This window comes from Oncorhynchus mykiss, chromosome 17, assembly GCF_057628025.1.
Source record: "Oncorhynchus mykiss isolate SJ-2025 chromosome 17, ASM5762802v1, whole genome shotgun sequence".
Taxonomy (NCBI): Eukaryota; Metazoa; Chordata; class Actinopteri; order Salmoniformes; family Salmonidae; genus Oncorhynchus; species Oncorhynchus mykiss.
Genome location: NC_143038.1, coordinates 19,050,015 through 19,112,127, shown reverse-complemented (window position 1 = coordinate 19,112,127; position 62,113 = coordinate 19,050,015). Strand labels below are relative to the sequence as shown.

The window sequence follows — 62,113 nt, the reverse complement described above, 5'->3', positions numbered from 1 at the left end:
ATATATATAATTTTAAAGCCATCTCTTTTACAATCAGCTAATTATTACAGTATATTGTTCCTCTAAATAAGTTCAGACACCTTAAGGAATTTGAGTTGTATGAGTAGGTTTTAGTTGTGTGTAGACTTATTCATGCTTTGTGTAGACTTATAGACTTGTGTGTAGACTTATTCATGCTATGTATGCTTACCCACTGGGCACAGATGTCAATTCAATGTCTATTCCACATTGGTTCAACTTCATGTTATTGAAATGACGTGGAAACAACGCTGATTCAACCAGTGTGTGGCCATAAGGGTAATGCTCTTACTGGGATTGATAGTTGTATTGAATTGAAGGCACAACCGGTTTCAATTCATCAGAACCAGGGGCGTCATGCATGCATTATTTTAAAGGGGGCGCAGAGTATATGAGGTTGAAGAATTTGACATTTTCTTAAACACCTGAAACAGTTTTTTCCTGCAATCTAGAGCCATAATCATTTAGCCTATTTCTATGTATAAATACATAAATATAATTCTGCATAGGTCATTTTAATGACAGTGTCATTCTGACTGTTGTAAATCACACATCTCAATATAATGCACTAACATGCTTAGAATATTACATCCTAATTACAACACAGTACATGGGCTAATAACACGCATCATCAATACAGGCACATATCATGGCATCATAATTGATACACAAATATCATGATATTATAAGGTGCCAGATAACATTTAAACCAAGTATTTTTCTGCATATCCAAGCATACCTCTTGAGCTGTCTGTATCCTCCTGACTGGTGGTTCTTTTTTTAAAGAAACAAAATAGGCTTCTCTGCATCGTTGCTAAAATCGGGGTAATAGATTGAAAGGAATGTGAGTCTTATTCTGTGCATTTAGTAATTGCTTGCTTTTCTAAAGTCTAGCAACCTTGCCAACAGGCATGCCGGCTAAGATGGTTAGACAAGCTACTCTATCTTGATTGATAGCCTGAAATGGCTTGGTTGCTAGTTATGAGGTTGGGAACCTATCTAGCTGGCTGGCTTAAACCAACTTTATAAATTGCTAGGTGGCTAGTATTACAAGGAAACAAAACATTTTCATTTGATTTGTTCATCAAGAAGGAATCAATAGGCTACATAGCTTGATCAAAACTAAATGTACAAACATACCTCCTGCAAGTCCTGCCCATCACCAGATCTCCTACTCCACCGATGATACTGTCTGCATGCACTGGAGTATCTAGCATCCTGCCTAGCATATCTTTGCTCCATTGTGCACCTTGGAAGGAACCACTTACTGGGGAGAATGAGGGGGGGGGGGGGGGGGGGCTTTGCCTGGTCCAGTCAGTGTGACCCCTCCGCAAAATACTGTTGAGGGATATTTTTATAAATAATTGTGATAACTTAAGTTTAGTCATTAATTTTACATCTGGAAGAAAAACATCAGAGGGGGTGCACTTGCCCTTGTGCCTCCTATGGGTATGACATCCTTGATCAGAACCCCACGTTAATGTATGTCAAATAAACATCTTTGTCAAATGGATATTAAGAACCATATAAATGTCATGCTCCGTTTTCTCTCGTGGATTCTGTCTGTGGTAGACTTACACTGACTGGCATTAATAAAGTACACGTAATGCAGGAAGTGGTGTTGAGAAGCCAGTAGAGGGCATCCTCCCTCTAGTCCAAGTACTATAGATCCCAATTCACCCATCTCGGGATGACGAGTGCTGACATGTGGCCTCAGTCAGGCCTTGACTCACGGAAGTCATAAATCAAACTGTAGCAGGACTAACCCTCAGTGCACTGGCCAAGGTCTAATAATCACACTAATAATAACGTGGCCCCTAGTCTACAATACATACAATCATAATCATTCCTCTAGCATATTATGTGTATTTATCAACTTCATTGGAGTTATTACAACACACTCCTTGATGATCCGTCCAGACATCGCCGAGAACGTCATAGCAGATTTTTTAACAGGGTTGTTACCAATTTAGTTTTCCGAGTATTTTCACCGCCTACCTCGCGCAAATTCTAGACGTTGGATTAAAACAAGACTATAGCGTCCATAAAGTGACCATTGGACGTTAAACATTTAGGATGACTAAGTTTGTAGGTGCAACAGTTTTTATTAAAGGTATAATTTATTACTCACATGCACGTTTCCGTCCAATAAGAACCAGTTCTATCTAACTGGTTTGATGCTGCTTTTTGGTTAGCTTTTCAACAGTATCAAAAAGAAATTAGATTGGAAGAATAGGCTGATTGAGCAGCAGTAAGGGCTCTTCGATATTGCACGGTACTGTCTTTCCAAGCTAAATCAAATCAAATTTTATTGGTCACATACACATGGCTTGCAGAAAGTGGCATTATTTAAATTGCCATTGTTTAAAGTGACTAGTGATCCATTTATTGAAGTGTCCAATGATTGGGTCTCATTGTAGGCAGCAGCCTCTCTGAGTTAATGATTGCTGTTTAGCAGTCTGATGGCCTTGAGATAGAAGCTGTTTTTCAATCTCTCGGTTCCAGCTTTGATGCACCTGCACTGACCTCGCCTTCTGGATGATAGCGGTGTGAACAGTCAGTGGCTCGGGTGGTTATTGTCCTTGATGATCTTTTTGGCCTTCCTGTGAGATCAGGTGCTGTAGGTGTCATGGAGGGCAGGTAGTTTGCCCCTGGTGATGAGTTTTGCAGACCACACCACCCTCTGAAGAGCCTTGCGGTTGAGGGAGGTGCAGTTACCAAACCAGGCTGTGATACAGCCCGATAGGATGCTCCCGATTGTGCATCTGTAAATGTTTATCAGGGTTTTGGGTGACAAGCCACATTTCTTCAACCCCCTGATGTCGCAAGATAGAAACAAACTTAGCCATTATGGGTCATATCTTTTGAACAGTAAGGGTTAGAATCAAGCCGCATTCTCTGAGCAAAAGAGGGAGACTGGGTAACATTGGCTACAGAACCTGTCTATGAAATGCAGTGAGGAAATTGGGAGGGTTGACTGAGTCTACAAATTCGAAACTGGTGACTGGTTAGCTACAGGGAAGCAAGAGAGTCGCCTGCGCGATGTGGAGCCAGTGTGGCTGTCTGCCCACACTCATCGCTTGCTCTCCCGCAGCTCACCAGCTGATGTAGGCTGTGTGTGCCGGGTGTGGCGCGTCCTTCCCACTGCTTAACAGAGCTGTGCTGCACATCTGTGCTGCTAATATTAATTGTGCGTATCACCAAAAAAACTGTCCATGGAATTTCATTAGTGAAAACTAATGTATCTAAAAGTAGAGCATGATATGAAGATGCTCATCCTTCATGTTGAGTTGGCTATGAATTGGCTATGAAGGAGGAGAGAAACACGTGCTCCACTACACCTCTGGTAGTGAGCTTGGTTGTATCGTTGTTGCTCAGGTCCTATTGCATGAAGGTCCTATTGCATGAAAACAGGGGGTGAACAAGAAGTTGGTCTGTGCATAAGTTGGTCTGTGTCCTCCTCCAACCTGAGCATACAAAGAGGATTTTTGGAAAATCCTTGAGGCATGAGTTCCACCTTTACAATGTGCAACAATGTTGGAGAACTGCAAATTGGGAGTGCACACACTTTGTACATTTATTGAGAACCAGTTTTTAAGATTCCTGTGCTCCTCAGCATTTGCTGTAGAGGGACACTTGATGAGAATATGACATCCATCTACGCAATCAATGACTCTCGAGAAGTTCCCATATTCATATAACTCTACCTTGTAGTTGGTTTGGGCAGCAGCATCAGGGAACTTGATGTAAATGTCCTTCAGTTCACAAATATAGCATTGAAAACATAGTGACTATTTATTCTGCATACAGTCCATTCACTTACACCACACAAATGTCCTTTTTTACGAAGGAAGGTTCCAGATTCCAAAAATCTCAAGGTGACTAGTACTTGTAGGGAAGGAGGGATGGGCCGTCCCCAAAGAGAGTCAGATGAAAGCCTTGGCTCAAACAAACAAATGTCAGCCGTGTTTTCTTTGTACGTACAGAAACGGTCATGTAAATTGATTTAATCAAAATCATTCAATGGGTTGCTCCTTAATCATTCAATGGGTTGCTCCTTAATCATTCAATGGGTTGCTCCTTAATCATTCAATGGGTTGCTCCTTAATCTGAAGCTAAACCAGCCTCTGGCCAGGTTTAATTTAAGACTTCAGTTAGATCTAGGTTTACTCTAATCATCCTTCTGGAAATCAGACTTTTAAAATCTAGACTACGGCAAGTCTGAGACTATTTTAAACCAGAAGGAGGCTAGTATCAGCTACATGTATGCCTTTACTTGACTATGGGGATATTTTATATATGAATGCTTCCGCTCAGTGTTTGAGATCAATTGACACCCTTCACCATGGCACTTTGAGATTTATTTTAAACTGCAAAACCCTTACGCACCACTGCACTTTGTATACCAGGGTTGGCTGGCCTTCTCTAGTCACTCGTAGGCTCAGGCACTGGTATACTTTAATTTACAAAGCCATTTTGGGTTTACTACCTTTTTAATTGGGCATTTTTATTGTTCAGAAATGTGGTGGGTACTCTCTTCGTTCGCTGGACTTTATCCTGCTAACTGTTCCAAATGTCCCAACTGAATTTGGTAAAAGGGCTTTTATGTACTCTGCGCCATCGTCTTGGAACACCTTACAAAATACTTTTAAACTGGAAGAACTTGTCCCGATTGGTATTTTTAAATCACTGATGAATAATCTTGAGACTGATTCCCTGACCTGTCAATGTTTTTAATTTGCTGTTTTTGATTTTGTTATACTCTTGTGAATTTTATGGTTTTTACTAGCATACTTTTAGTTTTTCATGTTGTTTCTCTTTAATTCTTGTAATGACTTGGTGCTGCCTATCTTGGCCAGGACGCTCTTGAAAAAGAGATTTTAAATCTCAATGAGCCCTTCCTGGTTAAATAAAGGTTCAATTAAAAATTAAAAACATGTCTAAGAAATGCAATTTCAGGCAGTCCGGTTTAAAAATGAAATTGAGTCTAGGATTAGGCTTAATCTGTGTCCAAGAAACTGCCCCTATACAGAAAATAGGAGTGTATGAATTGATGATTGATTGACAGTATGTTTGAGGCAGCAGAGCCCACAGTGGATTAGCACTTCCGTTTTAATTTTGCTTAATCCAGGCAAAAATTACATTGTCTGTCAATTATAGATGGCTTACAGTTTTGGTTCCAATACAATCCACGTTTAAATACATGTAAAAAGTGTAGTTCCACTTCTATTTTAAATGGATTGAATGTGGAATGTTCAGTGCAAGAAAAGTTAACATTAAGCTCTGTGGTTGCAGACGACCAATGAAAGTTTACCAAAGTTTACCAGAGTACCAATAACAGTTTATTTTAATCTCTTTAATAGGCTTGTCAATAGCAGCAGAAAGACAGTCACAAACAACAATGAATAAGTAGTACAGGATTGTCTTTGGAAAAACAGGTGAAGTGAATCACGTTAAGATTTCTAAATACAAACATTTCATGTAGGATACAGTCTTTGTCATTTCCTCCACAAATGGTGGTGCTGAAGCACAGCTCCGCAATTCATCAAATTATAAAAAATGATCTCACTGACTAGACACATCATTTATCTAAATGTCCAGCGCTTATATTTAGACTCACAATGAAGTGTTTTATCATTTTATTGTCAGGACAACCACGGCTACAAGTAGAACACAAAACAATTAGACATAAACAGTTGCATTTAAGAGTGTTATTGACAAATGTCAACAACACAAAAATAAGGCCCACCAAAGCGAAAACGTAATAAAAAAAACAAAAAAATATTTGACTGCTGTAAGTACATAAATTATTTGCTCAATGGGAAATTAATATAAAACTTAACAACTGTTTGGAGTTTGTGACAGCAACTGCGAGCTCATTATAGTACTATAGACACTATGTCCTTGGATTTCCTTTGTAGAAGAACCCTTTACCTTCTATTTACACATTTTATTTTTACCTCCTTTTGCTCCCCAATTTCGTGATTTCCAATTACAATCTTTTCTCATTGCTGCAACTCCACAACGGGCTTGGGTGAGGTGAAGGTCGAGTCATCCGTCCTCCGAAACATGACCCGCCAAAACGCGCTTCTTAAAACCCCCCTGCTTAAACCGGAAGCCAACGCTCCAATGTGTCGGAGGAAACACCGTTCAACTGATGACCGAAGTCAGCCTGCAGTTGTCCGGCCCACCACAAGGAGTCGCTGGAGCACGATGAGCCAAGTAAAGCCCCCCGGACAATGCTGGGCCAATTATGCGCCACCCTATGCAACTCCCGGTCAACTTCGAACGACTCTTGTGTAGCTTGTGAGCGTCATAGAGAAAAACATGTTTGTGTTTGTGAGTCTCATCTTTTCATAGATAGTTTGAGCTGCAAACTATTAAAAACTATTTGTACTCAGTAAAAAAAGACCCGGCCCCGGGCATGTCATGCCAAATAATGTCCACTTGCCATCAGCATGACTAGACAGGAACTGGGATTTGTCGGACCAGGCAATGTTTTTCCACTCCTCAATTGTCCAGTGTTGATGATCGCGTGCCCACTGGAGCCGCCTCTTCTTGTATTTAGCTGATAGGAGTGGAACCCGGTGTGGTCGTCTGCTGCAATAGCCCATTCATGACAAGGACCAACGAGTTGTGCATTCCCAAGATGCCGTTCTGCGCCGTCATTTGCCTGTTTGTGGGCCACCTGTTACAGTAGCTTGCACGTTTTCCTCCCATCCTCCTTTGATCTCTCATCAATGAGCTGTTTTTGCCCATGAGGACTGCACACTGACTAAATGTTTTTTGTTTGTCGCACCACTCTCGGTAAACCCTTGACACGGTTGTGCATGAAAAGCCCAGGATGCCGTCCGCTTCGGAGATACTGGAACCGGCGCACCTGGCTGCCGCTTAGGTCACTCGTTTTGCCCGTTCTAACGTTCAATAGAACAAACAGTAACTGGATTCCTGTCTGTCTGCTTTATATAGCAAGCCACGTGACTCACGGTCTGTAGTAGTGAACCATTTTCGTGAACGGATGGTGTAACTAATAAACTGGCCACGGAGTGTATATGTGCCTATTTCAGGTCCTAGGATACAACAATAACAATGGACACCTTGTGAAACAGCTGTGATAACCAACCTGGCAATATTTAAGATTTAAACACTGAATATAAACTCTGATCTTTTTGTGCAGATTTTTTCTTACACTCACATGGCAATCATAGACTCAAACACTCAATTATGGTGTGTGGAATAGAGAGGAGTAGGGTGCTGTGTGGGTGGGTGGTGTTGTGTGGGTGGTTCTGCCTGTCACTTGTTCTCAACAGGCAGCCAGTCTTGGTAGGAGGGCTTGAAGAAGGAGCCTTTGAAGTCCAGGCACTGCTGCTCTCCGTTCTGAGTGTTTGCAGTGCTAGTGTTTTAGTGCATCTGTGTATCTCACATACTGTATTATGTGCCCAGTATGATAAAGCAAGCCAGCTTTCTTAGCAGATAATGCCAGTAAGAGTAGCTGTAGATTATATAATGAAAAGTTGGAGGGTGGTTGGTAATGGGGGACATCAGGTGGATCTGCATCTGGGTGTTAGGCTGAACCCCTAGCTCCTGGAGAATAGGAGCAGAGTTAAAGGGGAAGAGACAGAGATGCAAACACACAGGTTACAGGTAGATCAAGTATGTAAAAATACAGTTATTGATTGATTTAATTTAAACAAAGTCTTTAATTAGCCATGCAATCATTTTAATGGCATAGAAAAAAAAGAAAGGATACCGCATAAAGAGTTAGGAAAACTAAAACTAGCTTCAGGTCATTTTGTGTGCAAACAGTTATTATCTGAGATTTTAATATTTACCTTCATTTAATAGATGGTGACCCCAGCTAGGAGATAAAGAGCAGCAAGGTTTCCCAGGTCTCGCCATTCTTTGGTCCTTCTTCCAAACCAAGTCATTCGCCCGGATGTCATAGCACTTGGTCTTGATTCTCCTCCGGTAGCTCTCCTGTTTCTCCTGGACCGTGTCGACATTCAGTCTCACCTTGATTGATAGAAATAAATGCAATACATTTCATATGATTAAAAAGACATCTTACATTTCTCTTGCAGGGCCAGAAAATACATTAACAGCAGACAATCAATTTTGCATAGTCAAAAACTTCCAAATTATTTACAAGTTAATGGCAAGCTAATTACAGAAAATTGCGCCGAAATAAAAGCAGGCCTTTCTTCAAGAACATTTTAGAACTTGGACTCTGTCTCGTTGGCCTAACGTTATATCCTAATTTGACTTTGGTGCAGGTCATGTTGTTCTTCACATTACCATCTCTGGTAAACACACACTATATCAAATAAAATCTATGTTTATTTGTCACATGCACAGGATACAGACAGTGTAAACAGTACAGTGAAATGGTTACTTGCATCGTGCAGGGATGCAATCTAGTCACCTTTTGACGAAATTTGCCATTTTGAATCCAAAATAGGTGACCTACTTGATTCATGTAGATCCGATAATACGAGACTGAAGAAAGAAGAGAATCAACTTACTAGTTACAGCATCAGCACGCGTTCTGGAAAGGTAGCTTGCCAGTTACAGCAGCGCGTCCCCTGAACGATAACAAAGAGGTAACATTAGGTGAGAAGCCTGACCTCGGAGACCGGGGTGAGAAGGTGAAGAAGCGTACTTCATGAGCTGTAACCGAAAAACTACTGCCATTTTGAAAGTTTGAGGTGAGGGAGAAAGTGTGGTGGAACAAGTATTAGCATTGTTAAGTATCTTGTTAGTTGGATCGAATTCTTCGTTAGCTAGCCAGAGAAATGCTGAGCAACATTAGCCAACTTATCTGATCAAATAATTGAGTTTATGGTGTGAAAATTTGCTTGCTAATAAAGTCAGACAGCTAGCTAACGTTACAACATCAGATGAGCTAACATTAGTAACCAATTCGCTATAGTATTAACTGGTATACGACTCCTCGCCGTTCAAGTTATAACACATTAGTTGCTTACTGGACCATGGCAATCTATGTGAAATATTAACTAGCTAACAAACTAACCACTATCTGTTAACTAATGTTTTCCCTCTGCAGTATGTGATTAATTTTCAGAATGAGAGAATTAGGTGTAAATGAGGTGTTGCTTGTTTAACAAGTGGATTCAGGGATCAAGTGTAGCTGGAGCTGGGCCTGGCTAAAGCTGGATGCCACTATAGCGGTGAAAGGAACATCACACACTTTCCCTCTTTCTCACTTTTGCTGGCACATTGTAGAACAGATGTCCACAGGCAGAAAGTGTACAATGTAATAATGTGCAGTGTAGCCCAAAACTATTGCTTTTGTTTGTGTTGAACTTAACAGTAACACGTGTGTGTGTGTGTGTGTGTGTGTGTGTGTGTGTGTGTGTGTGTGTGTGTGTGTGTGTGTGTGTGTGTGTGTGTGTGTGTGTGTGTGTGTGTGTGTGTGTGTGTGTGTGTCTGTGTGTCTGTGTGTGTGTGTGTGTGTGTGTCTGTGTGTGTGTGTGAGGGATTATTATTTTTTTTACTCAGTAAAATGTTATTTTTGCATATGTAGCCTTGTGCGCTTGATAGTTGTCTATAGTGGCCTCTATAATAGAGCAAAAATACAATTCCTGTATGCTTCTACTTTAAGATGTTTTTTTCCCAAAGTGCAATATTTGTGTGTGGTCACAAGCGTTCTATTATAAAGGCTGTCATGGCTAACTTCAATATTAGTGTACTGTTTTTTTTTCTCAAGACTTGAGTGTCATTTGCAGTAAAGTCTAGGCAACAAATTACATTGGATTGCTTTCTTTCATTTTTTTGCTGTGAGTTAGGTTCACATTAACCACTTTTTTTATTTTACACACAGACTGATCATGTGAATCATATTCTTTGTTGTTTAATTAGTTAAAACCTGCATTTCCCCCTTGCAGGGATTTTTTGCATGTTTCAGTGCAAAAAAAATAAAGTGTCACGTTTTTGGGCCCTCACCGGTTTGCTGATAGTGGAGTCTTGTTTAGACATGTACCTAGCAAGCTGAACAATGAACCATAATCTCAACTCATAGCGTTACTACCCTGCATGAATCTACAGGTAGCTAAAGCTAACCAACTAGGTTCAATGTTTACTAGCTAGCTAACATTAGGCTACAACTAGCAATGCAAATGGCTCTGAGATACAAATAATATTACTATACAGATCATACACATAACGTTAGCTAGAGAGCCAGCTGGCCAGCTAACGTTAGCTACCTAACAATACTCTTCAACTTGCAATGAAAATGACTGACAAAAATTCAAATGTATAATATCTGAAAATATAGCTAGCTAAACTCTCTTAACTGTATACATTTATGAACGCTTCTCCCTCTCTGTCACGGATGCCATGGTTGCCCTTAGTTTGAAGATGTAATCCTGGGAGACGTGTTTTATACAACAGTGTGTTCTCTTCGACTCCCTCCTCATATTTACAATCAAACCCCTATATTTTCTCCATCTCAATAACTATTATACTCTGCTTCCACAGGGCATTCCACTGATTTCAAAACTCAGTCCTCCAGAAAGTGAAGAGCATTAGCAACACTTTGCAGTTCTTTGTGATATCTTTCAAACAAGCTGCGTTAGAAAGGATTACCTACACATACTGAGCAGCTCATGTTGTTATAGACAGACATGTGCTACATGGCATACCAATCCAAACTCATCCCTCGGCATGTCAGTGGGAAGGTTCCTGTCTGTTTCTGTGGCTAAACCAACTATACTCGTAATTTAACAATTTTATTCGTATTTACAGATGGCATACAAGTTTGTTGGTAAAGCATGTTCCAGAAGGCATTTCTGCCCAAAAATAAATGTTTATTTAAAAAAAGGTTTAAGTTCAAATTCTACTCCTGTGAAGTAGTGACGCGTGCAGTGGCGATTTTAGCATGTAAATCTTGGTGGTGCAAAAAAATAACAAATGCATGCCAGAAAAGCCAGTACACAACACAACACTAAACAATACATTAATTGCACTATAACAGCGACAAACGGTGCCCACAAACTGTTAGGGCCTACATAAAGCTGTCCCAATAGCAGTCCCAACATCTTACCACTGCTACACCTGGCTATCAGCGGAGCCTTGTCTGGCAGCGAAACAGTTAATTCAGCCTCATTTACTGCCTTTTTAAAAAAACATGGCTGATATGGTTGACTTACTTAAACAAATGTGGTTTCTAATGGCAATTGAGATGTACAAACTATGGCACACGAGGACAAGTCCATAAGAGGCAATCCATAATTTTGATTAAGACATTAACAAACAAGCTGGGATGGGCACTTTTTAAATGTACAGCGACAGAATTCAGAATATGGGCCGTTCTTACAGTGTTCGCCCTGTACACCAAGTCAGAACAGTAAGATAAAGGGGGAATATAAACAGACAATGACAGCTCTTATATTTTTCAATGACTACATTTCTCTAAAACAGGTTATAGGCTACAGTAAATGTGCACCACCAAGTTAGAACAGAAGGCGAAATTAAGAGGGGTAAATATACCAAATTGTTAGGGTGAGCCACATGGGCTACTAACATCTTACTACACGATATACACTTAGTATTACTTTCTTAGCTACAGTACAAATACAGTTGAAGTCAGAAGTGTACATACACCTTAGCCAAAAACATTTAAACTCAGTTTTTAGGATCACCACTTTATTTGAAGAATGTGAAATGTCAGAATAATAGTAGAGATTATGATTTATTTCAGCTTTTATTTCAGAAGTTTACATACACTCAATTAGTATTTGGTAGCATTGCCATGAAATTGTTTAACTTGGGTCAAATGTTACGGGTAGCCTTCCACAAGCTCCCCACAATAAGTTGGGTGAATTTTGACCCATTCCACCTGACAGAGCTGGTGTAACTGAATCAGGTTTGTAGGCCTTCTTGCTCGCAGATGCTTTTTCAGTTCTGCCCACAAATTTTATATAGGATTGAAGTCAGGGCCTGATGATGGCCACTCCAATACCTTGACTTTGTTGTCCTTAAGCCATTTTGTCACAACTTTGGAAGTATGCATGGGGTCATTGTCCATTTGTGACCAAGCTTTATCTTCCTGACTGATGTCTTGAGGATATATTGAAGCAACATCTCATAATTTTCTTTCCTCATGATGCCATCTATTTTTGAAGTGCACCAGTCCCTCCTGCAGCAAAGCACCCCCACAACATGAGGCTGCCACCCCCGTGCTTCACGGTTGGGATGGTGCTTTTAGGCTTGCAAGCCTCCCTTTTTACTACAAACATAACAATGGTCATTATGGCCAAACAGTTTTATTTTTGTTTCATCAGACAAGAGGACATTTCTCCAAAAAGTACAATCTTTGTCCCCATGTGCAGTTGCAAACCGTAGTCTGGCTTTTTTATGGCGGTTTGAGAGCAGTGGCTTCTTCCTTGCTGAGCAGCCTTTCAGGTTATGTCGATATAGGACTCGTTTTACTGTGGATATACATACTTTTGTACCTGTTTTCTCCACCATCTTCACAAGGTCCTTTGCTGTTGTTCCAATTGATTTGCACTTTTCGCACCAAAGTACGTTCATCTCTAGGAGACAGACCGCGTCTCCTTCCTGAATGGTATGATGGCTGTGTGGTCCCATTGTGTTTATACTTGTGCACTATTGTTTGTACAGATGAACGTGGTACATTCAGGCATTTGGAAATTGCTCCCAAGGATGAACCAGACTTGTGGAGGTCTGCAATTTTTTTCCTGAGGTCTTGGCTGATTTCTTTTGATTTTCCCATGATGTCAAGCAAAGAGGCACAGAGTTTGAAGGTAGGCCTTGAAATACATCCACAGGTACACCTCCAATTGACTCAAATGATGGCAATTAGCCTATCGGAAGCTTCTAAAGCCATGCCATCATTTTCTGGAACTTTCCAAGCTGTTTAAAGGCACAGTCAACTTAGCGTTAGCGGAATTATAAGTGAAATAAGCTGTCTGTAAACAATTGTTTGAAAAATGACTTGTGTCATGCACAAAGTAGATGTCCGAACCGACTTGCCAAAACTATAGTTTGTTAACAAGAAATTGGTGGAGTGGTTGAAAAACGAGTTTTAATGACTCCAACCTAAATGTATGTAAACTTCCGACTTCAACTGTAACTTCCTGGCATATTACATAATTTATGCAGTATGTGGTAGCAGAATCAGAATTAGTTAGTTAACATTGATAAATAAGATGTTTTATTTACATAATAATGCTTATGTGGGAAAAGGTACTTGGGCCCCAGAGAGGGGAGAGGTCAGGCTTGTCTTCTTATGGGAATGTGCCTGTAACTATTACATGTCCCCTCTGAGGTTACCCTTATCTTGATTTAGTATATGGCCTAGGAGGCTCACTGTCTTTTCTGATCTTGTCCATTGGCGGGTATATTTAAGACATGAGTATCTATAATTGACTATTGATATGTGCCATTGGATGAGGTAATGTTTTGGTCCTAAGTGGTACCAAGAACAAGATAATAACTTTGTTTAGGAGACCAAATTGAACAATAATTTATAGCTAATGCTATCTAGCTATGGGATACTCCTCCTCAAGTAAATATTCCTTTGTGTAATGTTCCTAAGATCTGTTATTCGTCATGTGAGTTGAGATGGGTGTGTCTTGGCTATAAATTATACTAAGAACTGTTTTGTGAGCACTCTCAGTGAATTCATTTATAGACACTGAATTGATCTGAGAGTCACAGAGCTATGGTGAAGCTCATATAATTAAAGATGGACTTTATGATAACTCTGACTTGTGTGTGGTTTGCTCTCTCATGATTTGGTAATACAGGAAATTTCCACGACAAGTAGCATACAATACATTTTTGGATTCACCTTTTTGTGCTGTGCTCACTTGAACAGGAAGGTGATGCGGTGGTTCTTCGTGGGCAAATTGTGTCAATGTCTGGCATTGTCTGGATTTATGGTGCTTTCAAAACAACTGGGAACTAAAAACAAGGTCCAATCACAATGACGTCATTGATCTTCAGGTCAAAGCTCTAGAAAGAGGCCGGATTTACATTTCCAATTTGTATGACCATTCAAAACTTATTTTCCCAGTCGGAGCTTGTTTATTCCCAACTTCCCAGTTGTCTTGAACTCACTGAAGTCAGGTTTTTGCTGTGCCAAGTTAACCGTTGTTTTAAGAGTGGCACAAATCATGCTTCATTGACAGCATGGCCAACGTTGGAAAAGAGCCCCTTAATCCCAGATTTGGAACCACACAGGCCATATTTGCAATTTCCAACTTGTTGTGTAATGTCCAATGGCCGATGAGCACCGATCCGTTTTCTCTATAATTTCTCTTCATATGACAATGATTAAAAAGGATTTGCCAGTAGATTGTCGACTTGATTCATAATGATGACTGCTAGCTAAGATTTTGGAAGTATGATGTTGACATGATCAGTCCAATCTAAGCTATTGTACATATAACGTGATTTGGCGTCATTTTATCTATGGCCAATGACCTTGAGCCTTCTTGGATCGGCATTTCTAATGTAACTCTATGGCAGCACCCAAGGGGCTAAAATTTTCGAGGTCTAACCTTAGACTTGGCGGTGAGGTAGTGTCCCCATGACTGACAGAACACTGAGTCAATCACGGCGCAACGCTCCGTATTTTCTGCTGGTTTGCCCCACCACCACAGAAAGCACTGAGCTAGGCCGATACACCTGTATTTTGGATCTGCCTTACTCAAGAAAACAAAAAAAGAGACCATGTCCATATGAGGCTTTATTAACTCAATGATATATATTTTTTATTTTTACATTGTTTGCAAACTGATATGTGTTAATGCCAAAATATCATTGAGTTTTTAAAAAAAATGTGGGGCTCAAAAAGGGTGGGGCTCACCTACCCTGAATGAAAGGTCACCACTGGACGCGCGACATACGCGTAGTTTCCTGAGTCGATTTGGAGCTGCTGACAGATGCAGGCTTGTATCAGGTGGAATGGCGCACTTATAACTGCGCAAACGGTGGTTGCCAAAAACACGTGCTGATCAACAGTGGGCTTTTCCACAGTATGAATGTCTTTAAATCTTCAAGGTCCTTGATCTCTTGAGAACCACACCACCGATCAAATAGACATGCATTTTCCCTTGCGAATTCAACATTACGTTGCAATCTTTTTTTTTCGTAATTTAGGGAATTGTTGTCTGTGTGCCTCGGGGACACACTTGTAATTCCGAAGGATAGCAATGTACACTTTCTGAGCTTTTCCCATAAGAACACTTTGGAGGAGCAGTGACCAGGTATCGCACAGCCATTTTAGGAATGTTGCAATCCGCTCCAACAGAGTAAAATCTATGTGCGCCTCCTTTTCGTTGAAAGGAGGTACAAGCTGGCTGCTCTAACCAATATTGAATTCTGTCGAGGGTGCATGATGGCCTGACTGGTTTTGGAGTGCCTCCAAATCTCTTAATCAAAAGGCATGCTCACGTTTTTGTTCTTGTTTGGCTGGTCGCTCTTTTTGTCTTTCCCTGTGCTCCAACTCTAATTTCGGTTTCTCCATCTTTGCCTTTAGTTCTAACTCCCTCAGTTGCACATCTAAGGGAGCAACCTTTTCATCCGTCTCTCTCATTGGGAGGATTTCCACCTCCACCAATGCAGCAGCGAGCAACTCTTTGACTACTGCTTTTGACTGGGCAGTGGTTACATTGATGTCAAAATGCATGGTAATGACGATCAGGTTTGCCGTAATACATTTATCTAGCATCTCCCAACTTACATCTTAGTACATTGTTTTGTGTTTTTGAAACTGAAAATTATTTCACCAATCTTATAACCTCTGAGTGGTTGTCAGTGACGTAAACTGTACCACAAAAGTGTATTTTGAACACTAAAATACAGTATCAGGGCACAGTAGCGTTTCAGAGTAGGTGATTTATTTATTGTAAATTTCGGGGGTGGGGGGGTGTAGATCAGCTTTAATACTGCAGATAGATTGAGGCTTCCATCAATGTGATTGTCTGCATAATTCCCAATCCCCACATATTATTATTTCACCCTAACCTTACGCTCCACTCAACCCCTCCCATCTATCTCTGAACACCATCCAGTGCTGTGATGCCTCACAAAAGTTCTGAACATTTCTATTTTAATAGATTCTACATCTTGTAAATGAAAAATAATTATTTTTGCTGAGAATGTTATTACTTTTTTTAAATCACCCAGCAGTGCTATTTGCAGAGGGGGACATAACTTGGCAGGGGGTCTGGGGTAAGAGTTTAAATGATTGATAACCTGAACTAGATCCATGATAATTCAATATTGTTGCACATTTAACCAATAGCCTAACAAATGAACAACTCTTACAAATAAAGTACAAAGACAACTTTTGATTGTCTTTAAGACATCCTCTATATCAATTTTCAGCCAGACGGCCCAGCCAACCTGAGCCGCCTACACACCCGACCCCCACCAGTCTACTCAATAACTCAACTCTCTCCCCAACACAACTTCCTCTTTTTAATGTCTCAAGGGAAAGGTTTGGAAATCAAAAGTTGAATGAGAAATCATGCACATACACATTAACACACAGAAACATTACACCCTCCATATAATTCATATCATAGGCCTAATAGTACTGCAGAGCTACGTGGGATTGCCTAAATCTCTCTTGATGTTTTCAATAACAGACTCTTTTTTTTTGTCACACAATATTCCATATAAGGCATCCAGACAACAATACATCATGCAAAGCAGACACAACTGTCAGTGAGAGGGTCCATGATTGAGTCTTTGAATGAAGAGACTGAGATAAAACTGTCCAGTTTGAGTGTTTGTTGTAGCTCGTTCCAGTAACTAGCTGCAGCGAACTGAAAAGACAAGCAACCCAGGGATGTGTTTGCTTTGGGGACCTTTAACAGAATGTGACTGTCAGAATGGGTATTGTATGTGGAGGATGAGGGCTGCAGTAGATATCTCAGATAGGGGGGAGTAAGGCCTGAGAGGGGTTTTATAAATAAGCATCAACCAGTGGGTCTTGCGACGGATATACCGAGATTACCAGTTTACAGAGGAGTAGAGTGAAGTGATGTGTCCTATAAGGAGCATTGGTGGCAAATCTGATGGCCGAATGCTAAAGAACATCTAGCCGCTCGAGAGCACCCTTACCTGTCGATCTCCGTAATCTAGTATGGGTAGGATGGTCATTTGAATCAGGGTTAGTTTGGCAGCTGGGGTGAAAGAGGAGTGATTATAATAGAGGAAACCAAGTCTAGATTTAACTTTAGCCTGCAGCTTTGATTTGTGTTGAGAGAAGGACAGTATACCGTCTATCCATAATCCCAAGTACTTGTATGAGGTGACTACCTCAAGCTCTCAACCCTCAAAGGTAGTAATCACACCTGTGGGGAGAGGGGCATTCTTCTTACCAAACCACATTACCTTTGTTTTGAAGGTGTTCAGAGGGTAGAGAAAGCTTGATGGACACTAAGAAAGCTTTGTTGTAGAGCATTTAACACAACATCCAGGGAGGGGCCAGCTGAGTATAAGACATGCAGTGGCTGAGACAGCAGATTCTGACTTTATACACTGCACTCTTTGAGAGAGGTAGTTAGCAAACCAGGCCAAAGACACCCCAGAGACACCAATACTCTTTAGCCGGCCCACAAATCAAATCAAATTTATTTATATAGCCCTTCTTACATCAGCTGATATCTCAAAGTGCTGTACAGAGACCCAGCCTAAAACCCCAAACAGCAAGCAATGCAGGTGTAGAAGCACGGTGGCTAGGAAAAACTCCCTAGAAAGGCCAAAACCTAGGAAGAAACCTAGAGAGGAACCAGGCTATGAGAGGTGGTCAGTCTTCTTCTGGCTGTGCCGGGTGGAGATTATAACAGAATATGGCCAAGATGTTCAAATGTTCATAAATGACCAGCATGGTCAAATAATAATAATCACAGAAGTTGTCGAGGGTGCATCAAATCAGCACCTCAGGAGTAAATGTCAGTTGGCTTTTCATAGCCGATCATTAAGAGTATCTTTACTGCTCCTGCTGTTTCTAGAGAGTTGAAAATAGCAGGTCTGGGACAGGTAACATGTCTGGTGAACAGGTCAGGGTTCCATAGCCGCAGGCATAACAGTTGACACTGGAGCAGCAGCACAGCCAGGTGGACTGGGGACAGCAAGGAGTCATCATGCCAGGTAGTCCTGAGGCATGGTCCTAGGGCTCAGGTCCTCCGAGAGAGAGAAAGAAAGAGAGATTTAGAGAGAGCATACTTAAATTCACACAGGACACCGGATAAGACAGGAGAAGTACTCCAGATAAAACAAACTGACCCTAGACCCCCGACACATAAACTACTGCAGCATAAATACTGGAGGCTGAGACAGGAGGGGTCAGGAGACACTGTGGCCCCATCCGATGATAGGGCCAAACAGGAAGGATAAAACCCCACCCACTTTGCCAAAGCACAGCCCCCACACCACTAGAGGGATATCTTCAACCACCAACTTACCATCCTGAGACAAGGCCGAGTATAGCCCACAAAGATCTCCGCCACGGCACAACCCAAGGAGGGGGGGGGGGGGGGGGGCGCCAACCCAGACAGGAAGATCACATCAGTGACTGAACCCACTCAAGTGACGCACCCCTCCTAGGGACGGCATGAAAGAGCACCAGTAAGCCAGTGACTCAGCCCCTGTAATAGGGTTAGAAGCAGAGAATCCCAGTGGAGAGAGGGGAACCGGCCAGGCAGAGACAGCGAGGGCGGTTCGTTGCTCCAGAGCCTTCCCGTTCACATTCACACTCCTGAGCTAGACTACACTCAATCATATAACCCACTGAAGAGATGAGTCTTCAGTAAAGAAGACTGAGAGGTTGAGGCTGAGTCTATGTCTCTCACATGGGTAGGCAGACCATTCCATAAAAATGGAGCTCTATAGGAGAAAGCCCTGCCTCCAGCTGTTTGCTTAGAAATTCTAGGGACAATTAGGAGGCCTGCGTCTTGTGACCGTAGCGTACGTGTAGGTATGTAAGGCAGGACCAAATCAGAAAGATAAGTAGGAGCAAGCCCATGTAATGCTTTGTAGGTTAGCAGTTAAACCTTGAAATCAGCCATTGCCTTAACAGGAAGCCAGTGTAGGGAGGCTAGCACTGGAATAATATGATCACATTTTTTGGTTCTAGTCAGAATTCTAGCAGCCGTATTTAGCACTAACTGAAGTTTATTTAGTGCTTTATCCGGAAAGTAAAGCATTGCAGTAGTCTAACCTAGAAGTAACAAAAGCATGGATTAATTTTTCTGCATCATTTTTGGACAGAAAGTTCTGATTTTTGCAATGTTACGTAGATGGAAAAAAGCTGTCCTTGAAACAGTCTTGATATGTCTCAAACGAGAGATTAGGGTCCAGTGTAAGCCGATGTCCTTCAGTTTTATTTGAGACGACTGTACAACCATCAAGATTAGTTGTCAGATTCAACAGAAGATCTCTTTGTTTCTTTTTACCTAAAACAAGCATCTCTGTTTTGTCCGAGTTTAAAAGTAGAACGTTTGCAGCCATCCACTTCCTTATGTCTGAAATACAGGCTTCTAGCGAGGGCACAAGAATGGAATGGTCTACCATATCAAAATATTTGGCCAAGTCAATAAATATAGAAGCACAACCTTACTTGAAAGGGCAAAGGTGACATCATTGAGGACCTTTAAGGTTGCAGAGACACATCCATAACCTGAGCGGAAACCAGATTGCACACCAGAGAGAGTACTGTAGACATGACGAAAGCCAGTCAGTTGATTACTGACAGGTTAAAAATGTTGGAGATAGGGGCAGCAACCTTAAAGAAGAAAGGGTCTAAACCATCTGACCCAGATGGTTTCTTGGGGTCAAGTTTCAGGAGCTCCTTTAGCACCTCGGAGTCAGTGACTGCCTGCAGGGAGAAACTTTGTAGCGGGGCAGGGGAAAAAGAGGGAGAAGCATCGGGGGTAGCAACATTAGAAGGGGTGGGAGATGAGGAAATGTTAGACGAGCAAGGAGGCATGGCTGAGTCAAATAGGAATCCTGACTTAATGAAGTGGTGATTAAAGAGCTCAGCCATGTGCTTCTTGTCAGTAACAACCACATCATCAACATTAAGGGACATGGGCAGCTGGGCAGGGTTTATTCTCCAGGTCTTTAACCATTTTCCATCATTCTTGGGGTTAGACTCACAGAGAGAGAACTGCTCATTTAAGTAGCTAACTTTGGCCTTCCGGATAGCTTGAGTATTTCTCATTTTTCTGAAAGAGAGCCAGTCAGATTGAGTATGCGTGTGCCGAGCCTGTCGCCAAATGAAATTCTTGAGGTGGAGTAACTCTGCAAGAACACGGTTGAACCAGGGCCTGAACCTGTTTTTAATTCCCATTTTCTTTATGGGGGCGTGTTTGTTAACAATACCTCTGAAAATATATTTTTTTAAATAAGGTTCTTCGACAGAGGGGATCAAGCTGATTCTATACCATTTTACAGAGGCCAGTTCATGAAGGAAGGCTTGCTCATTAAAGTTTTTTAGCAAGCATGGTAATACTCTGAGAAAGATTTAGGGAGTCCCATTGCTTTAGGACTTGGTCAGGTGGTTTAAGCATGTCCCAGTTTAGGTCACCTAGCAGGACAAATTCAGACTTAGTGTAAGGGGCGAGGAGAGCGCTTAGAGCAGGTAGGGTACAGGCCGGTGCTGATGGAGGACGATAGCACCCAGCAACAGAGCTATTTGAAAGTGTATTGCTTAAAACCAGCAAATCAAATTGTTTGGGGAAAGACTTGGTGGAGATAACCGAGCACTGAAGGTGATCCTTGGTAAAGATTGCCACTCCCCCACCTTTGGAAGATCTGTCTTGCCGAAAAAGGTTATAACCATAAAGGTTAACGTCAGTATTCAAAACACTCTTCCTTAATCACGTCTCAGTAATGAGCAACACATCTGGATTGGAGCTGTGAATCCACACTTTCAGTTGATCCATTTTAGGTAACACGCTTTTAGTGTTAACGTGCAGAAAACCCAGGCTTTTACGAGAGCACAAATCAGTGAAGCAGATATCAGAGCACAAGTCAGAATGGGGGCTAGCAACAGTAGATGGGCCAGGGTGTAAATGCACATGTCCAGATATAATCAACAGTAATCCAATCAGGGCACAGCAGAGGACAGAGAGAGCTCTGCAGTGCTGATTTATGACATCTGAATGTGCTTCAGATGGCAACAAGATCAAATTGGACAGCAATTTCATCAGGTAACATGAATACAAAGCCGGCGAGAGGTGGTTAGAATGGAATGGGAGGCCAAAATCTGTGTAACCAATAGAGTTAGAGTCCCGAGTGTGGGAACAAACAGTCTGTCCCACGTTTGGGTATAGAAAGTACATTGTCAACAAAGCATGCAGGAGTCATGAGGCAAATAGCAAAATACACAAGAAAAAAAAAATAATGACTTGGGGCTAGCCATTGTAAATTCAGAGTCACTCGCCCCAACAGTGCCTGTGTGCTGGAGGCGAGTGAAAGGGGGTGGTGGGGGTACCTGTACCAGACAGGGGGAGATGACCAGGGCAGATGGTGAACAGATCGCCAGGTGGAATCCAAGCAGCAGTGCAGCAGGCAACAGGAGTAGGTGTCACACCCACTTGGGAGAAGCTTTAATTTCTGGAGGCAGAATTCTTGTATAAAATGCCAGTCTCTGAACAGCAGGAGGGGGCTTCAAGGCCTCGATTTGGGTGGGGTAGCCTGCCATTTGTTGGGCTCAAAGGCTTCGACACCTCTCGCTTCACACGCTAATTGAAGTTGTATCTCTTTGTCCTAGCAAGCTTGGTAGCCTTAGCATTCAGTCCTTATGAAGTAAAATATATCATTGTAATGTATTTTTCTTCTTGGCCTGTAGCAGGTGGTAGTCGGACAGAAAGCTAGCTGGTGCAGATGGGAGCAGGATGAAGAATTCGGTGCAGATCTCAACTGTGAACCATGACAGTGAAGACTAACATAAGAGCTGTTTATTACTGTGAAAAGTATGGAATTAGCTAGGGAAACTGACAGATCAATAACATTATATTAACATAGTTACTAATACAACTCACATTGCACTGAAAAAACAATCGAATATCAATCTTCAATCCTTTGGTCGATGGTTTCATCATTTGTTTCATTGTTTGATTGAGGCAAAAGTAATAGCTAATGTAAGCCAACTTTTTGCCAGCTCTCTCTAACGGTACATCAACTGGAAAAACGTGACAAAACATGTCCATACAAACAACTGCTGTTAGTAATAATATCTCATATCGCAATCTGACAGATAAGAGGCTAGAGCTGACCTGGCTGTGGTAGTTACTCACTAGTGTAGCTTATTCATTCACCGCAGTCGAGAGGGGATGAAACATTAGCTAACATTACATGTCAGTTACAATACTAGCTCAGCACAGCAAATAAACACTAATATATATTTTTTCACCTGTTAAGGTAAACAGCAGTTACCTTGCCAGCTACATCAGTCAAGTAAAGAGTAGCCAGTTTCTGTTCCTTTCACAACTCGGTGAAAGAGCACAACGCGTACACTGAACTACGCTCAACTCGCCCATGCTGGTCGAGCCAGTCTTCCAGAAGCTTTGTCTTCACACAGCCTGTCAGCCTGCCCTGAGGTGTCCTCATTGTCCTAAATTCAGTTGGATAAACACTCCAAACAGCCTACTTGACTGCTCGGAGGCACCTGCATGGTCCTAAAACACACCAACCCCAGTGAAAGTTGCGTCCCTGACTATGCTCATAGGAAACAATATCCCAGACAAGCCCCCAATTTGTTACACTCCCAAACAAGAAACCAAAAATGTTTGTGCTCAAAAAGAAGGGTGAACTAACAAAGAGTCACTAACAACCAAAACAAAAAAGGTGGGGTTTCTTTTCAAAGACACTTGAAGGGGGTTTTCACTGAAAGTGGACTAGCAGCAAGAAACTGGGTCTGTAAAAGACACCCACCATGAATGCCCACTAAATTTGCCCCAGAAAAGGCAAACCAAAATAAAAACCCTCACCAACTTATAATATGGAATAAAAAAGTAAGTGGAGCAAACCAAAGAGGAAAAGATAAACGGCTATGTTTTTCACAAACTCAGTGCGGAACCACTAAACAGCAGTCAAGCTCTTCCAATATCTCTCATTCCCACTGGAGCAATGGGCCAGCTGCTCTTAAATATCACCTGTGCCAGCATAGGTGAAACTAATGACTGACTAACGATGCGATAGGTGCAACACATCCTGACAAATGAGGAAGATTCCAATCACGGCAAGCCACACCCAAACAGAACCAACCTCGAAATTTAAAACGAAATCGAGCAAGACCCCAAGCCTATAACAAGTTGCACGCGACCTGATCGTAACACCCGTGGAACATTTGGTTTCACTTTGGATATCCCGTTAGTGTGTAAATTACACAATGTACATGGGACAATATGTTAAAATTTCAATAGCTCCAAATTTAAATGACTTAACCTCAAACCAGCTATAAATGGTAGAAATTCAATTACAAATTTTAAAAAATTAAATGAGAAAACTAAAAAGTGTGCAACGTGAAAATATTGTCTCTTTTACATTGTGTAATTTATTGACGGTTCCTCGCTAGCACTGGAGATAGGCTATCCTAAGTCTAACCAATTTTGCAAAGTTGAAGCTAATTGGCTAAATCATTTGGCTAACTCTTTCCACCTGCAAACACATGCGAGACACCCACATCAAGCCAAACCCCGAAACCAACTCATGTTTGAATGCCGCTAGCATTTTTTTATGAACAAAATCTAAAATTAGGCCAAATCAAGAAGTACTGTCACCCTTTAAGGCTAGAGCAGGGGTTAAGGTTAGTGTTAGGGTTTAGGGTAGGGACATACCAAGGATCCCGGATATTACTAGTCGTTGTAGAATTATGAGCTCCGGGTTTCCAACTTGAAAGTACCAGAATCAACCAATAAGAAGCGCTACACAAATAACTTAAGTTCATTTTAACTCGGAGGCTCCGAGTTTCAAATACTGCCCAAATGTTATGACAGCCAAGTTTATCTTCAGAATATGCAAATTATAGTAATAGTCCGTCGGATAGCAGAACAGGTGTTTTTATGTCAATAGTTTTGTTATATTTCAGTCTTCTGTGATGTATATAAAGTGTAATATTGGGATGCAAACTGAAAATTGCCGATCAAAATTAAGCCTAAGCCTATACCTATGTGTGTGAGGTACTTTGTTTCAAAGTAGATTTGTTTTTCTTCTTGGCTTCTTGGCTGGCTGTGGGTGGGAGTCAGACAGAAAGACAGCTGGTGCAGGCGGCAGCAGGATGAAGAAACCGATCAGTGCAGATCTCTACTGTGCACCATAAAAGTGAAGCCTGTAACATCAGAGCTGTTTATTACTGTGCCTGTGTGAAAAGCATGGAATTAGCTAGGGAAACTGACAGATCAATAACATTATATTGACATAGTTAGTAATACAACTCACATTGCACTGAAAAAACTTCAGAATATAAATCTTAAATTGTTTGGCCGATAGTTTCATCATTTGATTCAGCTCTAGTTTGATTGAGGCAAAAGTAATAACCCACGGTAGTAAAAGGTTAATAGCTAGGTTTCCATTTAATTTGCTAGATTTTCATGCAACTATTCAAAACCGGGTTTGACTTTGGATAGCCCATCACCCTTAGTTAGGGACCGTCAATAAATGGTACATTTTCCCACTAGATATGTGTTTGACTTGTTGCAGATAAAAGGCTATGCATGATTAGATTAGATTAGATTCAACTTTATTGTCATTGAACAAGTACAAGTACAGTACAACGAAACACAGTTAGCATCTGACCAGAAGTGCAAATAAAATAGTGCAAAAAATGTACAAGTGAAACAGTTAAGTACAGTGCAAGTTATTAAGTGGGATGTATAAGTGTGCAATGACGTCAAATGGCAAGTACAAATGGCAAGTCTAAATGTGCAATGAAGGCAAATTTAAAGTGCAAGGAGGTATGCACCTGAAATGCAGGGATAGCAGTAATGAGGTTACCGAGGTAGACATGTACATGTACAACTGAATTATGTCCTTAATCAGACTTTGCAAAGCAATGTCAAAGTCCAGTAGTACCGTGAAGATGGCAAAGAGAGTAGTGCAACAAGGCCCCTGATAGGTAGTACTAAATGGTGGGCGGGTGGATATGGCAAGTGCCGTGTCACAGAGTTCAGCAGGGTTACAGTAGCTGGAAATAAACTGTTCTTGAGCCTGCTAGTGTGGGAATGTATAGACCTGTATCGCCTGCCTGATGGTAGGAGGGCAAACAGTTTGTGGCATGGATGTGAAGGGTCCCTGATGATGCCGCATGCCCTACGCAGACACCGCTTGTGATGAAAGTCGCAAGCGGTGAGTTCTACGATGGAGTTCACGATGGCAGGGAGCTGGGTACCAGTGATGTGCTGGGCGGTTTTCACCACCCGTTGCAGGGCCTTCCGTTCGGCCATGGAGCATCCGCCAAACCACACTGTGGTTCGGTTAGTCAGAATGCTCTCGACCGTGCAGCGGTTAAAGTTCACCAGGATCTTGGGAGATAGGCGGAGGTTGAGGCGTTGAGGGTCCAGGAGAGGTCCTCTGAGATTTAGACACCCAGGAATTTGAAGCTGGGCACATGCTCCACCTAAGTGCCATCAATGAGAACTGGGGCGTGGCTGTAGCTTTCAGACGTCCTGTAATCCACAATGAGCTCCTTGGTTTTCTTTGCATTGAGGGCCAGGTTGTTGTCAGCTCACCATGCAGCCATGTGCTTGACCTCCTCCCTGTAGGATGACTCGTCATTGCCACTGATCAGGCCTACCACCGTGGTGTCGTCTGCGAACTTGAAGATCATGTACCGTGTACATGAACGCAGTCGTGGGTGAAGAGGGAGTACAGGAGGGGACTCAGCACGCAGCCCTGTGGCACACCGTTGTTCAGGTTCAGGGTGGAGGAGGTGAAGTTGTCTAACCTGACAGACTGGGGTCTGCTGGTTAGGAAGTCCAAAGTCCAGTTACAGAGAGAGGGGCTGATCCCTAGGTCACCTCGGCCAGCTGCCCAGTACATGCTCTGAGCACACGACCGGGGACGCCATCAGGACCAGCAGCCTTGCGTGCATTCACTCTGCTCAGTGCAGACAACACATCTGCGATGGATAGTCTGAGGGGGAGGTCGTCTGGGGGGAGCTCAGCTTTGATGGCTGAATCTTTGTTGTCCCTGTCAAAGCGAGCATAGAACCTGTTTAACTCGTCGGTGATGGAGACGTCGCTGGCTGTGGGGGTAGTTTTTTTTGGCCTGTAGTCTGTGATGGCTTGGATGCCCTGCCACATGCGTTGAGGGTCGGAGTTGTTTTTGAAGTGCTCCTCAATCCGCAGTTTGTGGTCATGTTCAGCCATCTTGATTCCCTTTTTTAGGTTGGCCATGGATGATCTGTAGGCTTCTGCATCGCCGGATCTGAAAGCAGCATCGCGTGCCTTTAGCAGTAGTCGAACCTCTCTGTTCATCCAAGGCTTCTGGCTGGGGAAGGTCTTTATTCGTTTATGGCTGGTGACATTGTTGATGCAGATGTAGTCCAGAATGGAAGAAGCATATGTTTCAATGTCCGTATGGGAGTCAAAGGGTGGTCTGAGTGGCAAACAATCTCCAGTCTGTGTGTTGAAACTGGTGCTGTAGTAATGAGTCTGACCCCTCTGACCACACTTTGACTGTCCTCACTGATGGTTTCACGCATTTAATGAGGGGTAAATACTTGGGGAGTAGGAACAGTGAAAGGTGATCAGACTGTCCCATGTGGGGGAGGGGAATGGCTTTGTAAGCCTCAGGAATGTTTGTATACACGTGGTCTAGTGTATTGTCTCCTCTAGTGGGACAGGAGACATTTTGGTGGAATTTGGGAAAAACAGTTTTCAGATTTGAGTGTTTAAAATCCCCTAATACAATTAAAGCACTATCAGGATGTGCAGTTTGCTGTTTGCTAATAGCAACCTGCAGTTCTTTCATTGCTAGTTTAGCATTAACATCCGGAGGTACATAGGCTGCAGTAACAACAATGGATGTAAGCTCCCGAGGCAAGTAGAAAGGCCTGCACCTAATCATCAGGTTCTCCAGATTGGTTGAGCAGTGACTCCCGATTGTGTTACTGTCTGTACACCATGCTTTGTTTACATAAATGCACAGACCACCTCCTCTGGTCTTACCAGAGTCTTCTGCAGTACGATCAGCCCTGAAGACATTGCGCCCCTCTAGCCCAATAGTGTTGTCGGGTGTGCTGTTGTTTAGCCACGTTTCCGTGAAAATCATGACGCCACAATCCATAATCCTTTTTCGTGAGATGATTCTTAGTCGCATTTCGTCCATTTTGTTTGCCAATGACCGAATGTTAGTGATGAAAAGGCTATGTAGTGAAAGCCAATGTGGGGTTAGCTTTTGCCTAGCCCGGAGGCCACACCGCTTCCCTCGCCTTTGTTTACAATCTCGCCGCCCCCTCGGCACTTCCTCTCGGCGATGTTTCAGTCTCCTGGGGCATCTTCCCGATCTCCAGTGGAAGTTGTAAGTTGTCAAGATCTCTCATTGTGCATTGTGTGCCAATATCCAGGAGTTCTTGTCAGCTATATAGAGTGCTGTACTGAGTGAGTAAACTAAGAACTAAGTAAATTACTGCTAATTCGCTAAATCTGGGTAGACGCCAAGTCTTGCGTTGTACACGCCTGTACACGCGTTGTACACGCGTCGCCATTTGAGTATGTAGTGCACATAAAAATAACTTTTGTCATAAAATTCCAATGGGTTTCCATTGCATTTTCAACCCTACTGATGGATTTGTCACATGGATTTTGTTTAATATGTTGCGTCATATATAGAATGTGCACACTCTGGTCTTGGCATGTACGCTCTAGCCAACATCTCATAGATACAGTGCAGGTAGGCTACATACAGTACATGATTAAATATTATGGACAAAAGAGCAAGATTCTTTTTATCTGTTAAATGGCAACCATGCATCGATCATCATGTCACCAGAGTAAGACCCTCTGTACTTATTGGAAAGGAGCTCATCACCATGCACTTTCACCACCCTGTGAAGTTCATTATCATTTATTTAATCTGTAGCCTAATAAACTGCATGCATTTCTTAGTCGTATTGGGAGGACCAAACAACATACCAAACAACTCTTGTAAGAATGCTATTCATCGACTACAGCTCAGCGTTCAACACCATAGTACCCTCAAAGCTCATCACTAAGCTAAAGATCCTGGGACGAAACACCTCCCTCTGCAACTGGATCTTGGACTTACTGACGGGCCGCCCCCAGGTGGTGAGGGTAGGTAGCAACACATCTGCCACGCTGATCCTCAACACTGGAGCTCCCGCACATTGGCTAACCGGGCTATCTGCATTGTGTCCCACCCACCACCCTCCAACCTCTCTTTTACACTACTGCTACTCTCTGTTCATCATATATGCATAGTCACTTTAACCATATCTACATACTACCTCAATCAGCCTGACTAACCGGTGTCTGTATGTAGCCTCACTACTTTTATAGCCTCGCTACTGTATATAGCCTGTCTTTTTACTGTTGTTTTATTTCTTCACCTGTTCACCTAATACCTTTCTTGCACTATTGGTTAGAGCCTGTAAGTAAGCATTTCACTGTAAGGTCTACTACACCTGTTGTATTCAGCGCACGTGACAAATAAAATTTGATTTGATTTGATTCCGTGACTCCAAGTTGACTTCGAGATGATTATTATATAAATATTTGCGCATAAAGGAGTTTCCGCCACCATTTCGCACATCATACATTTTATTGAAACAAAAAGATACCACCTTGACTAGTGGATTTTATTTTGTCGACATTTGGAAAGTTTTACCGACAAATGTCATGTTTCCATCAGGCCTGTCATGACATTCATTAACCCGAGATGGACTTTACTAGCATAAAAAGTCTGGATGGAAACGTGGTTATTGTAAAAATTGTAATATGTTAATTAATAAGGGTCACAAATGTAAATGACAAAATAAGGTATCACCAACTTTATTATAGTTCATCAGACTTTATATTCCAGCAACAGCAGCCAGTTAACCTTTTATTAAAGGTGAGATACTGTTGAGTTATGCACACAGAGTCGCTGTATGCAATGAATCTAAGTTAAATGAATGGCCAACAGTGTGTGTGTATGTACTGTGTAAGCATGGTGGCCTGGTGGACTCATCTTAGACAAAGAGAATAAAAACAGAAGTTGGCACGGTGTCAAGGTTACTTAATACATGGCGACAACCAACCAAGTCAAGCACCTGCATGAAAGGAATGTGTCCTAGCAGAACCCTACTGAAGCTGAGCAGTCTTATCCCAAATAACACTGCTATAGGGAAACCAGGCACGAGTTGCCTACAGATGTAGGATCTTAAATTGAGCCAGTTTGCTACAGCAGAAAATGATCCTGCAGCAACAAGAACTGTGAAGTATTATGTGGATTATAATGAATGGACATTTTTGTAGGGTTTGTTACATTTACTCATTAGAGTAAATCAAGTCTGACATTTTTAAGTGGAAATTACAAACTTTAGAAGCCTTTTTAAACCTTAAATACACTACAAGTTTGCATTTCCTGCTAAGCAGGAAAATTCCTGCAGCAACAGGATGACCAAATTAAGATATATGCTGCTAGAAGGGTAAGTGTGTCTGGCAATACATTCAGTGCTGTGTCAGCATTTGATGCCTCTACATTACATGCCAACGTTCACATCATAATCCAATAACAAAATCAAATAAACACTTTGCATATAATTTGCATTAAAACAGTTCTGTCACATTGCTCTGTATCTCACTGCAAACAAACTATGGCACTCTGTAGTGGAGTCATCTTGTTACTAAATGTAGTCCCCTAAAGTGACAACAGAATTGAGTGATTCTCAGAAATAAACATTCAGTAGCTAGGAAATGAAACCTAAAAGAGACCGGAACCCACTCTTAAAGCAGTTTAAACGTATGTATCGTAACCTTATTAATTTACTGACGTATACGGCAAACTGAATACTGAACTTTATTGAACTGAAGCCTAAATGCGACTGTGCTCCATTTTATACAGTCACTTGATTGACGTTGCATGCTTGATTGAAGATGGCTGCACAAACTGACAATGGGTGTGACTATATATGATGAATGACCAGGTTATAGTGTTTGCCTATAGAGTGTGCTGAATATTGTATATTATCAGATACCCCTTTTTACACATGGTCCAAGCAAGGGCAACACTTGAATCAATTTAGCTTGGCTCTGCTCCCCTGTTATACAGTACCTTATGCAATAGATGGAGGGATTGTGTAAAGACCTCAAGCTAATTTTTCAAGAGAAAGACATTTTGGCAATATGTGTAACAGGTTTGCTCACAGTACAGATGCAGCATAATCATGACTTCCTATGAGAATTAAGCGTAACTATTGAGCTATGTTTTTGGATCAATAAGGGAAATTCATCATTATGATCTAACAGTAGCTTCTTAGGTCTGACACACACAGAGGGCCCGACTTACCAAGCATTTGCACAAGTGCAAACATTCACTGATTATTTTTCCAGACAGAACCAAACACAACGACTTAAATGTAAAATTAAATGTAAAATAAAGGTAAGAGAAGGAGTAGGTTTCCTAAGATAAAGAAGAAATGTTTCAAATGTTTTCATTTTGTTCCCTTGTATGAACTCACAGGTGCAGTCTTAAGAAAGGTGCAAATGTTTAGTAAATCTGACCCTTGACCTTGGGCCTTACTTCAGCTCTACCCGTGTTCAATATCAATATTATTTAAAATAAATAAATTGAGAGATGAGAAACAATCGGTGTAAATTGTTGTTGAATTATTAGCTTGTGAAACCAGTGTATATTGAACAATGCAAGAGACTTTCAGACATCGAGATTTAAAAAAGTAGCATATCTTTCCAACCAAAACCAGACGAGAATCTCTTGACAAAACCGTAGAAAATATCTTCAACCAGAGAGGTCAGCTTGGAGTTCCTTGTTTCTACGGACCTCATCGGCATGGATTTCCTGTGATAGAACAAACTGAAAGTTAGAAAAAAATTGCAATACGATACCGCAGTATAAGTTCATGTAGATATTCCCACTGTTCCCTGTATGTTGTAGCCTCTTACACATAAATTGACTTTGCTTTGTGTTATGATTAGCGGACACAGTTTATCTCTGCTTGTCATGTCATTCAATTGAGAGATAGCCTAGATATATGAGCATAGATAGCTAGAACCATAACCTCCTAGAATTGTTCTTCAGAAGGACAAGACATGGTCCAAGACCTTCCTCTATTCTTCATGTTTCAACCTCAACTGCCATCCAACAAGAGTGAAGAAATCTGATTGTTTCTGCGCTTAGCAATGCTAAATTGTTGGCTTGCCAAGGATGTTACAGAATGGTATCTACTTACAGACTGCCATTCAGGCTAATAAATTAATTGTATTGCGTTTCATCCTGTTGTCACACAGGCCAGGTCATCCTCACTCTTCCAGTAGGTATTCACAATGCATATGTCTACGGCCTTGGTCCTCCTTGTTTTAACCATTACAGTAGCCCCCTAAAACCAAAGAGCACCTCCAACCCTGCCTTTGATACTCTACTCGCTACTCGGTACCCACATAATGCTCCACGTCTTTCATTTCTCTAGACTAGGCCATAGCTTCGAATGACAGTCAGTGGGCGATTTACCTTCTCACGGAGCCTCTGCTTGAGCGCATTCAGGTGGGCCTCGCGGTTCTCTTTGTTGACCTCCATCTTGTAGTTGAGTTTCTCCTCTGCCATCTTGCTGAAGTTGTTGTTCTCCTCCAGGGCCTTGTGGAGCACCTCTCGCTCATGCTCCCGCTTCTCAGCCAGCTGCTTCAGGAGCAGGGCCTCCTGAGACTGCAGAGAGAGAAGAGTGAGAGAGATGGTAAAGAGGGATAAACAGAGAGAGGGGAGTGTGGAAGAGGAATAGATGGTGCGAAAGATTGGGGAGAGTGAGAGGAAGCATGATTAGAATTGAGGGGTGAAAAATATATTGCAGACCCATTCTCTGTCATGCTCTCTGTTTACCTTCCTCCTCTCCTCCGCAGCCTCTAGCCTCTTCTGGAGCTCCTCCAGAGAGAGGTCCTTCTTAGGGGGAGAGAACAGCGGCTGGGGCCTGTCAGGAGAGAGGTCAGCGGGGGCCTTCAGGATGACCTCGAAGGCCTGGCCGGATGCCCGCTTGTTTAGGGACTTCACCTCCATGTCTGTGGAGGACAACAGGTATTAGGGCAGTAAGGTTGTGCAGACAGACAGACAGACAGACAGACAGACAGACAGACAGACAGACAGACAGACAGACAGACAGACAGACAGACAGACAGACAGACAGACAGACAGACAGACAGACAGACAGACAGACAGACAGACAGAGGTAGGATAGACAGACAGACAGAAAGTGTGGCGGAAGAATCAGAATTAGTTAGGTAACATAGATAATTAAGATGTCTTATCTGCATAATATGCTTATGTGATTGAACAGTTGAACTTTTGTAATTAGAATGTATCTCTTCAGACTCTGGTGTTAACAATTGCACTTCCTCCCTCAGCTGGGGCTCAGTCACCTGGGGCCCAGAAATGGAAGAAGTCAGGCTTCTCTATCACATGTCCCTGTTGCTATACATAATATCAGAAAGAGAAGAGGACAGAAGGATACATTGTCTTCATATGTGGATATGTATCTTTACCTATTACAAACCATGTAAAGGGATGGCGTGATTAATAGGGAACCAATTACTTGTCTCCACAATGTCTGTGCCCAGTCACTCCCTCTTTTGGCCTTCTTGTTCTGAGACAAGATGTGTGCGGTAGTGTCTGGAACCATTGTATGTCATCTCTGATGTTGCACCTATCTTGGGATAGTGTATGACCTAGAGGCTCACTACCCCCAAGAAGGGGTTTTACTTGGGATGGGAGTATCTGGAGTTGACAATTGATTTATGCCATAGAATGAGTTGGTGTTTCAGTGTTATGAAGTACCAGGGACGAGGTCAGAGCCTCGTCTTAGGGGCCAAACTCTGAACAATCGGAACTGTCTTCATACCAAATGCTATCTGGCTGCGGGATACTCCTTTCTCATATATCAACTTTCACCTGGTGACCGATTCCATACATTTGTTGTTTGACTGAGAGGGCGTATCTTTGCCTCCAAAATATATTTGTATTCTTCGTATGTCAGAGCTACTCGACACAACACTTGGGAGTGTTGAGCTGACCAGCCTCATTATTATAGAAGCAATTACTCCATGCTTTCCTTTTGACCTTGTCTGTCCTCAATATTGATTCGAATTTCTACAACAAAAGACAGACAGACAGACAGAGGTAGGATGGACATACAGACAAAGACGGACAGAGATGGGTAGGATGGACAGACAGAAAGATTGATAGACAGACAGAAAGGGGGATGTTGGAGAGAGAGAGAGAGAGAGAGAGAGAGAGAGAGAGAGAGAGAGAGAGAGAGAGAGAGAGAGAGAGAGAGAGAGAGAGAGAGAGAGAGAGAGAGAGAGAGAGAGAGAGAGAGAGAGAGAGAGAGAGAGAGAGAGAGAGAGAGAGAGAGAGAGAGAGAGAGAGAGAGAGAGAGAGAGAGAGAGAGAGAGAGAAAAAGCAAAGGTGGATGGATAGACAAACCATAGAATTACATTCGGAGCATAATTATATGATCTCTATGAGACACAGGCAAACGCATAGAGCTCTTCATCACTAACCTCCATATTGGTAGAGGCTGTTGGGATGTGGTTGTGAGTGGAAGCAGGAGCAGATCAGAGACAGCATGGACATCTCTTTGATCTTGTCCGAGTAGGCTGGAAAAGAGGGAGAGGAAAAGACAGAGTGAGAAGAGATATCCACCGTTATCCTTGAATCCACTTTTAAATTGGCATCTGGTATTTATTGTGAATGATACAGCCAATTTGTATTCGCTAAACAGAGCTGATATCATCATATGATTAGATAATGTATGCACGAAAAGGTCTAATTTGAAAAGGTTGAATTCAGGTTGTATTGTATATTGCTCATAACAAATGACTGTATGACAGGACGAATGGCATGAATATTTTGGGGGGTTTAATCACGTCGCCAGTAACATTGAGAGAATGATCAATTATTCATATGTAGACATTTATATCTCTGGTTTTCACTTCACCCACTAGGACTGTGCAGTGTGTGTGTATGTGGTGGGTTACATGTCCATACTGTAGCTTATCCACGGGCACTGTACGGTGTGTGTTGCAGATAAGTGTGTGTCCAAGAGTGTGTGTGTGTATGTGTTAGGGTTCAATATGACGGCATGGCCGGATTAAGCGCAGGGGTTTACCGGGGGTGAAGCCCCTGGGGCCAGGCCCATGGTGGGCCGCAGAGGCAGGAAAAAAAACAAAAAAAAGTTTTTATATACAGTATATATTAATATATGTACATACATATATATTATTCTTCAATGTAGAAAATAGTCAAAAGTTTGGACACACCTACTCATTCAAGGGTTTTTCTTTGTTTAGACTATTTCCTACATTGAAGAATAGTGAAGACATCAAAACTATGAAATAACACATATGGAATCATGTAGTAACCAAAAAAGGGTTAAACAAATGTGTTGTGACAAGGTAGGGGTGGTATACAGAAGATAGCCCTATTTGGTAAAAGACCAAGTCCATATTATAGCAGGAACAGCTCAAATAAACCAAGAGAAACGACAGTCCATCATTACTTTAAGATGGAACATTTCAATAACTTTCTTTCTTCAAGTGCAGCCGCAAAAACCGTCAAGCACTGTGGTGAAGCTGGCTCTCATGAGGAACGTCACAGGAAAAGAAGACCCAGAGTTACCTCTGCTGCAGAGGATAAGTTCTTTAGAGTTAAATACACCTCAGATTTCAACCCAAATAAAAGCTTTACAGGGTTCAAGTAACAGACACATCTCAACATCAACTGTTCAGAGGACACTGCTGTGAATCAGGCCTTCATGGTCGAATTTCTGCAAAGGAACCACTACTAAAGGACACCAATAAGAAGAAGAGACTTGCTTGGGCCAAGAACCATGAGAAATGGACATTAGACTGGTGGAAATCTGCCCTTTGGTCTGATTAGTCCAAATTTGAGATTTTTGTTTCCAACCGCCATGCCTTTGTGAGACGCAGGTGAACGGGTGATCTCCGCATGTGCGTGTGGTTACCACCGTGAAGCATGGAGGAACATCAGTGCCCAACCACACTATTGCTCTTGAGGCTGAATGGAAGCAAATCCCGCAGCAATTTCCCAACATCTAGTTATAGCAACAAAGGGGTGACCAACTCCATATTAATGCCCATCATTTTGGAATGAGATGTTTGACGACCAGGTGTCCACATACTTTTGGTCATGTAGTGTAGCAGTAGCGGAGATTGGATGGCGCCGCGGTTGATCAAATTCCGACAAAACTAACTAGTCAAGCCTGCACACTCACTTGTGTTGTTGTAACATCATGGAACAATGTTGCAAATGTCTATTTCCAAGAGCGCATTTGTGGACACAAGGTATCAGCCGTTTTGTTAACAGTGATTAGCTGCAGTTTGTATTATGGGCCTGTGCCAGTGTCACAATGCTAGTTTGGAGATTTGTGAATGTGAGATGGAGATTTCCTTGCGTGTAGCCTACACATGCTAGTCAGCAATGCAATTTATAGAAGTGATGCAATTAAGTGATGTTTTGTATTGGGGACTTTATGTTCAGTAGGCTAAATATGGTAGGGTTGGCGTTGTGATGACTGGTCTAATGTATGAATGAAGCCAGAGAGTTGATATGTCCGGCTCATGCAGCAATTCACACGTCCATATTTTTATTTTTGCATTAGTGTGGCATAAACATTTTATAATATTGGTCCACAGGATCCGTCATTATTATTCTCAGGAAACAGGAAGGAGCTTGGTCGGGAAGTCCCGGAATACCGGTCACCGGTATTGAACCCTAGCTGACGGTTGAGTAAAAACGGAACTGGTTAATACTGAAAAAAAGATTTTCAACTAAGCCAACAATGAACATAGTGGAAGTTGTTCCTGTTCCAGTTTTAGCCAACTGCCTTTTGTTTTTATGCAAATCATGTTTGGGCAGAAATGAAGGAGTTGTCCGAGGCAGAAACAGGCACAATGGCTAGAAGTTGGATGACATTAAAGTTACAATTGCATGCGGCAAACTTCCTTCCTCTTGACTCCTCACTGTGCTTTGGCTCATGTAATATTTACGTAGCGTCAGTGATAATGATTTGACACGTCACAGAGCTACAACTTTCATGTTCGGTTGGATTGTGCACTGTGAACCAACACTTGTGAGGAGACAGCTCACAAAAAAATGCTGCGGCAGGGCCTGCACGGCAACACACGTGCCAGTAGCAAGGATGGCTTCAACACGACTGACTTGGCTGAGTTCATCAAGTTCATTCCTCTCTTTAGCAGCATCTTTCAGTGTCACAAGATCTTTGTCAACAGGGGTTTGATCTCCTTCCTAGAAATGACGTTCTGTGTCCTTATAAAATAAAGAGAGATCTTCACTGACGTGTAACGAGGGTCCGTGTGCTGAAACGCCTATGTCGATATTCCATCAAAAAATCAGCCGTTTCCAGCTACAATAGTCATTTACATTCATTAACAGTGCCTACACTGAATTTCTGAACAATTTGATGTTATTTTAATGGACGAAAAATGTGATTTTCTTTCAAAAACAAGGACATTTCTAAGTGACCCTAAACTTTTGAACGGTAGTGTATATACAGTGCCTTGCGAAAGTATTCGGCCCCCTTGAACTTTGCGACCTTTTGCCACATTTCAGGCTTCAAACATAAAGATATAAAACTGTATTTTTTTGTGAAGAATCAACAACAAGTGGGACACAATCATGAAGTGGAACGACATTTATGGGATATTTCAAACTTTTTTAACAAATCAAAAACTGAAAAATGGGGCGTGCAAAATTATTCGGCCCCTTTACTTTCAGTGCAGCAAACTCTCTCCAGAAGTTCAGTGAGGATCTCTGAATGATCCAATGTTGACCTAAATGACTAATGATGATAAATACAATCCACCTGTGTGTAATCAAGTCTCCGTATAAATGCACCTGCACTGTGATAGTCTCAGAGGTCCGTCAAAAGCGCAGAGAGCATCATGAAGAACAAGGAACACACCAGGCAGGTCCGAGATACTGTTGTGAAGAAGTTTAAAGCCGGATTTGGATACAAAAATATTTCCCAAGCTTTAAACATCCCAAGGAGCACTGTGCAAGCGATAATATTGAAATGGAAGGAGTATCAGACCACTGCAAATCTACCAAGACCTGGCCGTCCCTCTAAACTTTCAGCTCATACAAGGAGAAGACTGATCAGAGATGCAGCCAAGAGGCCCATGATCACTCTGGATGAACTGCAGAGATCTACAGCTGAGGTGGGAGACTCTGTCCATAGGACAACAATCAGTCGTATATTGCACAAATCTGGCCTTTATGGAAGAGTGGCAAGAAGAAAGCCATTTCTTAAAGATATCCATAAAAAGTGTTGTTTAAAGTTTGCCACAAGCCACCTGGGAGACACACCAAACATGTGGAAGAAGGTGCTCTGGTCAGATGAAACCAAAATTGAGCTTTTTGGCAACAATGCAAAATGTTATGTTTGGCGTAAAAGCAACACAGCTCATCACCCTGAACACACCATCCCCACTGTCAAACATGGTGGTGGCAGCATCATGGTCTGGGCCTGCTTTTCTTCAGCAGGGACAGGGAAGATGGTTAAAATTGATGGGAAGATGGATGGAGCCAAATACAGGACCATTCTGGAAGAAAACCTGATGGAGTCTGCAAAAGACCTGAGACTGGGACGGAGATTTGTCTTCCAACAAGACAATGATCCAAAACATAAAGCAAAATCTACAATGGAATGGTTCAAAAATAAACATATCCAGGTGTTAGAATGGCCAAGTCAAAGTCCAGACCTGAATCCAATCGAGAATCTGTGGAAAGAACTGAAAACTGCTGTTCACAAATGCTCTCCATCCAACCTCACTGAGCTCGAGCTGTTTTGCAAGGAGGAATGTGAAAAAATGTCAGTCTCTCGATGTGCAAAACTGATAGAGACATACGCCAAGCGACTTACAGCTGTAATCGCAGCAAAAGGTGGCGCTACAAAGTATTAACTTAAGGTGGCTGAATAATTTTGCACGCCCAATTTTTGATTTGTTAAAAAAGTTTGAAATATCCAATAAATGTCGTTCCACTTCATGATTGTGTCCCACTTGTTGTTGATTCTTCACAAAAAAATACAGTTTTATATCTTTATGTTTGAAGCTTGAAATGTGGCAAAAGGTCGCAAAGTTCAAGGGGGCCGAATACTTTCGCAAGGCACTGTACTTGATTTAGTTCTGTAGTGATTTTTATGAAATTGCTTCTTTCAATTATTGACAAACGTGCACCTGTTAAGAAACTGACTGTTAAAACAGTTAAGGCTCCATGGATTGATGTGGAATTTAAAAACTCTATGGTTGAAAGAGATGGGGGGGGGGGGGGGGGGTGATCTTTGGAGTACTTTAAATGAAATGATAGGCCGAAAGGCAAATTCAACGCCATCTTTCATCGAATCAGATGGCTTATTCATCACAAAAACATTTGATGTTGCTAATTATTTGAATGATTACTTAATCAGCAAAGTGGGCAAACTTAGGCAGGAAATCAAATCAAATCAAAAGTGTCACATGCACCGAATACAACAGATGTAGACCTTACAGTGAAATGCTTACTTACAAGCCCTTAACCAACAATGCAGTTGTAAGAAAATACATGTAGGTCAAAGACTCAGAGCACGAGCAGATGCCATACCAGGCAGTGATGTAACCTGTCAGGATGCTCTCGATGGTGCAGCTGTAAAGTCTTTTGAGGATCTGAGGACCCATGCCAAATCTCTTCAGTCTCCTGAGGGGTAATAGGTTTTGTCGTGCCCTCTTTACGACTGTCTTGGTGTGCTTGGGCCATGTTAGTTTGTTGGTGATGTGGACGACAAGGAACTTGAAGCTCTCAACCTGCTCCACGGCAGCCCCGTCGAGGGAAATTGGGGTGTGCTCGGTCCTCCTTTTCCTGTAGTCCACAATCATCTCCTTTGTCTTGATCACGTTAAGGGAGCGGTTGTTGTCCTTGCACCACACGGTCAGGTTTCGGACCTCCTGTTACGCGGGGCGGTGCAGGTGAACCCAAATGGAGACTCAGACGAGGAGACAAGGATAGCTAACCAATGTATTTATTGAAAAGCGGGAGAGGAGATGGGGTGTAGTCCAGGGGGATCTCGGGCGGGTAGTATGGAATCCAGACTAAGGCTGAGGCTGGGGGCAAGAAGATTAGGAACCGGGTAAGCAGGTCTGGAGCGGAATCCAATGAAGTAGTGTGTTAGGATTTGGGTACACTGATCCAAGATCTGGAAATATCTACCCACAGCATGTTCATAAATTCTCCCAGACACTCAAGGTAATTTAATAGATACCAGTGTAATCAGACAATCGCAAACACAGGCACGGTTTCCCTGGCGACACAGTTTGTGGGTCAGACTGAGTGTAGACCCAACCCTTCCCTTCTCTCCACCCACTGCAGCAGGGCTACTCAGTTGAGCAGCTCAGGGACGGAAGGTTTGTTTATTTGTGTGTGTGTTTGCATGTGAGTGCACACTATGTAAAATAATGGCCTGGTGGGCCGATTTTAGACAAAGATTATACATTTAGAAGTTGTCACGATGTCAAAGCGACAACCAACTTAGTCAAGCACCACAATGAAGGGATTGTGTCCTAACGTGCACGCTCTGTGTGTAGTGAAATTAATGGCCTACAGTGTTTGTGTGTGTCTGTGGGTGTCAGTGAGTGTGCTTGCATGTGTGCATGGAGTGGGAGAGACAGAGAGAGGGTGAGAGCTGGTGTGTGTCTGTGTGAGTTGATTGCTCCTAGAAACTGTGTGTTGCCAAGGTGATATCGCTGTCTGCTTGGCAGAGAATGAGTCTTCTATCAGCTAGAGCCAGGGAGCCATGTCTGAAACAGCAGTCATAACCAGAACACCCTGCGGCTACAGTGGAAAGAAAAAGTATGTGAACCCTTTGCAATTACCTGGATTTCTGCATAAATTAGTCAGACTAATGATCTGCTCTTCATCTTAAATCACAACAATAAATGAACACAGTGTGCTTAAACTAAAAACACAAATATTGTATTTTTCTTGTCTATATTGAATACATCACTTAAACATTCCCAGTGTAGGTTGGAAAAAGTATGTGAACCCCAAGGCTAATGCCTTTTCCAAAAGCTAATTGGAGTCAGGAGTCAGCTAACATGGAGTCCAAATCATGGTGGTAAGTCTCCTCCTTATCTCTAAACATTGCGTCCTTCTTGCTAAGCAGGGAACTAAGTGATATGAGCCTTCAACGGTCTCTCCCCTTATCCGTACTGTCACATGCAATTGTTTTCCCTGCACTCAGCACATTCCAAGCTTAGTTGTCTTGCTACAGAGAACCATTAACTTCTCACTCCTTTATATAGTATTAGTCTGATCTATCATCTCTTTAATATCTCAATGTTCAAAGTTTACCCCAAATGCAACAAGACAAGATTAGAGATGTTGGTTAGAGCGGCCCTGTCCTATAAAAACACACACAAAATTTGAGTTTAGTATTCACAAGAAGCATTGCCTGATGTGAACCATGCCTTGAACGAAAGAGATATCAGAAGCTTTAAGCTGGAAATGGTTACAAAAGTATCTCTAAAAGTCTTGATGTTCATCAGTCCACAGTAAGACAAATTGTCTATAAATGGAGAAATTTCAGCACTGTTGTTACTCTCCCTAGGAGTGGCCATCCTGCAAAGATGACTGCAAGTGCACAGTGCAGAATGCTCAATGAGGTTAAGAAGAATCCTAGAGTGTCAGCTAAAGACTTACATAAATCTCTGGAACATGCTAACATCTCTGTTGACGAGTCCACGATATGTTAAACACTAAACAAGAATGGTGTTCATGGGAGGACACCACGGAAGAAGCCACTGCTGCCCAAAAAGCACCTAGATGTTCCACAGCGCTTCCGGCAAAATATTCTGTGGACAGATTAAACTACAGTTGAGTTGTTTGGAAGGAGCACACAACAATGTGTGTGGAGAAAAAAAGGCACAGTACACCAACATCAAAAACTTTTCCCAACTGTAAAGTATGGTGGAGGGAGCATCATGGTTTGGGGCTGCTTTGCTGCCTCAGGGTCTGGACAGCTTGCTATTATTGACGGAAAAATGAATTTCCAAGTTTATCAAGACATTTTGCAGGAGAATGTAAGGCTATCTGTCTGCCAATTGAAGCTCAACAGAAGTTGGGGGATGCAACAGGACAATGACCCAAATCAACAACAGAATGGTTTCAACAGAAGAAAATACGCCTTCTGGAGTGGCCCAGTCAGAGTTCTGACCTCAACCTGATTTAAAATGCTGTGGAATGACCTCGAGAGAGGTTCACACCAGACATCTTAAGAATATTGAAGAACTGAAACAGTTTAGCAAAGATGAATCAAATCAAAGTACAGTGCCTTGCGAAAGTATTCGGCCCCCTTGAACTTTGCGACCTTTTGCCACATTTCAGGCTTCAAACATAAAGATATAAAACTGTATTTTTTTGTGAAGAATCAACAACAAGTGGGACACAATCATGAAGTGGAACAACATTTATTGGATATTTCAAACTTTTTTAACAAATCAAAAACTGAAAAATTGGGCGTGCAAAATTATTCAGCCCCCTTAATTAAGTTAATACTTTGTAGCGCCACCTTTTGCTGCGATTACAGCTGTAAGTCGCTTGGGGTATGTCTCTATCAGTTTTGCACATCGAGAGACTGACATTTTTTTCCCATTCCTCCTTGCAAAACAGCTCGAGCTCAGTGAGGTTGGATGGAGAGCATTTGTGAACAGCAGTTTTCAGTTCTTTCCACAGATTCTCGATTGGATTCAGGTCTGGACTTTGACTTGGCCATTCTAACACCTGGATATGTTTATTTTTGAACCATTCCATTGTAGATTTTGCTTTATGTTTTGGATCATTGTCTTGTTGGAAGACAAATCTCCGTCCCAGTCTCAGGTCTTTTGCAGACTCCATCAGGTTTTCTTCCAGAATGGTCCTGTATTTGGCTCCATCCATCTTCCCATCAATTTTAACCATCTTCCCTGTCCCTGCTGAAGAAAAGCAGGCCCAGACCATGATGCTGCCACCACCATGTTTGACAGTGGGGATGGTGTGTTCAGGGTGATGAGCTGTGTTGCTTTTACGCCAAACATAACATTTTGCATTGTTGCCAAAAAGCTCAATTTTGGTTTCATCTGACCAGAGCACCTTCATCCACGTTTGGTGTGTCTCCCAGGTGGCTTGTGGCAAACTTTAAACAACACTTTTTATGGATTTTTTAAGAAATGGCTTTCTTCTTGCCACTCTTCCATAAACGACTGATTGTTGTCCTATGGACAGAGTCTCCCACATCAGCTGTAGATCTCTGCAGTTCATCCAGAGTGATCATGGGCCTCTTGGCTGCATCTCTGATCAGTCTTCTCCTTGTATGAGCTGAAAGTTTAGAGGGACGGCCAGGTCTTGGTAGATTTGCAGTGGTCTGATACTCCTTCCATTTCAATATTATCGCTTGCACAGTGCTCCTTGGGATGTTTAAAGCTTGGGAAATCTTTTTGTATCCAAATCCGGCTTTAAACTTCTTCACGACAGTATCTCAGACCTGCCTGGTGTGTTCCTTGTTCTTCATGATGCTCTCTGCGCTTTTAACGGACCTCTGAGACTATCACAGTGCAGGTGCATTTATACGGAGACTTGATTACACACAGGTGGATTGTATTTATCATCATTAGTCATTTACGTCAACATTGGATCATTCAGAGATCCTCACTGAACTTCTGGAGAGAGTTTGCTGCACTGAAAGTAAAGGGGCTGAATAATTTTGCACGCCCCATTTTTCAGTTTTTGATTTGTTAAAAAAGTTTGAAATATCCAATAAATGTCGTTCCACTTCATGATTGTGTCCCACTTGTTGTTGATTCTTCACAAAAAAATACAGTTTTATATCTTTATGTTTGAAGCCTGAAATGTGGCAAAAGGTCGCAAAGTTCAAGGGGGCCGAATACTTTCGCAAGGCACTGTATATTTGTCACGTGCGCCAAATACAACAGGTGTAGGTAGACCTTAGAGTGAAATGCTTACTTACAGACTCTAACCAACAGTGCAAAAAAGGTATTAGGTGAGCAAAAGGTAAGTAAAGAAATTAAAACAACAGTAAAAAGACAGTGAAAAATAACAGTAGCGAGACTTTATACAGGCACCGGTTAGTCGGGCTGATTGAGGTAGTATGTACATGTAGATGTGTTTAAAGTGACTGCACATATGATAAACAGAGAGTAGCAGTAGCGTAAAAGAGGGGTTGGTGGGTGGTAGGTGGTGGGACACAATGCAGATAGCCCGGTTAGCCAATGTGCGTGCTGGGGCACTGGTTGGTCGGGCCAAATTAAGTAGTATGTACATGAATGTATAGTTAAAGTGACTATGCATATTTGATAAACAGAGAGTAGCAGCAGCGTAAAAGAGGGGTTGGCTGGGGAGGCACACAATGCAAATAGTCCAGGTAGCCATTTGATTACCTGTTCAGGAGTCTTATGGCTTGGGGGTAAAAACTGTTGAGAAGCCTTTTATTCCTAGACTTGGCACTCCGGTACCGCTTGCCATGCGGTAGTTGAGAGAACAGTCTTTGACTGGGGTGGCTGGGGTCTTTGACAATTTTTAGGGCCTTCCTCTGACACGTCCTGGTGTAAAGGTTCTGACATTTAATCCTAGTAAAAATTCCCTGTTTTAGATCAGTTAGGATCAGCACTTTATTTTAAGAATGTGAAATGTCAGAATAACAGTAGAGAGAATGATTTATTTCAGCTTTGATTTCTTTCATCACATTCCCAGTGGGTCAGAAGTGTACATACACTCAATTAGTATTTGGTAGTATTGCCGTTAAATTGTTTAACTTCGGTCAAATGTTTTGGGTAGCATTTCACAAGCTTCCCACAATAAGTTGGGTGAATTTTGGCCCATTCGTCTTGACAGAGCTGGTGTAACTGAGTCAGGTTTGTAGGCCTCCTTGCTTGCACACGCTTTTTTAGTTCTGCCAACACATTTTCTATAGGATTGAGCTCAGGGCTTTGTGATGGCCACTCCAATACCTTGACTCTATTGTCCTTAACCTGTTAGAGCTCTAGGGGCGCTATTTCATTTTTGGATAAAAAACGTTCCCGTTTTAAGCGCGATATTTTGTCACGAAAAGATGCTCGACTATGCATATTCTTGACTATGCATATTCTTGGAAAGAAAACACTCTGAAGTTTCAGAATCTGCAAAGATTTTGTCTGTAAGTGCCCCAGAACTCATTCTACAGGCGAAACCAAGATGATGCATCAACCAGGAATTAGCAGAATTTCTGAAGCTCTGTTTTCCATTGTCTCCTTATATGGCTGTGATTGCGCAAGGAATGAGCCTACACTTTCTGTCGTTCGCCCAAGGTCTTAGCAGCATTGTGACGTATTTGTAGGCATATCATTGGAAGATTGACCATAAGAGACTACATTTTCCAAGTGTCCGCCTGGTGTCCTGCGTCGAATTCGGTGCGCAATTGCCAGCTGCTTCTACTTTACCATTTGATTCAGGGGAGAAAGCATGTGTCCAAGAACGATGTATCAATGAAGAGATATGTGAAAAACACCTTGATGATTGATTCTAAACAACGTTTGCCATGTTTTCAGTCGATATTATGGAGTTAATTTGGAAAAAAGTTTGCGTTTTGAGGACTGAATTTTCGGATTTTTTTTGGTAGCCAAATGTGATGTATAAAACGGAGCTATTTCTAATACACAAGGAATCTTTTTGGAAAAACTGAGCATCTGCTATCTAACTGAGAGTATCCTCATTGAAAACATCAGAAGTTCTTCAAAGGTAAATGATTTTATTTGAAGGCTTTTATGTTTTTGTTAATGTTGCGTGCTGGATGCTAACGCTAATGCTAACGCTAAATGCTAACGCTAAATGCTAACGCTAGCTAGCTACTTTTACACAAATGATTGTTTTCCTATGGTTGAGAAGCATATTTTGAAAATCTGAGATGACAGTGTTGTTTACAAAAGGCTAAGCTTGAGAGATGGCATATTTATTTCATTTCATTTGCGATTTTCATAAATAGTTAACGTTGTGTTATGCTAATGAGCTTGCTGATAGATTTACACAATCCTGGATACAGGGGTTTTTTCATAGCTAAACGTGACGCAGAAACGGAGCGATTTGTCCTAAACAAATAATCTTTCAGGAAAAACTGAACATTTGCTATCTGAGAGTCTCCTCATTGAAAACATCTGAAGTTCTTCAAAGGTAAATGATTTTATTTGAATGCTTTTCTGTTTTTTTGTGTAAATGTTGCCAGTTGAATGCTAATGCTAAATGCTACGTTAGCCATCAATACTGTTACACAAATGCTTGTTTTGCAATGGTTGAGAAGCATATTTTGAAAATCTGAGATGACAGTGTTGTTAACAAAAGGCTAAGCTTGAGAGCTAGCATATTTATTTCATTTCATTTGCGATTTTCATGAATAGTTAACGTTGCGTTATGGTAATGAGCTTGAGTCTGTATTCACGATCCCGGATCCGGGATGGGGAGATCAGAAAGGTTAAGCCATTTTTCCACAACTTTGGAAGTATGCATGGGGTCATTGTCCATTTGGAAGACCCATTTGCAACCAAGCTTTAACTTCCTGACTGATGTCTTGATATGTTGCTTCAATATATCCACAGACATTTCCTGCCTCATGATGCCATCTATTTTGTGAAGTGCACCAATCTCTCCTGCAGCAAAGCACCCCCACGACATGATGCTGCCACCCCCGTGCTTCAAGGATGGGATGGTGTTCTTCGTCTGGCAAGCCTCACGATGGTCATTATGGCCAAACAGTTTTATTTTTGTTTCATCAGACCAGAGGACATTTCTCCAAAAAGTACGATCTTTGTCCCCATGTGCAGTTGCAAACCGTAGTCTGGCTTTTTTATGGCAGATTTGGAGCAGTGGCTTCTTCCTTGCTGAGCGGCCTTTCAGGTTATGTTTATATAGGACTAGTTTTACTGTGGATATACATACTTTGTACCTGTTTCCTCCAGCATCTTCACAAGGTCCTTTGCTATTGTTCTGGGATTGATTTGCACTTTTCACACCAAAGTATGTTCATATATAGGAGACAGAACAGCTTCTAAAGCCATCATTTTCTGGAATTTTCCAAGCTGTTTAAAGTCACATTCAAGTTAATGTTTGTAAACTTCTGACCCACTGGAATTGTGATACAGTTAATTCATTGTGAAATAATCTGTCTGTAAACAATTGTTGGAAAAATTACTTGTGTCATGCACAAAGTAGATGTTCTAACCGACATGCCAAAACTATAGTTTTTTAATAAAAGATTTGTGGGGTGGTTGAAAAACTAGTTTTAATGACTCCAACCTAAGTGTATGTAAACTTCTGACTTCAACTGTATATATACAGGGGGTACTGGTTAGTCAATGTAATTGAGGTAATATGTACCTGCACATGTAGGTAGAATTATTAAAGTTACTATGCATAGATAATAACAGACAGTAGCAGCAGCGTAGAAGAGGAAGTGGGGCAATGCAAATAGTCTGGGTAGCCATTTGACTAGATGTTCAGGAGCCTGTTTAGCTGTTTTAGAAGCCTCTTGGACCTAGACTTGGCGCTCTGGCACCGCTTGCCATGTGGTAGCAGAGAGAACAGTCTATGACTAGGGTGGCTGGATTCTTTGACCATTTTTAGGGCCTTACTCTGACAATGGCTGTTATAGAGGTCCTGGATGGCAGGAAGCTTGGCTCCGGTGAAGTACTGGGCTGAATGCACTGTAGTGCCTTGCAGTCGGAGGCCGAGCAGTTGCCATACCAGGCAGTGATGCAACCAGTCAGGATGCTCTTGATGGTGCAGCTGTAGAACCTTTTGAGGATCTGATGACCCATGCCAAATCTCTTCAGTCTCCTGAGGGGGAATTGGTTTTGTCTTGCCCTCTTCATGACTGTCTTGGTGTGCTTGGACCATGTTAGCTTGTTGGTGATGTGGACGACAAGGAAATTGAAGCTCTCAACCTGCTCCACTGCAGCCCCGCCGATGAGAATTGGGGCGTGCTCATTCCTCCTTTTCCTGTAGTCCACAATCATCTCCTTTGTCTTGATTACGTTGAGGGAGAGGTTGTTGTCCTTGCACCACACGGTCAGGTCTCTGACCTCCTGTTACACGGGTGGTGAAGGTGAACCCAAATGCAGACTCAGACGAGGAGACAAGAATAGGTAACCAATGTATTTATTGAAAAGCGGAAGAGGGGTGCAGTCTAGGGGAATCTCGGGCGGGTAGTATGGAATCCGGATTTAGGCTGAGATTGGGGTTAACCTTTCTGATCTCCCCATCCCGGATCCGGGTTCGTGAATACAGACTCAAGCTCATTACCATAACGCAACGTTAACTATTCATGAAAATCGCAAATGAAATGAAATAAATATGCTAGCTCTCAAGCTTAGCCTTTTGTTAACAACACTGTCATCTCAGATTTTCAAAATATGCTTCTCAACCATTGCAAAACAAGCATTTGTGTAACAGTATTGATGGCTAACGTAGCATTTAGCATTAGCATTCAGCTGGCAACATTTACACAAAAAAACAGAAAAGCATTCAAAAAAATAATTTACCTTTGAAGAACTTCAGATGTTTTCAATGAGGAGACTCTCAGATAGCAAATGTTCAGTTTTTCCTGAAAGATTATTTGTTTAGGACAAATCGCTCCGTTTTCTGCGTCACGTTTAGCTATGAAAAAACCCCTGTATCCAGGATTGTGTAAATCTATCAGCAAGCTCATTAGCATAACACAACGTTAACTATTTATGAAAATCGCAAATGAAATGAAATAAATATGCCATCTCTCAAGCTTAGCCTTTTGTAAACAACACTGTCATCTCAGATTTTCAAAATATGCTTCTCAACCATAGGAAAACAATAATTTGTGTAAAAGTAGCTAGCTAGAGTTAGCATTTCGCGTTAGCATTTAGCGTTAGCATTAGCGTTAGCATCCAGCACGCAACATTAACAAAAACATGAAAGCCTTCAAATAAAATCATTTACCTTTGAAGAACTTCTGATGTTTTCAATGAGGATACTCTCAGTTAGATAGCAGATGCTCAGTTTTTCCAAAAAGATTCCTTGTGTATTAGAAATAGCTCCGTTTTATACATCACATTTGGCTACCAAAAAAAATCCATAAATTCAGTCCTCAAAACGCAAACTTTTTTCCAAATTAACTCCATAATATCGACTGAAAACATGGCAAACGTTGTTTAGAATCAATCATCAAGGTGTTTTTCACATATCTCTTCATTGATACATCGTTCTTGGACACATGCTTTCTCCCCTGAATCAAATGGTAAAGTAGAAGCAGCTGGCAATTGCGCACCGAATTCGACGCAGGACACCAGGCGGACACTTGGAAAATGTAGTCTCTTATGGTCAATCTTCCAATGATATGCCTACAAATACGTCACAATGCTGCTAAGACCTTGGGCGAACGACAGAAAGTGTAGGCTCATTCGTTGCGCAATCACAGCCATATAAGGAGAGAATGGAAAACAGAGCTTCAGAAATTCTGCTAATTCCTGGGTGATGCATCATCTTGGTTTCGCCTGTAGAATGAGTTCTGGGGCACTTACAGACAAAATCTTTGCAGATTCTGAAACTTCAGAGTGTTGTCTTTCCAAAATAAGCATAGTCGAGCATCTTTTCGTGACAAAATATTGCGCTTAAAACGGGAACGTTTTTTATCCAAAAATGAAATAGCGCCCCTAGAGCTCTAACAGGTTAAGGAGATTAGGAACTGGGTAAGCAGGTCTGGAGCGGAATCCAATGAAGCAGTAGAGCGGGATCCAGGGCAGAGAAGCAGGACTGAGGACACGAGGGACTGGAGACAGGTACCAGAGTTAGAGCAGACGGGACTGTAGCAGAGAGAAAAAGCAGCGTGAGTCTTGGGAAAACAGGCACAACAGGATAACTACATTTTTGCAGGAACAAACAGCTAGAAATGCAGACTGACTGAGTAGAGGCTGCAATCTGGCAGCGTGGAAGTGGCAGGGCTGAGTATTTGTAGGGTTCTTGATTATGGAACAGGTTCCAGCTGGTGGGAATCTGCTCTGCTTCCAGCACACCTTTCTCCACTCACACAATCACATACACACACATAGAGAGAAGGAGAGAGAGAGAGCACTGGGGGAGTGGTGGCAGGTTAGGGTGGTCCAGGATGAGAAGTGGAGGGCGTGGCAGGAGCAGATGTAACACCTCTTCCCTATAGGTTGTCTCGTCGTTGTTGGTGAACCTCCTCCCTATAGGCTGTCTCGTCGTTGTTGGTGATCATGCTTAGCACTGTTGTGTCATCTGCAAGTCGTGCCTGGCCGTGCAGTCATGAGTGCACAGGGAGTACAGGAGCGGACTGAGAACGCACCCCTGAGGGGCCCCCATGTTGAGGATCAGTGTGGCGGATGTGTTGTTACCTACCCTTACCACCTGGGGGCGCCCTGTCAGGAAGTCCAGGATCCAGTTGCAGAGGGAGGTGTTTAGTCCCAGGGTCCTTAGCTTAGTGATGAGCTTTGAGGGCACTGTGTTGAATGCTGAGTTGTAGTCAATGAATAGCATTCTCACATAGGTGTTCCTTTTTTCCAGGTGTGAAAGGGCAGTGTGGAGTGCAATAGAGATTGCATCATATGTGGGTCTGTTGGGGCGGTATGCAAATTGGAGTGGGTCTAGGGCTTCAGGGATAATGGTGTTGATATGAGCCATGACCAGCCTTTCAAAGCACTTCATGGCTACAGACGTGAGTGCTACGGGTCGGTAGTCATTTAGACAGGTTACCTTAGTGTTCTTGGGCACAGGGACTATGGTGGTCTGCTTGAAACATGTTGGTATTACAGACTCAGACAGGGAGAAGTTGAAAATGTGCTCAGAGTACACGTCCTGGTTATCAGTCCTGTTGTTTAAAGGTCTTATTCACATCGGCTGAGGAGAGCGTGATCACACAGTTGTCCGGAACAGCTGATGCATGCATGTTTCAGTGTTACTTGCCTCTAAGCGAACATATACGTTATTTAGCTTGTCTGGTAGGCTCGTGTCACTAGGCAGCTCTCGGCTGTGCTTCCCTTTGTAGTCTGTAATAGTTTGCAAGCCATGCCACATCCAACGAGCGTCGGAGCCAGTGTAGTTCGATTCGATCTTAGTCCCGTATTGACGCTTTGCCTGTTTGATGGTTCGTCAGAGGGCATAGCGGGATTTCTTATAAGCTTCCGGATTAGAGTCCCATTCCTTGAAAGCTGCAGCTCACTCTTTAGCTCAATGCGGATGTTGCCGATAATCCATGGCTTCTGGTTGGGGTATGTACGTACGGTCACTGTGGGGACGACATCATCAATGCACTTATTGATGAAGCCAATGACTGATGTGGTGTATTCCTCAATGTCATCGGAAGAATCACGGAACATATTCCAATCTATGCTAGCAAAACAGTCCTGTAGTTTAGCATCTGCTTCATCTGACCACTTTTTTATTGACTGGTGCTTCCTGCTTTAATTTTTGCTTGTAAGTAGAATATAATTATGGTCAGATTTGCCAAATGGAGGGCGAGGGAGAGCTTTGTATGTGTCTCTGTGTGTGGAGTAAAGGTGGCCAAGAGTTTTTTTCTCTCTGGTTGCACATTTAACATGCTGATTGAAATTTGGTTAGACGGATTTAAGCTTCCCTGCATTAAAGTCCCCGGCCACTAGGAGCGCCGCCTCTGGGTAAGCGTTTTCCTGTTTGCTTATGGCGGAATACAGCTCATTGAGTGCGGTCGTAGTGCCAGCATCAGTCTGTGGTGGTATGTAGACAGCTACGAAAAATACAGATGAAATCAGTCTAGGTAGATAGTGTGGTCTACAGCTTATCATGAGTTCCTCTACCTCAGGCAAGCAAAACCTCGAGACTTCCTTAGATATCATGCACCAGCTGTTGCTTACAAATATACAGAGATTTTCACCCCTTGTCTTACCAGAAGCTGCTGTTCTATCATGCCGTTAGAGTGTATGTTATTCATGTCGTCATTCAGCCACGACTCGGTGAAACACAAGATATTACATGATACCATGCCAACAAATGCCAACAATTACCAGTGAGCCATTGTACTCATGCATAAAAACAAATAATGACAGAAAAGCATTGTAGGTTTGACATTTGTAAGGAAAAACTATTGTTATCGATCAATAATGACAAACCTCCTGGCATTGACAACTTAAATGGAAAGCTACTAAGGATGGTAGCTGATTCTACAGCCACTCCTATCTGCATATCTTTAATCTGAGCCTAGAGGGAAGTCTTTCTCCTCAGGCCTGGAGGGGAGCCAAAGTCATTCCACTACCCAAGAGTGGTAAAGTGGCCTTTACTGGTTCTAACAGCAGAGCTTTTAGCTTGCTGCCAGCTCTTAGCAAACCGTTGGGAAAAAAATGTGTTTGACCAAATACCATGCAATATCTCTGTAAACAAATTATCAATAGACTTTCAACATTCTTATAGAGAAGGGCACACATGTACTGCACTGACACAAATGACTGATGATTGGTTGAAAGAAATTGATAATAAGAAGATTGTGGGAGCTGTAATGATAGATTTCTGTGCAGCCTTTGATATTATTGACCATAACATGCTGTTGAGAACGTATGTGCTATGGCTTTTCAACCTCTGCCATATCGTGGATTCAGAGCTATCTATCTAATAGAACTGAGAGGATTTTCTTTATTGGAAAATTCTCTAATGTCAAACATGTTAAGTCTGGTGTACCGCACTTAAAAATAAATGTACCATGGGGTTAGATAAAAGATCACTGATGTAGAGGGGGTTTAAGATTGGATTAGCTCATCCCTACTGAAGATCAGCTCTTCAGAGAGATCTACAGTTCACTTCCACAAAAGAAAGGATTGACTGACAGGATAATCTTATGTATGCTACTGATTCTTTACACATTATTTTGACACTGCAGTAACTGTAGAGTTTGTTACGGCGCTTAGCTTTTGATATGACACAACAGGCTGATAATCTACAGCACCATAGCACGTTGAATACTTATTCCATGCTGCATATATCCTCAAACAGTAATACCTGCGCTAAGAACAGTTATTCTTTGATGGAAAATATGTGAAATGAGTATTGATGTTCATCACAAACTGCCTTTTAGCTGGCTGCGTGGCTGATGATGCTGACATGATCCTATAGCTGTCGGTGATCTCTGAACTGTTCTAGAATCAAATAAGCAGGCCTAAAGGGTGGAGCTGTTATACTGTCCTGTATCATATTTTATTCAGTCATATTGTGATACAATATATTGTATAGAATGTATCAAATACTGTAATGTATCATAGGTTTGTCAGAGGTTTAAACCCTTGGTGATTAATATGGAATAAACTGTATGGGACCTATAGCTTCCCGCATTGCAAGCCCAATGAGCCCAAGCCCTTTTTATTGCTTCAGGTCTGCATCATCAAGCAGCCATTTTATCAGCAGTCACACCTTGGTTGTGTCACAAAATGCACCCTATTTCCTATATCGTGCACATCTTGCGACTAGATCCCTATGGGCCCTGGTCAAAGATCGTTCATTATATAGGGAATAATGTGCCATTTAAGATCGCAGCTCTTGGCACAACTGAGGAAAATCCCTGAGATCTCCAATCAGCAATGGAAATGATCTGGTCCCATGAAATAATCCAGTTCTTTAGGAACATGATACACAGCATGGTTGGTCATTTTAGACGGACATAACAAATGCAACCCTCAGATGGTACATATGACCTTTATAAGCATTCAAATGAAACAAATGTGATTCCTAGATTCCTCTTCCATTCATAAATGGACAAATTTGATGTGGCCAGACATTAGGTCAAATAAATGATGCTCTCAGAGATCTATTTTACATGGAAAATAAACCACCTATATGAGCAACACATCTCAGTTCATACCAAAACGCTCCCCACCCAGCAACGCATCTTCAATGACATCTCGATATTCTGTCTAAAATCATACAACAGAAGGATTTCATCTGATAAATACATGTCCACCCCCATTATATAACAGATAGTTGCTAACAAAATGTTGGATGTTTTACCTGATACGGTGCTGGCCATGGTTGCTGGAGGTGGAGGCGAGAGTAGGATGCTGCCGGATGGAGGAGAGGCAAGAATGTGAGAGAGGAGGAGGAGAGAGATGGCTCTGTGTGTATATCTGTCTCCAAGTGGTGCAATGCACAAGCCTCTCTGCGGTGTTGCGTGGACAATGACCAGCCCGCTCGACTCGATAGGGGCTGCTGCAACCTGCCAGAGACAAGGAGAGGGGGAGGGGTGGAGGGGAGAGAGAGGCCTATTCACTCTCTCACACACACACACACACACACACACACACACACACACACACACACACACACACACACACACACACACCTCTCTCTCTTTCACACACACAGGCAGGCACACATACTACAGTACCCCTCACTAAAGCACTAAATAGGTAGCTTTAATATGTTTTATTCTTAAAATGTAACATTATGTAGAACATCTTAGGATCTGTTGTGCATCCTCAAAAGAGGATGTGCTAGTAATAGCCTAAACACATCATAATGCTCAGCGCTGTAAACCAAGCCTCCTCCATGAGCATCCCTTTCTCTGGCTCTCTCACCCCCTGTGAGATTTCAATCGCTTCTCACACCAGCACTTATCTGTCCATCAAACATGTAAACAACTAGCTTACCTGTGCCATAGCAAGCTGCTCTATCCACATTAATTGGTGGAGCTAATTTATGAGCTAAATGTAAAATCCATGTTGATTTCACAAGATAAAAATGTATGAAAGGAACTATATGAACCGTTACTATTTTGGGGTTCGAACCAGTTCAGAACTTTATTATGCAGGAATGGAAGTAAATAAATAGGAGTTTGGATAATAACGATTGGAAAATAACTTTGGTTCCAACCCCTGGTTGTCTCTGCCTTCAATAGTTCAATTTCTACATCTACAGTTCCCTGCCACCTTTAATGTAACACCTGTGTTATTTAATTGTTGATTTCATTTTCTGTCCATTTTCTATCTAAAAGCGCCTTTTTCAAATTTGGTTCAGAGAAGACTGTACTTACTCCCTTTGTATGATATGCCACAACAGAAGAGAAAATAGAGAGGGGGAGGGCTTAGGTCAATGCTACAAACCCGAGTGGAGAGTCAACACGACGCGACCCATCCTCATCCTTGGCAACTACAACATCACCCAACTATAAATGGTCCGGTCTAGACAGATCCAAACAGAGGCCTATCCCAGCGGTGGCCATTGCCATGTCGCCTGTGTCCTCGGCTGCCTGTTGCCGGACAGTTGCCCACAGGTGACCAAGGTCATCCTGTCGTTCAGCCTCAAAAATCGTTTAGCCTCAAAGGACCCCTCTCCCCTGATGATGGTATCTTCTCCCTGACACACGTGATGCTGACAGTAAGAGGGTCTGGTCAGGGTAGGGCCTAGAGGTTAGAGGTTATCTGGACGTTAAGAATTTGACATGACTCAGAGATGGGTCATATCCTGTAACTGATTGATCAAATACACTAGAATGACATACTGTTGGCTTTGTATAAGGATAGACACATGTAATGAGTAACTTGAATTGGTCATTTTTTGTTGTTCACCAAGATGATGAAACAATAGGATCAAGAACAAACCATCTTAGCATAGCTTACCTTATAATGTCACACTTTTTCATTGTTGTCACGACTTCCGCCGAAGTCGGTCCCTCTCCTTGTTCGGGCGGCGTTCGGCGTCACCGGCCTTCTAGCCATCGCTGATCCACTTTTCATTTTCCATTTGTTTTGTCCTTGTCTTACACACCTGGTTTCAATCCCCCAATTATTTGTTCATTATTTAACCCTCTGTTCCCCCATGTGTGTTTGTGAGTGATTGTTTATTGTATTGCGGTCCATTATTGTGTCCTTGGATTTATTTGATGTGTATTGTGATTATTGTTGAGTAAAATTGCGTACATTACTCATATCTGCTGTCCTGCGCCTGACTCATCTACACCAGCTACACACAGATGCATTACAATTATTATAACATTGTAAATGACACAGCAAGCATTAATTTCCCATGTAAGATGGTATTGGATTATGGTATCTTAACATCATGATTGTCATATATTATAGTTTATGGCTATTTCATTATACTGTGTCATGACATTGATGATTATAGCTCACTTCCTGTAAAATACATAGGCCTGCATGTAAAATGCACATGAATGGGTACTTTGGGTAAAGGAAATTGTGGCTTTGATTTGCAAACATTGTTGTGAAAATCTCTCTTCACCCAGCATCAACACTAACAATCTCTGCAATCCTCCTCCATGCCATTTACCTTTTGATTTTGTCTCTGTGTTCTAAAATCATTCTCAGCAAATAAATAGAATTACAACCATGCCCCATTATTATTTATTTTTTTTGTGCATTTTTTTTAATTAGCCTACAAATGGTGTCAGCTCCTTATTTTCATGTACAGTACTGTACCTAGAATACAAGGGTTGGATTTGCACTAAACAATGGAATATGTCTTGTAGAAAATCTGGTTTATGGAAAATCTGGCTTAGCATCACATTATCTATTGGTATCATTTTATATTGAGGACATATACATACAGCTAGCTATTCTCTGCTTCAGATGTACAACAACAAAGTGCACATTGCCTGTTAGACGAGCATTGCCATCCTACTGTAGGTCTATGGCTGCAATGGGGATGCATGCCATTATGATAAATTGCAAACTAGGTTCACATGGCTGATATCCTTAGACAGAGTGACAATCAAATAAAACAAATTGGAGAGCGCACAACTGGATAAAACGTTAATGTTAATTTTAGAAATCAATACAGAATCAGTCAAATTAGAGACAGATCCCCTAGCCTAGTGGTTAGAGTGTTGGACTAATAACCGGAAGGTTGCAAGTTCAAGTCCCCGAGCTGACATGGTACAAATCTGTCGTTCTGCCCCTGAACAGGCAGTTAACCCACTAGGCCATCATTGAAAATAAGAATTTGTTCTTAACTGACTTGCCTAGTTAAATAAAGGTTACATTTATTGCAGATTTGTAATTAATGAACATGGATACTAGTTAATCGGGGACATTGCCCTGTGTAGGACGATGTATTTTGGGTGGGGTGGCAGGGAAGCCTAGTGGTTAGAGAGTTGGACAAGTAACCGAAAGGTTGCAAGTTCAAATCCCATAGCTGACAAGATACAAATCTGTCGTTCTGCCCCTGAACAGGCAGTTAACCCACTGTTCCTAGGCCATCATTGAAAATAAGAATTTGTTCTTAACTGACTTGCCTAGTAAAATAAAAGCTGGAATAATATTTTTCGGTTAACAATTAAAACAAGTTTAAACACTTCACTTCAATGAATAAGCATTTAATGAATCAACATATAAATTGAAAATGTACAAATAAGCTAACTTGTTTGTAAATGTTAGACAAGGTGAGGTGGCCAACAAGGTGGCCAACCTTGCTCCACTCCCTTATCTAGCAGCATACCACCCTGCATCCCACTGCTGACTTGCTTCTGAAGCCAAGCAGGGTTGGTCCCTGGATGGGAGACCAGATGCTGCTGGAAGTGTTGTTGGAGAGCCAGTAGGAGGCACCCTGTCCTCTGGTCTAAGAAATAAAAATATCCCAATGTCCTAAGGCAGTGATTGGGGACATTGCCCTGTGTAGGATGCTGTCTTTTGGATGGGATGTTAAACGGGTGTCCTGACTCTCTGTGGTCACTAAAGATCCCAAGGCATTTATTGTAAGAGTAGGGGTGTTAACCCCAGTGTCCTGGCTAAATTCCCAATCTGGCCCTCATACCATCCCGGTCACCTAATCATCCCCAGCTTAGAATTGGCTCATTAATCCCTACTCCTCTCCCATGTATCTATACCACAGGTCGTTGCTGTAAATGAGAAGGTGTTCTCAGACAACTTACCTTGTAAAATAAGGGTTAAATAAAAATGTAAAACTGGGTGAGCAGACTTCTATTAGAGACTAGTAATAAAACACATTATTATCAACCCATTAGGTTTGATGAGTTGATTCAGGTGTGTTAGTTCTGGGCTGCAACAGAAGCCTGAACACCCGCATTCCTCCAGGAGCAGGATTGGCGTGCTACAGTTGTAATACATTTGTAGAGTACCCACACAACCCATGGCATACAGTATATTTGGAAAGTATTCAGAGCCCTTCACATTTTGTTACGTTACAGCCTTATTGTAAAATGTATTACATTACATTTTTTTCCTCAAACAATACCCCATGATGACAAAGCAACATTTGATTTTTGCAAATGTATTGAAAAACAAAACTGAAATACCAAATGTACATAACTATTCGGACCCTTTGCTATGAGACTTGAAATTGAGCTCAGGTGCATCCTGTCTCCGTTGATCATCCTTGAGATGTTACTACAACTTGAATGGAGTTCACCTGTGGTAAATTCTATGGATTGGACATGATTTGGAAAGGCACACACCTGTCTATAGAAGGTCACACAGTTGATAGTGCATGTCAGAGAAAAAACCAAGCCAAGAGGTCGAAGGAATTGTCTGTAGAGCTCCGCGACAGCATTGTGTAGAGAAACAGATTTGGGGAAGGGTACCAAAACAGTTATACAGCATTGAAGGTCCCCAAGAACACAGTGGCCTCCATCATTCTTAAGTGGAAGAAGTTTGGAACCACCACATCTTTTCCTAGAGCTGGCTGCCCGGCCAAACTGAGCAATCAGGGGAGAAGGGCCTTGGTCAGTGAGATGACCAAGAACCCGATGGTCACTTTGACAGAGCTCCAGAGTTCCTCTGTGGAGATTAGAGAACTTTCCAGAATTACAACCATCTCTGCAGCACTCCACCAATCAGGCCTTTATGGTAGAGTGGCCAGACGGAAGCCAAACCTCAGTAAATGGCACATGACAGCACACTTGGAGTTTGCCAAAAGGTACCTAAAGGACTCTCAGAACATGAGAAGCAAGATTCTCTGATCTGATGAAACCTAAATTTAACTCTTTGTCCTCAATACTAAGCATCACTTCTGGAGGAAACCTGGCACCATCCCTACAGTGGAGTATGGTGGTGACAGCATATGTGGGGGGAGGTTTTTCAGGAGCAGGGACTGGGAGACTAGTCAGGGTCGAGGGAAAGATGAACGGAGCAAAGTATAGTGAGATTATTGATGCAAACCTGCTCGAAAATGCTCAGGACCTCAGACTGGGTGAAGGTTCACAATCCAACAAGACAACCTAAAAATAACTGTGCAGCAACGCTCCACATCCAATCTGACAGACCTTGAGAGGATCTGCAGAAAATACTGGGAGAAACTCACCAAAAACAGGTGGCCCAAGCTTGTAGCGTCATACCCAAGAAGACTCAAGGCTGTAATTGCTACCAAAGGTTCTTCAACAAGTACTGAGTAAAGGGGCTGAATACTTATGTAAATGTGATATTTTTATTTTATAAATTAGCAAACATTTCTAAAAAACTGTTTTTGCCCTGTCATTATGGGGTATTGTCTGTAGATGGATGAGGGGAAGAAATTCATTTTAGAATTAAAATGTTTGTTTTTCAAATTGTAAAATAACAAAATGTGTGAAAAGTCAAGGGGTCTGAATACTTTACGAATGCACTGCATAAGGATGTGCCAGCAGTCTCTTGGAACATCTTCATCTGCAGTGATGTGGAATATTCTAATCAAGTGAGAGCGACTTTGTCATTTCTTCAAATAATCATCTTTATTTAATATCAATTAATTATTGCAATAATGATGCTAGTCAACCTAACAGGCGAGTAACCTAAACTTTACCGAATGCAGAGTTCTTTATATACAGTGGGGCAAAAAAGTACTTAGTCAGCCACCAATTGTGCAAGTTCTCCCACTTAAAAAGATGAGAGAGGCCTGTAATTTTCATCATAGGTACACTTCAACTATGACAGAAAAAATGACAAAAATCCAGAAAATCACATTGTAGGATTTTTAATGAATTTATTTGCAAATTATGGTGGAAAATAAGTATTTGGTCACCTACAAACAAGCAATATTTCTGGCTCTCACAGACCTGTAACTTCTTCTTTAAGAGGCTCCTCTGTCCTCCACTCGTTACCTGTATTAATGGCACCTGTTTGAACTTGTTATCAGTATAAAAGACACCTGTCCACAACCTCAAACAGTCACACTCCAAACTCAACTATTGCCAAGACCAAAGAGCTGCCAAAGGACACCAGAAACAAAATTGTTGACCTGCACCAGGCTGGGAAGACTGAATCTGCAATAGGTAAGCAGCTTGGTTTGAAGAAATCAACTGTGTGAGCAATTATTAGGAAATGGAAGACATACAAGACCACTGATAATCTCCCTCGATCTGGAGCTCCACGCAAGATCTCACCCTGTGGGGTCAAAATGATCACAAGAACGGTGAGCAAAAATCCCAGAACCACACGGGGGGACCTAGTGAATGACCTGCAGAGAGCTGGGACCAAAGTAACAAAGCCTACCATCAGTAACACACTGCGCCGCCAGGGACTCAAATCCTGCAGTGCCAGACGTTTGCTTAACCCTGCTTAAGCCAGTACATGTCCAGGCCCATCTGAAGTTTGCTAGAGAGCATTTGGATGATCCAGAAGAAGATTGGGAGAATGTCATATGGTCAGATCAAACCAAAATATAACTTTTTGGTAAAAACTCAACTCGTCGTCTTGGAGGATAAAGAATGCTGATTTGCATCCAAAGAACACCATACCTACTGTGAAGCATGGGGGTGGAAACATCATGCTTTGGGGCTGTTTTTCTGCAAAAGGACCAGGACGACTGATCCGTGTAAAGGAAAGAATGAATGGGGCCATGTATCGTGAGATTTTGAGTGTAAACCTCCTTCCATCAGCAAGGGCATTGAATATGAAACGTGGCTGGGTCTTTCAGCATGACAATGATCCCAAACACACCGCCCAGGCAACGAAGGAGTGGCTTCGTAAGAAGCATTTCAAGGTCCTGGAGTGGGCTAGCCAGTCTCCAGATCTCAACACCATAGAAAATCTTTGGAGGGAGTTGAAAGTCCGTGTTGCCCAGCAACAGCCCCAAAACATCGCTGCTCTAGAGGAGATCTGCATGGAGGAATGGGCCAAAATACCAGCAACAGTGTGTGAAAATTTTGTGAAGACACAGAAAACGTTTGACCTCTGTCATTGCCAACAAAGGGTAGTATTGAGATAAACTTTTGTTATTGACCAAATCCTTATTTTCCACCATAATTTGCAAATAAATTCATTAGAAATACTACAATGTGATATTCTGGATTTTTTTTCTCTCATTTTGTCTGTCATAGTTGAAGTGTACCTATGATGAAAATTACAGGCCTCTCTCATCTTTTTAAGTGGGAGAACTTGCACAATTGGTGGCTGACTAAATACTTTTTTGCCCCACTGTTGGTGACACTAAGAATGCTTTGTTATGGCTGGTTCTACCCCTCCCTTCCAGACCAGGGGGCATCATAAGCTATTCTGGGTTCATCCGGTCATTATCTGCTCGGGGTTGTTGTCTTAACCCCACCTTAGCTTAGTTTCCCAGATGTCAGGATGATTTAGAGACAATAAAGTATTGTTCTAAACTCTTCCAGGCTTCCAGCTCAGCACCCACTGCAGCAACTTGCCCAAGCAAACCCTGACTATTCTACCGATCCTTGACTTTGGTGATGTCACATACAAAATAGCCTCCAACACTCTACTCAGAAAACTGGATGTAGTCTATCACATTGCCATCCATTTTGTCACCAAAGCCCCATATACTACCCACCACTGCGACCTGTATGCTCTCGTTGGCTGGCCCTCACTACATATTCGAGTCAAACCCACTGGCCCCGGGTCAACTATAAGTCTTTGCTAGGTAAAGCTCTGCCTTATCTCAGCTCACTGGTCACCACAGCAACACCCACCCGTAGCACGCGCTCTAGCATGTATATTCACTGGTCATCCCCAAAGCCAACACTTCCTTTGGCCGCCTTTCCTTCCAGTTATCTGCTGCCAATGACTGGAACGAATTGCAAAAATCACTGAAGCTGGAGTCTTATATCTCCCTCACTAAATTTAAGCATCGACTGTTAGAGCAGCTTGCCGATCTTTGCACCTGTACACAGCCCATCTGTAAATAGCCCACCCAACTACCTCATCCCCATATTTTTATTTATCCTCTTGCTCTTTTGCACCCCAGTATCTCTACTTACACATCATCATCTACACATCTATCACTCCAATGTTGATGCTAAATTGTGATTATTTTGCCTCTATGGCCTATTTATTGCCTTAACTCACTACTCTTCTACATTTGCACACACTGTACATACTGTAGATGTTTGTTTAAGTGTAACTCTGTTGTTGTTTTTGTCGCAATGCTTTGCTTTATCTTGGCTAGGTTGCAGTTGTAAATGAGAACTTGTTCTCAACTAGCCTACCTGGTTAAATAAAAGTTCAATAAAAATTACTAATTTTAAAACGTCTATCTCGGTTACACCCACCACATCTTGTCTATGTAATGCAGTCTTTAACTGATTTGTCAGCTCAAGCCATCTCTAGTGACCATATGCCCAGATTAGCTGCAGGGAAGTAGAGTGGAGACCATAAAAACACAGCATTAGCAGAACAGAAATATTTTACTATTACTTAAGTATTAATTGATAACTATTAATATCAAACAAATCAGGTAAATACATCACTTTTCTCTCACAGCAGACAGTATTTTGCAGCTCTCCATGTATGAGGACAGATATCACAAAGAAACAGGCTTCATTATATGTCAGAGGAATTCAATTCCTATATGTTTATTACCCAATTCAATTAATACACTCAGCCCATTTCTAAGGATTTGTAAGATACTTATTTGCATAAAATGG

General features: G+C 42.0%; 1 protein-coding gene and 1 long non-coding RNA gene across 3 annotated transcripts; both read right to left on the bottom strand.

Moving 5' to 3' along the window:
• Window positions 1-7,233: 7,233 nt before the first annotated feature.
• LOC149975852 (uncharacterized) lies at window positions 7,234-8,913 on the bottom strand. The gene is made up of 3 exons (XR_016487800.1): window positions 8,541-8,913; window positions 7,851-8,031; window positions 7,234-7,602 (listed from the first exon to the last, which is right to left on the bottom strand). It is a non-coding gene; the product is annotated as an uncharacterized LOC149975852 (long non-coding RNA).
• Window positions 8,914-29,017: 20,104 nt separating this feature from the next.
• LOC110493910 (stathmin-3) lies at window positions 29,018-53,601 on the bottom strand. 2 transcript variants are annotated; one of them, XM_021568508.3, is made up of 5 exons: window positions 53,296-53,601; window positions 33,747-33,842; window positions 32,074-32,249; window positions 31,711-31,902; window positions 29,018-31,041 (listed from the first exon to the last, which is right to left on the bottom strand). In XM_021568508.3, exons 1-5 carry the CDS (start codon window positions 53,312-53,314, stop codon window positions 30,982-30,984), a joined length of 543 nt encoding a protein of 180 aa, XP_021424183.2. In that variant the 5' UTR covers window positions 53,315-53,601; the 3' UTR covers window positions 29,018-30,981. The 2 variants fall into 2 exon arrangements, with proteins under 2 accessions (XP_021424183.2, XP_090061141.1); XM_090205015.1 differs by lacking the exon at window positions 53,296-53,601 and adding an exon at window positions 43,692-44,421.
• Window positions 53,602-62,113: the final 8,512 nt, after the last annotated feature.

What these genes read in the sequence shown, in the direction of transcription:
- LOC110493910 (XM_021568508.3), bottom strand. An exon ending in CTGCGGAGGAGAGGAGGAAG is followed by an intron (nt 31,903 to 32,073) that starts GTAAACAGAGAG and finishes CTCTCTCTGCAG; the next exon opens with TCTCAGGAGGCCCTGCTCCT. An exon ending in AGCAGAGGCTCCGTGAGAAG is followed by an intron (nt 31,042 to 31,710) that starts GTAAATCGCCCA and finishes GTTCTATCACAG; the next exon opens with GAAATCCATGCCGATGAGGT.